The 60948-nt window shown below is 38.1% G+C and overlaps 5 protein-coding genes across 9 annotated transcripts in view; 2 read left to right on the top strand and 3 right to left on the bottom strand.

The window, feature by feature from the left end:
* Positions 1 to 4628: 4628 nt before the first annotated feature.
* Positions 4629 to 15476, bottom strand: LOC135482390 (serine/arginine repetitive matrix protein 2-like). Its single transcript, XM_064762350.1, has 7 exons — positions 15419 to 15476; positions 8483 to 9989; positions 8321 to 8431; positions 6796 to 8269; positions 6371 to 6431; positions 5933 to 6033; positions 4629 to 5440 (listed from the first exon to the last, which is right to left on the bottom strand). The coding sequence occupies exons 2-7, from the start codon at positions 9966 to 9968 to the stop codon at positions 5350 to 5352; spliced, it is 3324 nt and encodes a 1107-aa protein (XP_064618420.1). The 5' UTR covers positions 9969 to 9989; positions 15419 to 15476; the 3' UTR covers positions 4629 to 5349.
* A 2473-nt stretch (positions 15477 to 17949) lies between these two features.
* LOC135477699 (charged multivesicular body protein 2b-like) lies at positions 17950 to 24937 on the bottom strand. Its single transcript, XM_064757895.1, has 8 exons — positions 24804 to 24937; positions 22987 to 23078; positions 22620 to 22661; positions 22178 to 22279; positions 21633 to 21683; positions 20748 to 20850; positions 19774 to 19880; positions 17950 to 19299 (listed from the first exon to the last, which is right to left on the bottom strand). Exons 1-8 carry the CDS (start codon positions 24838 to 24840, stop codon positions 19198 to 19200), a joined length of 636 nt encoding a protein of 211 aa, XP_064613965.1. The 5' UTR covers positions 24841 to 24937; the 3' UTR covers positions 17950 to 19197.
* A 1306-nt stretch (positions 24938 to 26243) lies between these two features.
* Positions 26244 to 28547, top strand: LOC135462123 (uncharacterized). Its single transcript, XM_064739486.1, has 3 exons — positions 26244 to 26366; positions 27273 to 27665; positions 28374 to 28547. Exons 1-3 carry the CDS (start codon positions 26309 to 26311, stop codon positions 28400 to 28402), a joined length of 480 nt encoding a protein of 159 aa, XP_064595556.1. The 5' UTR covers positions 26244 to 26308; the 3' UTR covers positions 28403 to 28547.
* Positions 28548 to 32479: 3932 nt separating this feature from the next.
* On the top strand, positions 32480 to 48494 carry LOC135473045 (tyrosine-protein phosphatase non-receptor type substrate 1-like). The gene is made up of 9 exons (XM_064752829.1): positions 32480 to 32617; positions 39014 to 39406; positions 40380 to 40709; positions 41761 to 42084; positions 43547 to 43654; positions 45310 to 45426; positions 46089 to 46110; positions 46324 to 46399; positions 46775 to 48494. The coding sequence occupies exons 1-9, from the start codon at positions 32560 to 32562 to the stop codon at positions 46904 to 46906; spliced, it is 1560 nt and encodes a 519-aa protein (XP_064608899.1). The 5' UTR covers positions 32480 to 32559; the 3' UTR covers positions 46907 to 48494.
* A 9389-nt stretch (positions 48495 to 57883) lies between these two features.
* LOC135468173 (hemicentin-2-like) overlaps positions 57884 to 60948 on the bottom strand; it is a 77480-nt gene continuing 74415 nt past the window's right edge. For all 5 annotated transcript variants that reach the window (XM_064746266.1, XM_064746302.1, XM_064746275.1 and 2 more), the window contains one exon: positions 57884 to 59561. In XM_064746266.1, coding sequence (XP_064602336.1) covers positions 59407 to 59561 — 155 coding nt within the window. In that variant the 3' untranslated portion in view covers positions 57884 to 59406. The remainder of the gene's footprint in view (positions 59562 to 60948) is intronic.

The following is a 60948-nucleotide window of genomic DNA, read 5'->3' as shown; positions in this document are numbered from 1 at the left end:
ATGTTTGGGTACTGGTATGTCCTAAAAGATCTCTCAGAAAGTTCTTATGAAGTTTTTTTTTTTTCGGGAGGGAAGAGGTGATGGGAGAGATACATGGAAATCGGTAATTCTTGAACACTTTTGTGTCAAAATTCCAACTTTAGCCGTGAAATATTTTTCTTTTCCTCTGGTGGCCTTATTAACTCAAGCGCATAGCTTTAGAAAGAGTTAATAATAGTGGTGTTATGCCAAACCATTAGGCAAGATGAGAATGTGTTCCTGCAAAAATGTTAAACCACAAAGAGCGAGTCCTATCAGTGTTAAGGTTGATTTAAACACCTCAATTTAGGGACTAAAGTAGTATATAATATTTCACGGCGATGAGGTAATGAAACTATATCAGCTGAGGATAAGTGAAGCACGTACGAGAGTATAGACACCTCCGGGAAATTCACCGCAGTTCATTTTCGTTGACAAAGACCATTCTTGTTGGCCCACAGTGGGTTTGATTGTTTTGAAATCGGACGGCATGAAAATAAAACTCATCTGGAATTGCCACCGGCGATAAAAAAAATCGTGTCTTCAATCGCTTGGATTTGATTTCCGTGACACCGGTGATACATCCATAGCTTTAACCAATCCATGGGCAAGCAAGTGTTAAAATTGAATCGGTATCAATTTCCACGCTCGACAATGCATGGCCCTCAGCCGCAGGGACGAAGGCTTTGTAAAGCCTGAGTTATCGTCGATCTCCCATTTACAACCGGCCTTCGATAGTCTAGGCCTATGACTACAGACACAGCAATCACATCAAGATTATATCCATAGACGGGTTTTTTTTTTAAAAGACAATCGTGATATTCCTCAGTGTTTTTTTTTCTTTTTTTTTCTTATTTATTTAATTTTTTTTTGTCCTCCTGAAAGTATCTTGTCATCGATCATATTCACTTCTTGGAGAATTCGCTTGTGATATTCCTGTATAAAGTTGTGCTATGGTAAGTTATATACACGTGTGTGTGTCTGGTGTGTGTGTGTGTGTATTTTTTCACCAAACAGGAGCGGGCCGTGGCCTAGTGGTTATGGTGCTTGCTTTTCAGTTGCTACAGGAGCAAGGCGCTCATTCAAACCCTACCCACGACACGGCGATAGACAACAACCATATGAAAAACTTCCTGCATAAATTAACAGATATATAACCAAGATCCTTAGAGTTATTTACGTTAATTTATTTGCTGCATGTTTTGCGCCAGGATAACCTTCTGACGTAAGACCACAGCCAACCCAAATAAGACCCTTGCTTTATAAAATATTTAGGTGATACATGTTCATTTATAAGAAACAACATATCTTTTCTTTCATAATTTCTGTACTTACATTTTGTCCTTTTGTTTGATTCAGACTTACTTTGAGTGTTACTGTGTCATGGCTTATATAGAACACGTTTCCTTGCACAAGGCGCGACTAATTATCATCTTTACTAATGATAAAAAAAGGTATGAACTATGGCTAGATATAGGCGTTTATCCATTGAAGAAAATAATTTGATATCCGAAGTTATTAAAAGCTGACTACCCAGGAGTCTTTCACCAATGCGGTCGCTGTGAGTTCAAGTCCTGCTCATGCTGGGTTCCTCTCCGGCTGTATGTGGAAAGGCCTGTCAACAACCTGCGGATGGTCGTGGGTTTCCCCCAGGCTCTGCCCGGTTTCCACCCACCATAATGCTGACGGCCGTCGTATAAGTGAAGTGGTCTTGAGTACGGCGTAAAAACACCAATCAGTAAATAAATAAATAAAAGCTGACTTTTAAAGAAAACTGAAGAAAACAGTTCATTCCATGCAGCGGATTCAATTATATCACCCATCTCTCTTTAACATACTCGTATACCAGGAGTGAGTCGTGGCCGAGCGATTAATTTAAGACGCATGTTTTTCAATCACTCAATAGGACACACCATGCATGCAAGTATATTGGGATAACCTCGGCCTCGGACAGGGAATTTGTGCATTCTTCTACCCTCACTGTGGAGAATCGGTGCACACAAGAAAAGTTTTGTGTCATATTTGAACAACTCTATCTTGTGTTGAATTAACAACCCTTATCTTGTGTTGAAAGAACTAAACATAAGACGCTATAGAACAATATTTGTGCAAAATAGTGTTTACTGTGACAACACAAGTTATGTTAAATAAGTTATGTTCGATATGCATAACTTACCTCATTTTGGTTCAACCCAAGTGTGTGTTTGATTATTATGTAACGAAAAAATGTATACTTCACATTTATCTAATATATGTTTGTGTTGGGGTAACACATTTCTGTGTTGAATGAACATAACACAAGTTAGATTTCAGCACAACTGTTTTTATGTGTATGACAATAAACGGTCGACGGTCACTGCTTGCGCAGTATAAAGTTGTTTAAGACAATTTGTCTTCCGCCATTGTGATGTGAATATGTATACGTGTCCCACGATGTTCGTTGTTAACTTATCAATGGTCAGTGGCTTATCCATAGCCATATATATCAATATAAGCAATAAGTCTAGACGCCATATAAGACATTTGTGTATATCAAACAGTGGTAAACCATATACATCGAACATTCCGCGTCAATAATCTTAAGACCAATTTCCAAATGAAGGTTCAACATAAATTATTTCATAGAATTAAGAAAGTACATCAAATGAGAAGTGACTGGATGGGCATTGCATGTTTTTTGTTGTTGTTGTTGTTGTTTTTTTTGGGGGGGGGTGTTTTCTTTATTATTTGTTTTTCAATTTTTTTGGAGTTTTTCCACACATGCAGTGTGAGTGATTTTATCTTAAATTTGTTTTTTTTCTACATTTTTTTCTGATTACTATTCATACTCTGGCATATATACAACTATAACATAAGCAATATAGTATATCTTGATTCAAATCCAACCATTTGGGCGTGTATATTTATTTATTTATTTATTTCATATTTGTACGCCATACACTCATCATTTGTTCTCTTATACGATGTCTGTACGTGGGAAGGTTTTCCAGCAACCTGCAGACGGTCGTTGGTTAAAGCCCGGTTTTCTCCCACCGTAATGCTGTCCGCCGTCGTATAAGCGAAACATCCTTGACTGCGGCGTAAGACACCAATCAAATAAACAAATAAATAAATCCGATACGATTCTGGTCAGTTTTATGGATGGAGGAAACCCGGGGTACACAAGTAAACCACCGATATTCGTCAATTTAGCTGAGCTTCCAACATGTGACGCACAAATACACACACTATATTGGGATGTGGTGGGGCGGGGATGGTTTGGTGGTCCCCGTGACCATGTGGAAAGCGTGCTAGTACGGCACCGGATCTTCTAACCAATGCTGTCGCAACTCATACTGTCTTCCTCTCTGGTGGCAGGCACTTCCAGTAACCTGCGGATGGTCATGCTTTCCCCAATGACCTACCTTGTTTTTCCTATAATAATACTGGTTGCCCCCGTTAACACCAATCAAGAGAAGTAAAGAACCATATTGTTGAAAGATGAGTGGCCTTCAACGAACGTCAGAGCGCATAAAACGCCACATGAGCATTGTCTACCAGGTATTGTTACCAATGTCACACGAATAGTGACAGGGGGAAATCAACAAACTCTCTGTCCAAGACCGGATTTGAACTCGCAACTCTTGGAAGAAGTAATTCCAAGTATAGCAAAGCGAAAACGGCTTTTAAATTTTTTTATTTTTATCGCTCATTATATTTTTCTAAAAACTATCAGCAAATCCTGCCACGTAATGTCGATTATATATATAGAATTCCATATTTAAGCCGAAGTGAGGTCTGTCGCTGGCCGAGTCGTCTCATGGAGATTCTGTAGGACTACTAGCCCTTGGTTATTGATGTTACGGGTTCGAATCCAGCTATTGATGGTTTGCCGTCTCCTCCAAGTTCTGTCAAGTTTCCTTTATATCCATAAATCGCTCTGGTACACAAGTCAGGGACCATTTTTATCAAACGCCTTAATACTTAAGTCAAAAATACTAACACAGCTACAATGAAAATGGTTTGCTCTAGGAATTTTAAAATTTATACACTAATCTTTACTATAGAACAATACACCAACTACAATTTGAATTCTTAGTTGTTCTGAGTTTGGCTCTTAACTTGCTTAATAAATACAAACCCAGGTATAGGGTATTCCAATCAACATGAATCAAATAAAAAAGCTGATTTGTTGCATTTTTCATTATTTATTTATTTATTTGATTGGTGTTTTAAGCCGTACTCAAGAATATTTCACTTATACGACGGCGGCCAGCATTATGGTGGGAGGAAACCGGGCTTTAACCAACGACCGTCTGCAGGTTACTGACAGACCTTCCCACTTACAACCGGAGAGGAAGCGAGCATGAACTGGACTTGAACTCACAGCGCCTTTTTCATTGGAAAACCAATTGTATTTGCATACACAGTTCTATCGCTTTGTACCCATAAAGCTGACCACCATGGTATCAAAGTGAAAAATTCAGGAGTGTTACGTTTGACGACAATCAAATAAACAAACAAAATGATGTTCCCTTTCACGCTTTTTTTGTTTAGAGCGAGAGAAACCGTTTGATCCGTTTAAGCATCACAATATAGAGAATATTAGAAACAAGATAATGAAGTTCATCATAAAAATTTGGCTTTATTGAAACTGGATAAAATCTATAGACATAACTTGTATATGTATATAACATGTATATTTACGGAAATAGGTCGAGGTTTTGTGTTGAAATTCAGGGATACATAATAGCTTATCCATATGAGAACTAATTCTCAGGAGCTCTGCTTCTTTTGCATTGAATCGGTGGATAAATGCAAGATATTAACCTGTACACTAATTCTTACAACAGATTTACCGATAGGCCAATAAGCATAAATTCGATCTTGTCAGTTCCTTGATATATAACTGGAGAAATTTATCTGAACCGTTGAATTCGATACTGACGATTAAGATGTTCACAACTTCACAACGTATTTTATGCCACATATCACATATAGCAGGATATTCACTTTTTATTCGTATTTCTGAATACTGGAGAATCACTTGGTGTCGATCCGTCTTAATGGTATTGGTTTTACTGAAACGTGATTTCGTGGTTTGCAGGCAACTGGTCAAATCATTCAACAAGTTTATTTATTTATTTTTTTTTTTGCAAAACCACCAGCTAAAAAGGCTGATGGTCGTTAATGGCCTGTTCCGCATCAATCGATTAATGAATTATTTTCAAAGATTTCAAGTTATCAATAACATGTAAAGTTAGACTCTAGTTTGCATGATTAAGCTAACGGCTCGTGGATATTTTGTTCTCATGACTTCCGGTTCTGGGGTCGCACTTTGGTAACTCGGCGTTAAAATATCACAGATTTCGGACCGCTACGGGACCGGACCCCCAGCAGGCCAATGACACCGATAACGAGGCTTCTGCTCAGCTCCATCCATCTGAAACACGTGCATATAAATGGTATTTATATTACGATCCATACCAACGCCAACATGCATCTTTAAGTACAATTCGTAGAATTTCTCAGACGGGTCAGTTGAACGAGTAAAGCCTACGCGTAGGTCACCTTACCAAAGATATATGCTGTGCTTTGCATGCGATACTTTCATCGACACCGGTAATTTAATTCACACCGGTGTTTAAAATGTGGTTAATTTCTAATTAACCCTTGTTTCGTTTATCCAGTAATAATTCAAATTCCTATATTGTTCGTTGGCTAACCTATATGATACAGGACAAATGAACTACATGCATTGTATTGTCCAAAATGGGGACGTTTGCATAAATAGATGCAACACGGAAATGCCCAGAAATGGTCACATCCTAAATGGATGCATGTATATTAAACTTAATTAAAAATTAGAAAAAATATATATATTTAACTTTCAATCAAAATGGATGTGTAGTTTTAAGTAGACACTGATTCTCACCCGTCAAAGACTGTTTCTCGATTTGCGGTTTTCGTCCAGACAGCTGGAATGTTCCAAAGTCCTTCAAACCTCCTGTTGTTGCCGTAAGATACGGTCTTCGTCTGTTGAATAATATTGAGGTACACGTTTAATTAAAACTTTGGGCTGTACATCCTTGGCAAATAATGAAGAAACAGTAACATCCATTATACAATGGATGGGATTCAATGTTATTTGTTTTCTTTCTGCATTATGCATGCACGACGCGTATTTTTCTCCACCGGTTGCCTAGATTTTAGTTAATAGTTCTGTGATACAGCAAAAGCACGACAGTTTTAAGCTGTGTTCATTGCTTGAAGCCATGCGGAAAGTTAAAGAGGGCTTACAATTCCGGGGATAGTATATAGTCATAAATGGAATCAATGAGGTTGTATAATGAGTTAAAACAGGAATACTTACAGGAATAGTAGTTTTAGCACCAATGAATTGTATGTCCATTTTCCGCTTCAGCTTAATCAGGCTGTTAATAAAAAGTAAAGATAAATAAAGAAAGGATAAACAAAGTAAGGACTTTACCCACCAAACTTTTTTTTATTAAAAAACAGATACAGTGACTGCATGATAAAAGTGATATGGGTTTGCCAGCAACCCATACGGATTGTCGTGGGTTTCCCTCGGACTTTTCCCGCTTTTCCCGCTTTATAATGCTGGCTACATTCGTATATTTGAAATATTCTTGAGTATGGCGTAAAACATGTACCACTGCATGCTTGGTATTTTAATGCAAACCTTGTTATACAGAAACAAACATTCCATTGCTTTTGTCGACAATACATTTAGAGACAACACCTTGCCTTCACACGTCAGTTACAGTATATGCCTACCTGGTATCCACAGAAACTCTCTGTCCTTCTACTTTCATGCCGAATCGCTTTATAGCAGTTCTTCTGACCGATATCACACGACGTTCTGCATCACGGGTTTCTCTTGACAAGGATCGCCTTGCTGACATCACACGTCGCTCTGCATCACGGGTTTCTCTTGACAAGGATCGCCTGGTCTCTGGAGATTCGCGTCTGCTTCTGGTCGACATCACACGTCGTTCTGCATCACGGGTTTCTCTTGACAAGGATCGCCTGGTCTCTGGAGATTCGCGTCTGCTTCTGGTCGACATCACACGTCGTTCTGCATCACGGGTTTCTCTTGACAAGGATCGCCTGGTCTCTGGAGATTCGCGTCTGCTTCTGGCCGACATCACACGTCGTTCTGCATCACGGGTTTCTCTTGACAAGGATCGCCTGGCCTCTGGAGACTCGCGTCTGCTTCTGGCCGACATCACACGTCGTTCTGCATCACGGGTTTCTCTTGACAAGGATCGTCTACTCTCTGGAGATTCGCGTCTGCTTCTGACTGACATCACACGTCGTTCTGCATCACGGGTTTCTCTTGACAAGGATCGCCTGGTCTCTGGAGATTCGCGTCTGCTTCTGGCTGACATCACACGTCGTTCTGCATCACGGGTTTCTCTTGACAAGGATCGTCTACTCTCTGGAGATTCGCGTCTGCTTCTGGCCGACATCACACGTCGTTCTGCATCACGGGTTTCTCTTGACAAGGATCGTCTACTCTCTGGAGATTCGCGCCTGCTTCTGACTGACATCACACGTCGTTCTGCATCACGGGTTTCTCTTGACAAGGATCGCCTGGCCTCTGGAGATTCGCGTCTGCTTCTGGCTGACATCACACGTCGTTCTGCATCACGGGTTTCTCTTGACAAGGATCGTCTGGTCTCTGGAGATTCGCTTCTGCTTCTGGTCGACATCACGCGCCGTTCTGCATCACGGGTTTCTCTTGACAAGGATCGCCTGGTCTCTGGAGATTCGCGTCTGCTTCTGGCCGACATCACACGTCGTTCTGCATCACGGGTTTCTCTTGACAAGGATCGCCTGGCCTCTGGAGATTCGCGTCTGCTTCTGGCCGACATCACACGTCGTTCTGCATCACGGGTTTCTCTTGACAAGGATCGCCTACTCTCTGGAGATTCGCGTCTGCTTCTGGCCGACATCACGCGCCGTTCTGCATCACGGGTTTCTCTTGACAAGGATCGCCTGGTCTCTGGAGATTCGCGTCTGCTTCTGGCCGACATCACACGTCGTTCTGCATCACGGGTTTCTCTTGACAAGGATCGCCTGGTCGCTGGAGATTCGCGTCTGCTTCTGGCCGACATCACACGTCGTTCTGCATCACGGGTTTCTCTTGACAAGGATCGCCTACTCTCTGGAGATTCGCGTCTGCTTCTGGCCGACATCACACGTCGTTCTGCATCACGGGTTTCTCTTGACAAGGATCGCCTGGTCGCTGGAGATTCGCGTCTGCTTCTGGCCGATATCACACGTCGTTCTGCATCACGGGTTTCTCTTGACAAGGATCGCCTGGTCTCTGGAGATTCGCGTCTGCTTCTGGCTGACATCACACGTCGTTCTGCATCACGGGTTTCTCTTGACAAGGATCGCCTGGCCTCTGGAGATTCGCGTCTGCTTTTGGCCGACATCACGCGCCGTTCTGCATCACGGGTTTCTCTTGACAAGGATCGCCTGGTCTCTGGAGATTCGCGTCTCCTTCTGGCCGACATCACACGTCGTTCTGCATCGCGGGTTTCTCTTGACAAGGATCGCCTGGTTTCTGGAGATTCGCTTCTGCTTCTGGTCGACATCACACGTCGTTCTGCATCACGGGTTTCTCTTGACAAGGATCGTCTACTCTCTGGAGATTCGCGTCTGCTTCTGGCCGACATCACACGTCGTTCTGCATCACGGGTTTCTCTTGACAAGGATCGTCTGGTCTCTGGAGATTCGCGTCTGCTTCTGGCCGACATCACACGTCGCTCTGCATCACGGGTTTCTCTTGACAAGGATCGCCTGGTCTCTGGAGATTCGCGTCTGCTTCTGGCCGACATCACACGTCGTTCTGCATCACGGGTTTCTCTTGACAAGGATCGTCTACTCTCTGGAGATTCGCGTCTGCTTCTGGCCGACATCACGCGCCGTTCTGCATCACGGGTTTCTCTTGACAAGGATCGCCTGGTCTCTGGAGATTCGCGTCTGCTTCTGGCCGACATCACACGTCGTTCTGCATCACGGGTTTCTCTTGACAAGGATCGCCTGGCCTCTGGAGATTCGCGTCTGCTTCTGGCCGACATCACACGTCGTTCTGCATCACGGGTTTCTCTTGACAAGGATCGTCTACTCTCTGGAGATTCGCGTCTGCTTCTGGCCGACATCACGCGCCGTTCTGCATCACGGGTTTCTCTTGACAAGGATCGCCTGGTCTCTGGAGATTCGCGTCTGGTTCTGGCCGACATCACACGTCGTTCTGCATCACGGGTTTCTCTTGACAAGGATCGTCTACTCTCTGGAGATTCGCGTCTGCTTCTGGCCGACATCACACGTCGTTCTGCATCACGGGTTTCTCTTGACAAGGATCGCCTGGTCTCTGGAGATTCGCGTCTGCTTCTGGCCGACATCACGCGCCGTTCTGCATCACGGGTTTCTCTTGACAAGGATCGCCTGGTCTCTGGAGATTCGCGTCTGCTTCTGGCCGACATCACGCGCCATTCTGCATCACGGGTTTCTCTTGACAAGGATCGCCTTGCTGACATCACACGTCGTTCTCCAACATTGTTTTGCATTGAACTTCTACGCAGTCCGTTTTTCCTCAGATTTCGTCGTGACATTCGCATGGCCACAAAATTATTGAGGCTCTCCTTGGTGTTGGCTTCTTCCATTGCATTGTTTTCACTTACAGAGTTTGGTTCGTTGATCTTCGTGTCTTCTGGCCCTCTTGAAGTAACTGGCTTTGGTTCATCTTCGTTTGGTACGTTCTGTAAGAAGATTTTAACGAAGCTGTCTGCCTTTGTCTTTAGTACTTCGGTATAGCCCTTCTCTTCGGGAGCTGGTATGAACTGGTTGTCTCGGGGCACCACATGCTCAGTCCTTGTACCCTGGAGCAGCATCAACATGGAGGCCACCAGCACGAAGAAGGCCGTGGTCTTCCTCATCTTCACCTCGATATTTATCGTCTACAAAGACAGAAACGAGCATCAAAAATGCGTGGAAAATTTTACGTGTTATCCATTATAATATTGAAATTAATGTTAACAAAGGATGTTAAGGATGTAATGGAAGTCCAATTACGCTTAAAATGGCTTTTTACGGGTTTCTTAAATAAGTCAAATATAAAAATCTACTGGTTTAGGACAAAATTAAAATGTGATTCACTTCTGATTTACTTATCCCGAATTGGATATGCATTCAAAACCTTAAAACCGTAAGCGTCAAGTTGCTTTCATTTTAGTTGCACATTTTAGTTGCACTGAAGCAGAAGTTTATGCAACTTGCAATCATAGATATACAAAAGGGCTATTTTATATAAAAAAAATATTTGTTGCACTTTTATTATATACCGTTAATTTTGGCTTAGAAAGTCCATCTATTCAATCTGAATATTTGACATTGGATCGGCGAAAGACTGAAATCAACCAGAACAACATAATGTTTTCAATAGTTATATCGTTATCTAAATTCCTGAGTTTGAATTTATTTTACAAGTCATAGCAAGAGATGGATACGGAACATAATTTCATTCGTCGAAGACAAAAGATGAATCTTTAAAACGTTTAACGCGTTACAATCCAGCCAGCTCGTTGCGATTTTACACCACGGCCTTGTAGTTGCTGTGGTTACCATCGGATTTCGCCAGTTTTCCCCTACCCCAAATAACCTATAAAAGTGATGAAATATACATTGTTGTTGGAATGAATACGCTGACCGAATACGTCCTTGAAGCCGTTATCATAGAGCGCAGCCCCCCTCCCTCAACCCACCCCCCACCCCCACCCCCTCCACACTCACACACAGACTCTCTCCCATGCAGCCAAAGTTTCAATAGTGCTTGAAATGCCCTATTTGCCTGCCTTTCTAGCTATTCGGGATAACTCAGAATTGCCCCTGATATTTTGTAGTTTCAGTGGTGTACTGTTTTCCTGTTTTATGCTGTTTTCACCTTCCACATTAATGTACCTGTTAATTTGGGCCATATTGTCCAATCTCTTTCTCTCTATATATATTACTTTACTGATGATGACATAGTATTTAAGCGCCGTTTCTAGAATTATTTCTTCAGTTTTCTGAATGCCTTTTGCTTTGTAATATACCTTGTCCAAACAAAATCTGTTACATAAGATTTATTCAGGGTTAAGCTTTTGCTCTGTTCATAACTAGAGCGTGTCAGTCAAACAGCAATGAGAGGACTGGCGGCCACAGTGACCTATTGATCAGCCATTGAATGGCATACATTGCCGTAAAGGCAGCAAATGTTGGCCTATTGTTTCCACCTGGATGAGCCATGGCGTTATCAAGATGATACCACATGGGAATTGATTGCCCGTCAATCATACCCAGTCTAGATACAGAGCGAGCAAGGATGCGCCGGCTTGGTGTGAAAACATGAAGAGTGGAAGTAACATCCCAACACATTGCTTCGACGGGATGATCTGTTGCATTAAAAGTCTCCATACATTAAAGTACGTCTTGATTCAGTGAGTGAGTCAGTGCTTGGGGTTTAACGTCATACTTAACAACTTTTCGGTCATATAACGACGAAGGAGTCCGTAGAGTGCACGTAATGGCGCCTGACGGATTTCCACCGCTCTTTTATCTATTGCTGTTTCAATAAGACGTGTTACCGAAGGCAAGTAAGCTGCCCCGCCCGAACCATTATACTGATACGGGTCAACAAGTCGTTGGATTATCCGCTTAACGCTGAAAGCCATTTTGATTCAGCTGTGCACGAGAGCAAAATCATCTTTTATAGACAGCGGCACAGTAAGTTCGGCGAAAGTTGGAGAATATGGTAAAATATGTGTATAAAGCTATTCTCATTAAAGCCGTCACCCTCGTCACGTTGAAAAATGGGATTAGCTACATTAGAAATCTCCGTAAATTAAGAAAAGGTTTGACTTATGGCTACACACAAGAGCAAAAAGAGATCCTTTATCGACATTGATACAGCCTGGAAATACCATACAGTTTGGCCATTATGACTAAATCTGGATTGGTGTATTAGACCATGTTCATTGGAGATAGAACCCCAGCACATTGCATAAAGGGTTTCAGTAGCACCCCAGAACATTGCATAAAGAGTTTTAGTAGCACCCCCACCGCATTGCATAAAGGCTTTCAGTAGCACCCCACACTGAACAAAGGGTTTCAGTAGCATCCCAGCACATTGCCTTAATGGTTTTAGTACCATACCAGAACATTGCATAAAGGGTTTCAGTAGTACCCTGAATAGTGCATAAAAGGTTTCAGTAGCATCCCTTGATATTGCCTTAAGGGTTTGTACAGCACCCCAGAACATTGCATAAAGGGTTAGTAGCACCCTAAAACATTATATAAAGGGTTTCGGTAGCACCCCCAGCACATTACATGGAAGGTTTCAAATATAGTTGTTCAAAAGTGTAGACTGAAACACATTTTGGCTTATCTTTGCATTAGGGTGAACATTAAAAATACCAGGTATTTTACAAACACTGGCACAGGAGATACATTAAAGTAGGCAACTGTGGTTAATTCTAGGTGTGAGACATGCTCAATGAAGGTGGAACACAGAAAGAATGCAGAAAGCGGATAAGCTACATTTGTCTAAAAGTCTCCATAGATTTAAAAACTTTTTGTGTTTAGCTATATACAGGGTGAGATTTAACTGGCATTTATAGACACTGGCAGAGAAAAGCCTTTGTAGATTAAAACCGTTTTGGTTTAGCTCTATTGGATGAGAATTGTCAAAAAATGTCATTTTTAGACATGCACAGAAACGGGATATATACGTTAAAAGTTGGCCATCATGGCTAAAACTATGTGTGAAATCTTGTTAAGTCCGAAGATAGCATCCCAGCACATTGCTATACATCTAATTAAAAGTCTCTGTAACATCGTTGCCTTTTATAAACTAAATTCTACTTCAGCCATGGAGCTAGGGGCCGTGTCAGTTTTTACCATTTAAGCATTTGCATGAACAGTGAGAATAAAACCTTGAGGCTGAGACCATTTGCCAACTATGATTTTATTCTCCATGCTGTAGTCTTTTGTATTACATTATCTTCACACAGAGTTGGGTGAAGGGCTGCATGTATTGCTACCTCAAGTTTTTTTCCTTTTTGTCGCAACGGCTTAAGAAATTGATATGCCAAAGTGAAAACGCCCCATAACCGCTATATTTCAAGTGTACCGCTTTGCATGCTTCCTTTGGCATACAGACACAGATCAACAGAAAAAACCTCATATACTGCAACTTAGTAGGTCCACCGATGAGATTTACTTTTGGGTGGCTATGCATGGATGGAGAAATGAACACATCAGAAGGGAAAGGCCAGGGTCGTGTTTCGCGAAACTTCTTATGTTGTTTTGCTTACTTTGCGCGACCTCACTGGATGGCCAAGGGCCCGATAGTCGCAGTGTTCCAGCCATTTAAATATCTGAGTACTTGACTGGAGCAGATAATATACAAAACGGCAACACGCTATACATTTCAAGAAAAAAGGTATCATGAAATGACCGAAGTAATGCCAACGGTTAACACCTTTCTAATCGCATAACACACCAAGATGAAAACGCAGCCTTCGACGTATTCGTAAGTATATAGGTGTTAAAGCAAATATTACAATTGTTCGCCGCATGGTGTTTCCCGGGTTAAAATAATATGATACCTAAACCCTTTACACAAACTTTGAGCAGAAAACGAATAATCTATAACCAAGGGCTTGTGGGCCAGGTGAACAGAATGGGTTCTTCTCATTTAAAACATTTGTCTGTTGTCCCATGTGATACCTAATATTGCATCAAAAATGTCCTGCTACCTCTTGCACAAAGCGATCGTAGGTTATGTTGATTGTAACTACCATGGCAACATATGTGCTTAGCATGTATCGCCATAGTAGTTACTATCAACTTCGCCTACGATCGCTTTGTGCAAGTGGCCCCAAATCGACTGTGTAAAAACTTAGCCGATCTTTGGCAAGATCGTAATTTTGTACGACCGAGCTTTTATATATTTCTCTAGTTTTTTTTGTTTTTTTTTCTGTTTTTTTTTGTTTTGTTTTTTGGTTTTGTTTTGTTTTGTTTTTAGCTGATTTTAAAAGCGTCGGTTTCGTGTTTGTTGAAATTGTGATTTAAATATCACCAAAGCCACACTTGTTTCCTGGTTCTAAAATGTTCTCACCTGAAGTACTGCCAATGTGGCATTAAACCATAATCATTCATTCATTTAAAAGTTGTTTGGAAATGGAAAGGTGCTGAAATGAAATATAAGCATATCACACTATAATGTGCATAAGCTTTCAAACGTGACTTGCGGTGGCTGTGTGATTGCTGCCGGTTTCGAACTCGTCACCCTCTTGTAGCCGAATGTACTAGCATATACTAACGTTGAAGATCTTGAACATCTGACAGATTTATGGACTAGAGACTTATTCTCGCGTAAACACTGAAAAATGATCTCGTTTAAATGAGCCGGCCCAATTCTGCGCGATGATAAATCACCTGACATTTAAACCCGCGGCGATATAGATGACTTGGGTCAAGAATATCCATCAATACAAAGATCATTCAAGCTCATAATTAATTTCTCACTTCGGAACCATCTGCTCTTGTAGAGACATAATACGTGTGAAGTTGATGAACAGGCTCAGAAACGTGTCTGAAAATGTCGCATGGAAGTCAACAAGTTAAAAGTGAAATACTTTGTCCAATGCGTGATGAAATTTGGAGAAATTGGCTTTTTTCTACGAAACCTACACAATGTAAATGCCTGTCATACACAGTCTGTGTACTTATAAGGCTGACAATCACAAACTGTATATAGTTTCATATATATGCACATATTATTTCAAAGCAGCACTCGTAAAGATAGTATATATGTATTTCTCCACCCCTCCCCCGTCTCCCCCATCACTTTAGCAAGATATGAAATTTGCAAGTCATCAACGATACAGGGTTTGCGAAATTTCGTTTGAGACAAATTCGAAAAGTTTTTCGACTGTATTTCATCTTTTCAGAACTGCATAAGAGACAAAATCAAAGCTCTTCTCTAGTGCTATGTTTGTGAACCACTGTTTAAACAAAAAAGAATATATGTATATATACATTAACATTGAAACTGTGTCTTTCGTGGACATTAAAAAATGTCCCATTTAAAGGCACACGGCAACCATTGGTGTCTGGAATAATTTGAACGAGGCAGTTATTGGTGTTCAATCTTAGAAGGTGAAACATGCAATGTCTCTCTAAGAAGTCCCACGATAACCAAGGTCCTCGTTCTCTTGTTTACCAAAACTACCAGTATACAACAACATTGTATGGAATTTGCAGCCGTGGTTAATTCTCTCTTCAACATTCGCGCACTTGGGCAAGAGAACGCCTAATGCTATAGGTATGAAAGTAGGCTACTCACTTGAGTTCAAGAGTGGTTTCCAGAGTGGTGTCCAAGCGTGGCTCTTCCAGAGAAGATGTTGTTCCGAACTGTAATACCCGGGATATTTAAATACGTGCCGAAATAATCAGCTGAATGCTTCGGTGAATTGCCTTAACCGGTTTCCATTCATGTTAAACTTAAAAGTCTATTTTTGACATTCCCTCCATCTAAAGCGGGGAGGAAAGCTAAGTAGAAATGGTTCCCATTGTACGAATCTACCCATCTCCCATGGGAGAAGTGGTTAACGAGTAGAGAGGTGGCAGGACAATCCAATTATACTGGCCAGAAAATGGACAGCGGGAAAAGAGGATTACACTCATGACCAAGAAAGGAAATTAAATATTTGTTAAATGAATCCTGAAATTGATATGCCGCCGGTGTAAGTTCGTAGTGTTACAACCATAATAAATAGCCATTTCATTCAGTTCGCTTTGCGTCACACGGTGCGCGCTGATTGGCTGAAGAAGATTGCGGCTCTATTGAGCTGCTGGCCCGTATCATCCTTGCTATAATGAAGGAGGACTCGTTTGTGGATTAGGCCGGAAAGTCGAGATAAGTTCACAAAAAGTCTGGTTGCTTTGATAGGACTGACAACAGGAAACATACGTCTTCCTTCCAATCTCCGACACGGGCTCCGAAGACAAGTTAACCTATAAAGCCATCCACTTCATTTTCACTCTTTTCTTCGACGCCGGAGAAAACAATAGGGCGTGTCCTGGTATACACACCAGCTTTTGTGTGGGGAAATAACTTGCTTTCACAGAACAAACCGACAGCACATTTGATTCGCAAGTGAAGCGTTCTTAATACAAACACGGTTTAATCTCACGCCAACGCAACATTAAATATTGATTGGAGAAATCAGAAATGTATAGGACATTCAAAAAAAATATTGTAAATGAAAAAACAATTGATATATGTTTTTATACTTCTGAATGTTTTGATACATGTGAAGGGGTGGGGTGGGGGTGGGGGAGTTCAATATCAAGTCCAAAAAAGCAAACAAAAACGATTGCTATATCCTCCTCCCCACGCATATATGCCAGGGGATAAAAATTGACAAGCCGTACCTATACTTTGATTCATCCCTTTAAATGGGATAATCGAGGTAAAATACTAAAAGTTATGACATGTTTTAAGAAAATAGGCCTCCGTCTGAATATCTGACACACACACACACAAAACAAAATAGCTTTTGATATGATATTTTAAGATATTTTGAATTTCAATAAAAAAAAAACTTGTATTCAAGATACAGTATTAAGAAACTGCAAAATTAAAAACCACTGAAATGTTCGTTAACGCCCAACCAACCAGACTACCAATGAATTTTTCGGAGTAAACTAACATAGTCCACGATATATTTTCTCTTTAGAATGAAATTCATAGAGCAAAGCGGATTTCGCGTATCTGACACGAATTGCAGCTGTCCAAATTGAACTATATGGATATTCCCATACAAATGCTTAATCGATAAACCTGGCAACATCAAGCAGCTGTGTGACAACAGTCCTGTTTCTTTTCGGTCAGTCGGTGCAAGAACATGAAACAATGCAACATCGCTTAACGTTAATGAAAGTGACAGCTCATTTTTTTGATATTCAAGGATTTTTTTTTAAAAATGCGTATAATACAGTATAGGTGCAGGGATCTGCACATTTTTGTTGCTAAGAAATATACAGAGAGACGATAACGTTCTCTTCATTGTCGTCAATATTGACATCCCACAATTTATGCAATAACTGTTTCGTGAACTCCTTTATTATAGTTCAACATCACCTTTTTATCGTGTCATAACGAGGTCTAATTGAAACCACATGTAGTCCACATGTAGTCCTACAGCACAATGCAACAGCTAGCGTCATAATCACGAAGTCTTCTCTGACCTAAGTCACCCTCAGTCTTCACTTCAAAACAGTTCACTGCTTCAAAATTGCTACTTATCTTAGGAATGTTTATTTTATTACCCAGATATTGTCTTTCGTGACTTTCACGACAACATTTAAGATAAGTTTAAAAATAATTTAAGGGATTATTCAAGTCTCACTAAAGCCTTGACCAGTTTCGTGATCCTGGAACCTAACATGTAAGAGAAACGATATCCCAACTCTGACATTGCTTAGCGGTCAGCTTCTTTATCTTGCCGTTTTCAACACCAAATACTCAAGGAAGCGGAGGTCAGTTTTCTTGGGAGGAATGCGAACCGACCAGAGTAAACAGCTATCCTTAGCCAAATACTTGATAAACCCCCGTGAGCCATCGAGAGTTATATCAGCTTTGGGCAGCCTTAGCACAACGTGTGAGTGAGAGTACCACACTAATACATCATCGCAATGTGATGGACAGAAGTCACATCAGTTTGCTAGAATCCTTCCTCATTAAAAACTCATGGTTTCATGGTACAAGATCAGAAGACCCAAATTTATAAGATATACGACGAAGCTGTTAGGAGATGTTTTCGTTCTAGCAGGGGGAAATCTACAAAACATTGCACAAATCACACCAAGTCATAAATACGAAACTTTTTATTATAATTACAATAAAAACAACTGCGCACTGGAATTTTTAATTTTACACACTGGAAATGAGTCTTAGTTGGAAGATAACCCCAGTTCATGGAGTGAACAGTTGGATGATTCGACAATAACAGGCAGCAATCAATGTTCTTTCCTGTCTTTCCTGTTAAGTACCTGTTCGACCTTTTTGGAAAAGTCACAGTTTAAGCTCTGGATCTGAAAAACATCTTAATCAAATCGAATTGACATTATGACTAAATCACTGAAATGCAACGATTATCAAAAACTGTACAATCTTCACAAATTAGCAATTAGTGCGAGGCAGGCTTTATAAATAAGCTAATTTTAGTGATTAAACACCAAGCGATTCTAGTCAAGAGAACACTCTTCTTTCTACTGTCAGCCAATCAGTGACGATTTGACTAACAAACGACCACAAACCCATTTTACTAGTGCCAATAGCATTCATTTGCAGGAACCTGTTGTTGCAGTGAAACTATGAGTTGATATGAGTTACTGCCATATACTTCAGACTGCCATATACAAATTTCAGAAGAAAAGATGCAATTTTTGTTTCATCAGAGAGTGGCGAACATCAATTAAATGTAGAGAAATTACAGACTGGAAGTATTAACATTTCTAGGTAGCTTTCATATAAATCTTCTCATACCTGATAATGATGATGGATTTAGTTGAAAGGAAAAAGATGGACCTGTTTCCAAATAAATTTTAAAAGTAGCTGAATTCATTACAATATTATGTCTTGTGTACAATGATTTTTATTTCTCTGGCCTTGGTACCTTGTTGTAACTTCCTTATGTCCTAACAACAAAGTAGTATTTTTCAGCAGAATGTGAATTAGAATATGGCTTTATTCTTTAGCATGATAATTGTCTTTCAAAAATAAGATGACATGCCAACATACAAAATGAGGTAAAATAAATTATTTCAAGTACTAGTAATTACAAGGTCTGAAGGCAGTAGTTTCAACGGTGCTTTTGAGAGTTCAGAAAATGGAGGGCTTTTGCTGCTACCTGATTCAGGTAAAATAAGCATTAACGAAAACTAATCTAATACTTCGATATAATTGTAGCACTCATGGCTGGTTACAATTTCAGTTTTCAATTTTTATCTCTATACACTTTAACCATTTATATATATATATATATATATACATGCAATATGTAAAAGAACAACAACAACATTATTTGTTTTTATGAACATGACTCGTAAAAAGCTGGACTACAAATCCTTGAGAGCTGCCAACTGTTTCTCTATCTCATCATCTGTAACACCAGATTTGGACTCGAGTTTGCCACTGTGTGCTGATGGAGCATCGGCCAACTGAAAGGAAGACAATATTTTTACTGAATTCCACAACAAAAAAAAAAACAGTTGTGACGTTCAAACATCGTCAAAAATATGATTGTAAACATCATTGCATTTTCATCTCCAACAGTGAGCAATATGTACATTCAACAGTAAATTTTTATTCTGTTATTCAGACATAATAACTTTTCAACAAGGGGGTTCTATTTAATACTAAGAATAATATTTATGTTCATGTATAAGCTAACAATCAACACTGATCAGTGGACTGAAATGCAGTACATATTCAATACTGAAAATTACACAACAAAAATTGTGTTGTACTTTGTTTTGTTGTTTTTTTTTTGCAACACACATAGCATAATTGTAATACTGATTTCAAAACCGACATGAAAAAAATCATTTGTTCAATTTCAGAAATACTCATACGTTTTTACGTGTTCTCTTGGGATGAAACATGTTTCTGAACTTCCATCTCTACCTACATACCTTTCCGGAGATTTCAATTCCAATTTCATCCAGAACCTGAGATACAATGGCGTCTTGTTCTTCCTCATCCCCTGACTCCGCAAAAGCATCCTCTAGTGTGTCATTCACTAAAAACAAAGTTACACCAAATTCACCAAATTCATATTGCCTGTAATATGGGCAAGATGAAAGAGGATAGAATAACTAGGTTACTACATGTTTATACATCTTTTTTGAACAGCACTGATCACAAAAGTATTCTCGCTGCGGTTGAATTAGACTTTTTTGTCGACTCTGGAATAACTTTGGCTTTTTTTTTCAGAGCAATTCTTCGCTGGAATGAGATACAAATCTTTCTTGCCATCTGTGGACATATCATAGTTACCCTCCATTTTTAGCAACAGATGACTTCAGCAGACGACAGAGGCTGAACTGAGTTATTACCCATATTTAATATCCTGCGTGGTAATTCTACTGCACAGGGTATATGACATTTACAACCCCAATGTGATTCATATACCCTGTGTGGGAGCGTCCTGCAACTGTGACAAGTGTATGTCAGCATTTGACCCGTCTGATCAGCCAACGGCAATCCAGAATCACACATGATGTTTTATGGTTTTAACCCTTTTCTTCATGCCATCTAAATTCTTTTTCAGAAACTTATTCTAATATTTACTGTTATATTTTTATTACACACATCTTATCTGCAAAATTTATCTATGTGATTTTGTAGTTGTAGAAGTTCTCTGAATGGGCACAAAATCTGAAGGTCCATGCACCAATCAAATAAACATAAAATAAACACATTTAAATGAAATTCACTACAAAAAAGAGAGGACAGGTGAAAGCAAACACAAGCAAGCTAATTATGAGTAGAAACATTCAGACTTTCCAAATTTCAACTTTTCATCAAAATCTATGAACAATCACAGTCACAAACCCAGTAAGAAAAGGGATTTTGAGAAGCGACAAGAAGTTATGTAAGATCTTACTCATTTCCTCCGTCATTTCCATTTTTGCATTTTCCCTTTCAAATTCTTTCATCATCTGCATAGTCTTCTGAGGATCCATCACCTTGTTCATCTGAGTCATTGTCTACAATAATATAAATTGTTAAATTGCCAGAGGCATGAATTCTCTTTCCTTACAATGTAAATATCCCCCAACTTGCCATTAATTCACCCCCAACTTGCCATCAATTCACCCCCACCATTAATTCACCCCACCATCAGTTCACCCCCACCATATTTCACCTAAAGTTTGGTATGTAACCATACATTTTCAGAAGCACATAGCAAATGCAACAGCTGTGACAAATGAGACAGCCCCAGAGTAGAATACAAGCTAGTTGTAATCATACACACATATACTGGTAGTAAATGTAATATCTTTGACAAATGAGATAGCCCCAGAGAAGAATACAAGCTAGTTGTAACCTTACATACATATAATGGTAGTATATGTAATATCTTTGTCAAATGAGACAGCCTGGGTGTAGGTTCTGAAATATTAGCTATGACTGATGAAATGGATAAATATGTGTATTATACAAGTATATGCCAACGGAAAGAAAAATATGGCAGAACAATAAAGTCTTATTTTAGCTGCATGTATCTCGTTTTACCATTTTTGCAGCTTATGTCTGAATTATTAGATGTTTTGAAAGTAATACATGTACAGATCTACTACATGCTTCAAAGTGAACTGCAGACTAACACTTTCATTCCTGAAGGCATCTGACACCTGCAGTGAAGCCAATTAGTCCAAACCATTTCAATTTATCTACATGTACATGTTAGGCCTTCCTTTGCTTATTAAATGTACTTTACCTGGATGAGTGAAAACCTTCACTGCTGTGAGTAAAAATCTGAACTTACCTTTGTTGTAGTTCCCATGGCATTGGCCATCTTCATATTGGAATGCATCAGCTGATAGTGTGTAAAGAGGCAGACATAATATTCATTAACAATAAAATGTTACGTGGGAAAAGTTAAGCTAGCTCAAAGAGAAATGACAAATCAGTGCTTGAAAAAATCCTTGAAAAATGGAATAATCTGTAGAGAAGTGAGTATCTGTTGGGGTGCCAAAACACTTTTCCAATAAGTCCTGAGCCAAATCATCATGAATATTTTACTTCAATTAAAAATACATGTAACAGTTTGGAAAAGTAGGTACAATAGGATATCTTTGGTACTGTAAATAATAATTATGTGACTATGTGGCAAATATCATCTGGGTGACCCATTCTCACATAAAACATTAACCAGCAACTTAAATTTAACCAGCAACCTCAAAATTTTGAGGACAAATACAGGCTATAAATTCCTCAGTTTTTTTACATTTCCATACCAAACAATTACACCTGACAAAATATTGTCGACACAGACAGTCGAACAATTTTTCTCACAGCAGCTCTTCTCACCTTTTGTTGACTACTGATACCCTGTATTCTGGCTCCAGCTGCATATGTTCTTGTCTTCTGTTTTCGCAATGCCACCAACTGTTTAGCTAAAATTGTAGCTGCCTGAAAACAGTATGACTGCATACTACACAGCATGTTTCAGCACAAGTGTAACCATCTACCAATAGTGCTCCCAGGAATGTAGATTATATAAACCATATACATTCATGATCTTTTCACATCTCACTACCAAGGCCCTGTTTTAGACAAAGGTCGTAACTTACGCTAACATAATGCCCATGATAATATACAGTGAAGACATATGTAACCACAGCAAAAAGCCAAATCCACTATAATATGTGTTGTGGCTACATTTTTTAAATGGGATGAAGATACAATGTATATGAATGGGGACGCCTGATATGCAAAGGGAGATAATTTATTCCTTTTTATTCCCACATACCTGTTTATTTCCTTGTTTGGCTGCTTTTTTTATTTCCATTTCCTGCAAACAGATGAACAAATATGAAGTTCATATATATCTGAAACAACCACCACAGAGTTGCAATAAAAACTAATAACACATGTAACAGCTTATACCTCATTTCTAAACAACAGGACAACAAAAACTGTTCAGGTGTACAAGTATTCTCTATGTATGCATGGTACCTTAACACACTAACTTACGCTGCCATTTTCAAGTTATTTCTGCACATTTTACATTTATTCTGATTACAACTACACATCAAACAGAGTGTAAGTGTTTGTTTGTCCATGTTTGACAGATCTTATAATCCCTGAATACCCTCAACCACTGACTGAAAACTTACTAATTGTTTTTCCTGTTTTTCAAGTTGTCCCCTGTCTCGGATAATATCTCTTTGTGTTTTCTTCATGACTCGGTCATTTTGTCGAAGTTGTTCTGAAAACGCAATGGTATACATAAGTTATAATTAATACTGCTACATTTCAGGTAACTCTGTGAGGGCAATATAGCCAATGCATCACACATGTTTACACTGCGACTTACACACCGATTTATTGATGAATACACATAAATGTACATGTATGCTATCTAACATCAATATTTTTATTTATCTGATTAGTGTTTTACATTGTACTCAAGAATATTTCACTTATATGACACCGACCAGCATTGTGGTGGGAGGAAACTGAGCAGAACCCACGGGAAAGCCAATAACATCTGCAGGTTGGTGGTAGACCTTTCCATATATGTTCAGAGAGGAAAGCCAGCATCAGCTGAACATGAACTTGCAGCAACCACATGAAAGTGAAAAGCTAACGAAATAGAATGAGTAACTCAGGTGTTCAACCACGCATCCCTGGTTCAACAGAGAAATAGTTCAGGCCTTCTGTTTAATTACACCTTTTTTCAATAAAGCCATGTCTTGCACTGCCTTCCAAGATATAGTTAGTTCATCACTGCTAACATACATGTATGATGCTAATATTTATCTACCCAATTTTGCTAGCTCTTACTATGTCCCTCTCCAGCTATCAGTTTATCAGAAGGAAGGTTACAGCCCTGTATCTAACAGATACCAACCAGTGCTAGAACTTGAGTTTCTCATGAGAGCTGACTTCCTAGAAAATCAAGTTACTTCTAAAAAGGCTTCGTACTCTATTCCCCACCTAGCCAAACATACATATAATTCATATGCCAAGACATTATGCTTTTAAATGGATGTTAAAACTTTTTCCTATACCCAACAATACATTATGGCAACATACATTATGAACTATTTTTTATTTCATCAAATATCCCTCCACATATAGCTATGACTGGCATCACTCGGAAATGGAAAACATGTTTAACAGGTTGACGAGATTTTGTTCTGCTATATTCAGAAAAGATCAGCAGGAAAACATATGGGAAATGACCATTGACCTTTTCCTTGCTGATAATAATCTGGTAGCACGGGATTTCGTCAGAAATTTTGTCGCTGTTTGACTTCTTCGATTCAAAAGTTTAAAGAGCTGGATTATTGTTGAAAGATATGGTTTACTAAGTGATGCTGGGTTTGACATATTTACATTTCGGATGACTTAGAGAATCAATGCATACCAAATAAAAGGACGGGTTTGAGCTGTTAAACAGGGAGTTACATAAGAACGTTCAGATAGCTTTGAGCTAGTGGCCACCACATTATGTAGCTGCCTTGTTAAATAGTCTTACACAATACGACTATGAATATGTTTTATAGTTCAGAGTCATACTGCCATGTCTCAGAACCATTAACAACAGTCATATAGCGTAAAATTACCCCTGTTAAATAGCTCCCACTGGCTACACTACAGGAATATTTAACCAAAGTATTTCACAATTCACTTTCACACAATCAAGGTAGAAATCTGTCAACATTCACGCTGCGGCCAAACTCCCACTTAATTTTTAAAGCGTGAAAACGTTGCATACAGACAGCTAAGCCTACACCATACAATGACATCGTGGAAGGTCTTATTGTGTTTGAAAATTGTATTTTCACACGCTCAGACTAACACAAAACAACAGTCAAATGAAAAATCTCAGTCACAACAAAAAGTCACCTGTTAGCTGCTGGCTGTTCTGACACTAATCAACTACCCCCCCATTCTATGTAGAGTCCTTAAATCTGGCCATACTTACGTTCAACTGTCGGCTTTTTCGTAAAAAGACCTGACATCTTAAGGGCTTCAGGGACACGGGAATAAATGGAGGTTTCACCTGGCGAAAATGTCAGTGTTGTGTCTATTTCTCATATGATCGTGACAAACCGGAACTGAATGATGCGTCTCTCGAGAACCTCGTTGTTCTCGCGTGACTAGCTAACTTCACCCGCGGGAAATACGACTTGGATTAAATCTCTGCCACCGGTGTGTTTTTTTTCCTACCTGAGACCTATTTTTTAGGCCGCAACACTATAGTTTCTTCAGGAACCAGTCCTATAGTCAAACGGATTTTCAACCGTATTTACAAAAGAGGCCTCGAATACATTTTTGGACATTTATTTATTAAACTGTAAGCCTATTATTTTGATTGGTGTGCGTTTTGCGACCAACAGGTATATGTGACGGAAAATAGTTGTACGTAAGAGGAATCAAGAACCTATAGCCAGGTATCTGACATAGGCTTACAACTTGTATACATGTCCTGCAGTGAGTCTGTAGTCCTTTTTATTGATTTATTTATTTGACGGTATTCTATGACGTACTCAAGAACATTTCACTTATACGAAGGCGGCCAGCATTATGGTTCTTGGGGATAGCCTTGGGGAAACCTTTAGGTTAATGGCAAACCTTCCCACGTGTGGCCGGAGAGGAAGCCAACATGAGAGGGCCTTGAAGTCAGCGATTGCATTGGTGAGAGGCTTCTGGGTCATTGCGCTGTAGTCCTGTTTAACATTGTTATATAGATGTATACTTGGCTGTTGCCAGTGTCCAATAAATGCCAATGTTTTAAACCTAAGTCTGTAAGATGCACATTCGCCCTCTTTTTCTCATTTTGTTCTTGTGCCATAACTGAAGACTTACTGTTACTATATACGTAATATTCACTGGCTTAATGTATATGTTTTCTGTTTGATTACATGCTGTTTAACGTCATACTCAAGTATTTTTCACTTATACTATGGTGGTCAGTTTTATGGATGGAGGAAACCGGATTAAAACCACGGCCCCTTGACAAGTTACAAAAAACTTCCCCACAGACACAAATATGCACACCATATTGCACAGTGGAAGACAAATGGATCTTCAGCCGACATTATACACTTATTATCTCCAAGGTCACACAAGCAGTTAGAGTAAAGCATACAATTTCCCTAGCCAAGACCAGACTTGAACTTTTAACACATCTGTCGTCGCGATTGAAAGACACTCGGTAAGACGACCTGGTCGCAAGAATATGTACGTTCCCTTTAATCACCATCAAGCATGCAAGGGTTAAGCTCCCTTGCTACAACTGATTTCAAACATTCAACATACCTCGAGCGATATTTTATGACTCTGTCAACGACAGCTGTTCCAGCTTCAGTATTTATCCAGCTTTAAGTTTATGACGTTAAGGGTAACGTAGGTGCCTATATATATTTTCATGAACTGCGGAGCCGGTTCGCGACACAGTATACGCAACACTGACAACGTATATTCACAATGTCTAGAAGCGGTAGCCTTCTCGCTCTGGTCATCGCTACCTTGGCGGCATTGAATGGTAAGCTGTATGATATTGATAACTTTGATCAATGGATTTTTATTCTATGACTGTGCATGATGACCTGTTATTCTTTGAATCTTGCAAAAGTGCTGTTGGACAGATCTATTTGATCCCCCGGTTTATAATTTTTGTAATGTTCATCATTTAAACATCACTTAAAAATGTTCGCTTTACAAACATTTTGTAAGTACTTTGAAAGGTGTTAAATTTCTAAAATTCAGGAAACATTTCAGAAAAATGTTAACCTGACATGCACTATAAATTTTTTCCCTCCTCCGCCACTGTCAGAACGATTTATTTATTTTTATTTTATTTGATTGGTGTTTTACGCCGCACTCGAGAATATTTCACCTATACGACGGCGGTCAGCATTTTGGTGGGTGGAGCCTGGGGGAAACCCACGACCATCCGCAGTTTGCTGGCAGACCTTCCCACGTACGGCCGGAGAGGAAGAAAGCATGAGCTGGACTTGAACTCACAGCGACCGCATTGGTGAGAGACTCCTGGGTCATTACGCTGCGTTAGCACGCTAACCAACTGAGCCAAGGAGGCCCCCTGTCAGAACTATAAATAGGATTTAAAATTACTAAAGTTGTATATGTATAAAACATTTCAGTTATAAAACAGTACGTAAGTTTGTCACATATATGAACCACAATATGTAATTATAGCTCTAGCTTTAGATGTACCTGGAAATGAAGTTTTGAGATGAGCTGGTGTGATTTTTCAGGGCACCTCATAAGTGCTACTGTTCTTCCCCAGTTAGATGTCTTGATACCTTTCACAGTCTGTTTCCTTATTCCTTACGTTTAAAGCCATTTTTACGCAAAAGTTTTATTTGAAGACTGAAAACCTTACATGTGTATGAACATTTCCAATATTTTTATTCTGTTTTCTTTACAGTTACAACAGTCACAGGTCAAGGATTCACAAACATAAACTTGATACCTGCGAACAATGGCCATCTGGGTTCGGAGTTCAAACTGGACTGCGGGTTTACCTACGCTGATGCCGTCTCCATAGTACGCAAGGTCCATTTCTATCGCAAAAGGCAAAATGATCCGAACTTTTTAGAAATAGCCAATGCTGACACTCAAGCTAGTCCCACTTATCGCTGGAATGATACCGCTCTGCAAAGTCGCTCCAACTTTACTATGCTGAACAGAACCTCTTTTCGTATCACCATACGTAGTCTTGAATGTGGAGACAAAGCAGAGTACAGATGTATGTACCGTGTTGGAAATCGTGACTCCGAATACGCGATATTCAGTGATGCCAAAGCATTGGAAATGCCAGGTAAACAATGGTGACAGTTTAATTTTAAACTATAATACTTGTATGTGGCGGACATATATACAATGTATATGTACTTTACTTTGAGTATGTCTTTGCCGTCATTTAATTGACGTGCAGTTACGGAAAACACGTATTTTTGACGGATAGAACCTATATATATATATATATATTTTTTTTTTTCAACCTTTACAATTAGATATATATATAAGCTTAGGCGAATTCTTACACAAAGGCGTAAAACACTATTTTACTGTTTATTTATTTATTTGATTATTGTTTAACAGCACTGTTTCACTTATAAGATGGCATTCGGTTGTGTGAAGGAAACCAGACTGCCTGTCGCATAAAACGGCCACCATCAAGTTATAGTGACGAACTGTCCAACGTGTGACGCACAAAAACGCGCACCATATACTTGTGGAAGACACGTGGCCTCCAAGTAATGTCAGATTGCGCAAACGGTCACATGAGTGTCGTTGAAGATTTTAGACGTGTAGGGCCTATATGTGATGGCGATTTTAGTCGGGGTTGCGGTTTTGGCATATAGTGAAAGTAGCAGCAATATGATGATATGGAGGATTAAATTAAAGTTATATACTAGTATATATGGCATGCATACACCAGTTAATGCTGCTTGAACGAAAAGATGCAGACATTCACTGTGTCTTTAAACTGTAAGAGGTACTTGTCATTCCATTTCTTTTGAAGGTTCCTGTACGGCGCCAGGAGACTGTTGAGAAATCCCGACATGTATGCGACGACTGAACAGTTAAAATGCATGAAAACAAGGACGACGCTGCTCGAGTGCCTGGTATACTGTTTATCAGATTTTGCACGGCGTGAAATAAAAAAAATATATATACAGCAATTAAACCTTTAAGGCCTATGCATATATGTTTTGTTTGCTTCATGACTAAACAAGTCACCATACACGAACAAGTCATTGAATTGATTTCCAACATTTTAAAATGAGACGTCATGCATGAGCTATATATATGGTTATCATAAAAAAACCCATACATGCGTTCTGCAAATATACAGCAAAATGGCAAGCAAATCCAGAGTAATCTACAGCGCCCTGTCAAGACAATGAGACTGGCGCTAGGGGTTAAATCTTAACTAAGTGGGGTCACATAATATCGATGTTTTGGTGGCATGGCCCTATAATTATTCATCGTAATGAAATAGGCCAAATGTTGTAGGGTGCCATGTCTGGTGTCTTCCACATGGTATTCCAGTGAGGAACATAATGTTGACACCGACAGTTAACTCTCCATCAAACAACTAAACAAACTACCTATAAGGTTAGGCGTTACAGAATGGTTTGCTGGAACAAGCAAGTTATCTTTCTACAAGTATAGATGGACTGTACAATAAGCTGTCTATACATACATGTTTGATATGAGCATGCTATTCGTAACATTTATATAATCAGATCACATCCAGAGGCCGAGTTTTTCTTCCACTTTAATGGTTATTTTCAGAGCATTTTTGATGCGATTTTAATGCTTTGATAAGTAATATTCCTTGTTCATACGATGAAAACATATATATTTAAGTTACTGTCTGATTCTTTCCGATATGTGCATGACACACAGTCCATCCCACACGTGCTTATAGAGAGACATGTCTGCTTGTGACGTAATTTGGGGATCGAGAGAGATTGGACTCCTAGCTAGTTGAGTCCAGTCATACATAAGCTTGATGTGTTGGTCGCTTGGCACAAATCGTCCATCATAATTAGGCCAAATATTGTGGCACCTCGTCTTAAGACATAATGATCAATTGGAGTAGTCACAGCTTGGAAAACAACGACCATTAAGAAAGAAGTTATTAAATATATAACTTTATCTAACTTTAGCACAAATCGGGCTAGTTTTCGAAGATAATCGGAGATTCAACACAGTAAAACTGCAAAATTGTACTATTCATTACATATACAAAACTTCTGCTCTGGCTGGTTTTCGTGCTTCACCTGAAGCCTCGCGTGCTCAGTGTACCCTTTGAGTTTCATGATTCTCCTCTGGGTAGGTTTAAAATATACAAACAAATCAAACCCAAGGACCCAGGGGAAAAGGGGTTATTATATACACTCCCCTCCTCTCTCAGTCATGAGGGGCATATTTAAATAAGATTATACATGAGTTGAAAAAACCAAGCAACCATTCTATAATGATAGGTATACATACATGGGCTACAGGGGTACAAGCAACACATTATAAACAAATCAAAGGGCGAGGCTCCTACAATGCACACAATACGCTCAATTGCACAGAGAGACACGTGTAATGGGTGTAAAAGCCCTGTTGGAGAACGATACCCTAACCCATACAGTAGGCTAACTTTGTCACCGTAATTAGATATAGATTTAACATCATTGGAACAAAAGTTCTGCGATATTCAGGAGTCAACGGAGATTTTAACACATATATGCTGTAAAGCAGGTTTCTTGCGTAGAAAAAGGTGTGTATAACACAAAATAAAGCAGCACATCAAACAAACCGAGTTGGCCAATTAATTCCTCTGTAAGCACCATGCACCCTATATACCCACCCTTCCTAAGTATTTCACTGTGGACACTATATATCCATACATGACATGATTTTCCGAAAACCATTATAAAGTAGAAGACCATTAAAACTACGTTTGAAAACACCTACACTTTTTTCTATAAATTTTTCCACTGAATTAAATGCAGAAATGACTTTTCTCTGATCCTAAAGCGTGTATTAAATGTCACATTCGCCCTTTCCCCCTGCGCGTCAAGCACCCCTTAATTATGCACCACATGGTAAAGACAGCCACCAAGCGAGCTCATGTGTCTTCCCATTTCAGTGCTTCATATTTACCATTCTAAACCAAATCGATATTTGACAGTGTAAATCGATCGTTGAAGAGCATATGTGTGCCTGTGTAAAGAGATAGTAAGATGGCGTCACGTGATTTATAATATAAGTATCATATAGCGTCATCGAAGATATAACTGCATGTTAAAAGGCAAAGAAAACACTAACGTAAAGTGTATATCAGATGAAAGACAATTTTTTCAACCCAGTAAAATGCACTTGAAAAGTTTGAATTCTTATGTGACCTTTTCTGACAATATTGGGACCAGTAACACCACATCAGATTTTTGCCACCTAACAAACATATAGACTACTAGGTTTCATCAATTAAAATGCATACACATGTACATGTATTGAATGATGTATACATTCGCCTTGGGCCTTGAATCCAGATATTTCCATGCATTCAAAAATATAGATATGGCACCACTAATACCCTCTCGGTCACTACAAACACACGTAGAATCTGGAGTTTTAAAACCATTTTACTCAGAAAAATTTAAATTTCTTTGCCTTAAACTCATATGATTATTTGATGCATGCATGCGTGGGATTTCTTTTTCGGTTTTAAGAAGCCTGTTATGCCAACAAAGTGGCAAAGGGTGCACTTCTATAACTTAATTCTTCCTCTCAGACCTAACCATGAAATATACACGTACAAGCGTCTGTCCAGGCAAAAGACGGTAAATATATAAACCTCTGACGAGGAAATCGATCCACTGTATAATATATGCTATTACAAGCAGCTTGCAAAATACAAGCATGTTACTTTCAAATGCAAATAAAACCATTTTCAGCCATATTGCGCATAAATAACTGTGTAGAGGATCTATAATTCGTGAATCATTTGGTATCCCAAAGCGAGTCAATGCTCACACCCCGGTACGGAATGATATAGCGCAAGAAACATTAATTTATTCTTAACATTTACCCTAAATATAGGCTATTATATATTCTTTATCCTTTGTGTTTCTTACTTTCCTTTTTTGCGTTTAATTATTATTACTTTTTATCATACCCTTTTTTCAGTATTTTTACATAAATAGGCCTATAACCTTTTTATGAATGTTACACTGTAGAAGACATGTTGATGGTTTATATACGTGTAACAAGTCAACACACTCGGCGAGAACGCGAGTTCCACTCTAGAAAGAAATAGTCCAGTGTGAATAAGTTATTTCTAAATACACCCCCCTTCTCACCGCTAATAAACACGTTCCCGGTATATTTCAAAGACAAAAGCTTGACATTGCTTCAGCTTTATGTTAAATGTTTAACATAAATATGCCATATATATGAATAATCGTTTGCGCACAAAAGTACAAAAGTTTTATACAATTTTGTATTTATTAATACGAATTTAACCAGGGAAATGGCAATGCTGATTGAATGGGGTAAATCACATTTAATTTCATCGAATTTTTCACTTACTAATCACCTTGCTGCTCCAGTTTACGAAAAAAAAAAGAATACCAAAAAACAAAAAAACAAACATAAATCCAAAAAAAAAAACAGAACAAAAATTGTATACATATGATTTACACCGTAACTCTCATATTTCATGATTTTTCATCAACTAATTACACTCCTGAAACAGTTTGTTCAGCAGGCCTAAATTATATGAGATTTATTGTAATAATGTAAGCCTTCTGAACGAAAATTACAAAAAAAAAAATATTCTGTAAACCCATCATTTCAAGGCCACAATGAACAAACTTTTGCATGCATGTTGTGACGATCCATAAATATGACATGATGCATTGAAACAACTGTCTTAGGAGTAACACGCGCGATCAGTGAGTCACATTCAAGGATGGAGGCCGATGAATATCGACTGAACACGGACGTTATCGTGTTTCAGCTGTGTCGACATGACATGCCAGCATTCAAAGGGGAGTGGCACCTGTCAGTCAACTGAGGACAATCGCGCAAAGCATCTCGGGATAGGAGGAAGTGAGTCAACTAGAAGCCGAAGTCTAGGCTAGGATTAAGTAGGTCAACCACCTTAAACCACTTTTTAGGAGTTTTTCTCCGAAAACGATTTCGTTATGGATGGAAAGGACAGTTTGCTGACCATACTTGTTGTTGGTTTGGTTGTTTTCAACGGTAAGACTGGGTTTTATACCACATTTATACCTAAGTTTGATACGTTAGTTTGATGCGAGTGCTAAACAAAATGGCTCCCGTAGTGGCCTTGCAGACAATCGCAAACCTGCCAGCTGAATTTTTATTCTAGAGGATTGCACGATGCCGCATCAAATGTCAGCTGGTGTTTACATATTGTCAAAAAGTTGTGTGTGATATCAATGCTACTGCCCGTAACTAATTAGTATTCGTAGTAAGACCAGTGTTTTTGAAGCGTGAATGTCACCCGAAGTGTAGAAAATCACTCATCCCTTCGCTCACGCTTTAGCTGAATCAACTAAACGAGAGCACAGGACAACCAGTATCCACTATCTCATACTCATGGCATAGTTCTGTGCGGTGAAGATGTCAAATTTCTTGTCTTATGGTAATAAACTGGGTTAATATTTCATTACACATGAAAGTAGACAATTCTTTGGCAAGTTTTAACAAAATATGACTGTTTGAAGTCGTATTAAAAAAACTGTCAATGAATAAATGAATATGGTGCTCACTTTTCCAGTTTGTAGTCCTGTATTTACTGTGCATTTACTGTGTATTAAAACTGAGGATGACAAGTGTAGAAATAAAACTCTGATAAATTTAACAGTGAGTAAGAATGTATTCTGCTTTAGTGAGTAATTGAAAGTGACTCAGTGCCTAGAGGTTGTCATGGAAGAATTTCCATAGGAAAGTTTTAGTATTCTCTTCAGTGGTTCTTTTTGTCTTTCGTTAAAAAAAAGAACTCAAAGACAGGTGTTGGTCTGTAGCCCTCAGCCTTTCACATCTGGTCATATTTTCGCATATACTATGTGTTATGTTCTGAAAAAAGTTGTCGTAAAAAAAAAAGGATGTATTGGACCAACTAAATATGAGCACAAGAAACCATATGGGGTTTAGTATTATTTATTGTTTCAAGTGTTGGTTTGTGTTGCAAGCTGTCACATGTGGTGCTATTTATTCACCCAAAATGTATAAACCTGTTCAATTCTACATGTCTACATTTTGGAAGAAATTTTCACTTTCTGCATGATTTGTTGTGTTGTCTTAATCCTGAAACTGTTTGCACATGAAAGAAACTTTACAAAGCAGTGTATTATACTGCCAACGGACTATGCGTATATCATGACATTCAGTGATAGCCAACATTAGTGAGTACCTACATGTAAACATAAAACCCCGTAGTTAATTTTGCATTGTAAATTTGTGTGGGAATAACCCACTATGGCAGAAAAAAATTAAGGATAGTTAAAGAATTTTCTATCTAAGGATTGGGTTATGCCCAGCAAACATTTTTACAATGGCCTAACCAGTTAAAACATAAAAGATAAACATGAACAGGCAACAGACTGTGTAATAAGCAGGAAGTGAAGAAACAAGCCGAGGAAAAATATCTTTCAATGTAATTCAATACTCTATCCTACATCATTATTATGATTTTTATTCCAAAAAGATTTAGTTGTCAAAATTGCACTTCTGTCAAAGAGATCATGCCCACCTCTCCGTCTACCTCTTCTACACTATTAAACTTGTTATATATTGCCTATAATAAAAATTTCCTCATTCCGACTAACTTAGACTTACAGTTTAAAGGTTTCTCTATATTCTGCCAAGATTTACATACTATATAATATCTAGGTCCAGGTAATTCCCTTTTTTGTTACCTTTCCATGCTCTTTCCAGATGGCAGATGATTTTTTAGGTTCAGTCGTTGTTTGGGAACTTTACTTTGGCTTTTATAGGTCATGTTGAAAATTCCAAAGCATTGTGACCACATAACTTTAGGATAGTTTTGACCACTGCTGTGGACCGAGGTATGCAGAGCATTTACAGTTGTGTATAGTGTGAACATTGGATTTATTTCATGAATCACTGTGTTATTAATAGAAAGAGAAAAAAAAGACGTGTGAGAGACTTGTGTGCGGACATTGTACCACAATATGTTACTCTGTCGAAGTCAGTTTTTACTACTTTTAAAGCTATACTGTACATGTACATACAAAATTGTGGCAGTGAATCTCATTAACTAGTCATGCTGTGAATGGCTGTGTGACCGCAAAGAATGTCCTGTCCGTGCAGTTTAAGAAAATACCAGAACAGCAGCTGGTCATCTCCTTAGACCACAGGATATAATAGACTCTTTCATTGTTAAATTGTCTTAACGATTAAACAGACCTGTCACACATGATGTTAGTATTGACTCTCTCTGGATAAGTACTAAGTGCTACAGTTTAGACCATTTGCCTTTGATTAGTGAGTTTTTCAGGTGCGACAGGTTTCCTTCTGACGTGTATAGCCTGTGTAAATTTACAGGTAGGGTTGTATATTCTAGTGTAAAACATTAACCAAATACCTGTATATATTAAAGGAATGGGCCATTTTCTAGTCTTTGATTGGAAATCTCTTATTTTCTTAACACTTATCACTCACTTCTCCGTTAAATTTACAATTGGAGGTTAGACTGGCTGGTCTAAATAGTGTTGACAAAATTCCAACTTGTACATGTATCTGTATCATTATCTATCAATTTTCAAAGGTATTGATCAACCACTTCTTGATTAAACAGCCAGGAAGTATCCAGTGCCTTTCTGGGAGGTACAAGTAATATTTAGGTCACAAACAATGTTCATGTGAATTCTTGGAAAAAATATAGTGAAGTACATCATGTAATGGAAGATTGTTTTTTTTTTTTTTTTCAAGTTGGGTAATTTAACTGCGTGTCATTTGTATGTCGCTTGCCAGTCAGGACACATTGGCGGTAACCACAGCAGAGTCAGTGTGTGCAAATTCTCACATTGTGGATCTCCATTGTAACTATGAAAATATTTTTTTCTGTTTTTGGCATCTTCCTAGTCTAAAGACAGCTTTTAAGGTTTTTATATGGTAGCTCTTGTGCTACTAGTACAAGGCCTTCTGCCTGTAATGTAAGCCTGTTATGGTCAGTGGTGTCAAACCCTAGCCCTCAGTCGTAGGTAAATAATGTCATTGTTCAGACTTGTTTATTTTAAATTGGGCAACAGAATTAGGACAACAGTGAGAATAGGAGCCTGGGTTTCTATACTGAAGTGGTGTCAGACTGTCCCACATGATTTATGATGCCAATAAATACAGCTTGTAAGGGCTTCTCTCTCTCTCTATATATATGGCCCTCAAACCTGGGCTTTTACAACCTGCCATACACAGCCAGTTTAAATTGTTAATAGGGACAGATGTAAACTACTGAAGTGTCACAGCTACTATTATTCTAAATGGTACATATGTATGTGTAGACAGGTTTAAACCATCTGCAATTGCATTTTATTTTAAAAATTCCCTGGCAATATTTTCAATACGTTACAGGTGTCAGATTTAAGGAAAAAGGTTTAAGGTTACATGCATAACCAGGAACAAACAAGAATGATTTAATACCCTTTCATACACGTGCCTAAATTACAACACTCTTTGAAACAGGCAAAAATTATGAAGGCTATTGTCTGATAAGTATTTGTAAAAAATCTGGTATAAACTGTTACAGGGAATTGGTCACGTGTAGAAAACAATTATGGAAATGCTGCTTTTGTGTTGTTTGGAAAAATTTTACATGTAGGCTAATGACCCAAGGGAGCACATGTTGATTGTGCAGAATTACACGCAATAACGCTTCGGTCAGATCTCGTGTCTGATCCTCAAATGAGAATAAGAGAATGTTATCCAAGTAACAAAACACAGAGTTGAATGTAAGGCCATGTATTACATTGTTCATCAGTAACTGAAAACTACCAAGGGTTGAGCTAAGGGCCACGGGAAGGTGTGGAAACTTGTAGGTTCGAAAGCATGTATGAAAGACAGTAAAGCACTGGGAGGCCTTGGATATGGGCATTTTGAAAAATCCAGAGCTGAGGTCAATTGAACTGATAAACACAGATTTTGTCTCAGAAAATGATTCAGTTAGTTCCTGCATATTGGGAATATTATACCAGATTTTTGGGGTTTGTGAGTTCAAAACTCTAAAATCAGCACAAAACCTATACTGAGAGAAATTGGTGCCAGAAGAGAGTGGCACATATGGGTACCCCTTCTTGACGTTACACTTAGCGACCAACATTATAGGCCACATTATGATAGGAACATTATTCTTCTCATTCGCAGGAGCAGTGATGCCCTTGCGCTAATAAATTATTCAACTGGCGTAAAACCTCACGTTTGTCTGAGGGGTAAACAATATGGATGGTGTTCGAATATACATCAGGTTTGAAATGAAGTTTATGTTCAAGCATGGTTGTCACCCCAAGGTCAGGATTTTCATCTGTAACAAACACATCATGGTTGGCACACTGACAAGCATGTAATTTACGTAAATCACAGTCTGACAAATTAGTATTAGTAAAACCAAAATGTGACTTAAAGTTACGCTCAGCAGAGTGGTGGAATGGACAATTATCTACATGGACAGTGTCATTCAATGTCATTCAATAGATATGGTCTTGTCAATCAAACTGAACTGTGATAACTTTTTACCTCAAGACAAGAATAATTAGTGGCATTTAACAGTTTGATTGGCACAGTATTAGCAAAATCCAACGAAAAAGTCTTTGATCATGCAGATATGTCAGGGGTTATAGGATTCACCCCCTATTGCTGATTGCCAAAGGTTATTGTGTAACAGAGTGGACAAACAAACTTCACACAATGTTTTTGAACTAGGAATGCCTAATATATAATAATATAAAACATAAATTATTGTTAAATATGTTCTATTGAACAACAGGTAATTCTTATTAATATTTCACGACATAATTATTCCTGTCTGATTGAATGAATGATTATGGCTTAACATAATACTTTTCAAGGCCTCATGCTAAAGTAACACTTTCAACTTACAGATCCATATTTAACGGAATTATGTGCTACATGCATAAGTGCTAACAGTTGTGCGTTTGTGGTAGATGTATAATACCAGGGCTACTGTAGTTGTTGTGCATTTGATTGTTCATATGTAAATGTAATGGAGATCTGTCTTGGGTCCCACAAGATAATACTGCTGGAAGTCCATATATTTTCTGGTTCAGAATATGTAGCTAATTAGCTGTGAATTTTTAGTTATTCATTCATCTTAAAACAACTTATTCTTCAAAACACTGATCATGTGTATTACTCTGTCTTTTCTCTGCTGCATTTAGATAATGATCTTTTGTGGTCACTGAATTTCACTAGATGTTTTCATGCTCCATATTCTATAATGATAACTTGATGATCTTTAGCACATGAATAATGATAACTTGATGATCTTGTCTTAATCATGACTTGTATTTTGACGATGCACACTATTTGTTATAATGTTGATTTTTTAGATTGCATACTTTTAAATACAGCAGTGCCCCCAGCTCTATAGGTTATTTGTCTGAAGATGTTAATTACATCTTCCATTAAGTACTAGGCCTAAAAGAACTGATAAGGCTAATCCAGCCACACCATCAGAGTGCACACAAGATACTATATCAGACTCTAGAGGAGGCTGCTGTTGTTTTACTGCATATTTTATTAATGCATATATGTTAAAATGTTTGCTGAGCTTTAGTCAGTCTCATACAGCTGCTTATACAAGTCATGTTCATTGTTCAAACACCAATAAACTCTGCTTGTCACAGCTTAGCATTCTGTTGTACACTTAGATTGATTTTCTTTCATTGCTCTAAAATGTAATTCCTAAACTTTGTGTGTTTGTGAACAGGTCTGCATTGTAATTGTTTGAAGTCCTATGCAGGTGGAATCAGTACTTGCAGAGCAGTCACATGGCCTTTACTGACAGTGTAAGCACTGGCTGGCTGAAACTGTAATGCCCTTGATGCTCCAAATGTGGTTATAAGTCAGGAGATTTGTCAGGCACCTGACTAAACGCAGTGGTTTACTTCAGACAGCCCTTATATATGGTAGTGTGGAAAATACTGAAGAATAGGGTGTAAATCATCAATCAAATTAAATGAAATTCATGAGTTGGTTGGTACTAGTGAATAGGAACTTGCCAGGAACATTGTTTGTGAAACATAACTGTTAAATGCTAATTGTAGATGTTTACACCAGCATTTAAGCTAAAAGAAGAAGAAAAATGTTGAAAAGTTATTTTGCTGTAATTACAAAGCTGTTTTATGCATATTTTCTGTGAACACTCATTTTTTTCATAGTGACATCCGAGGTGTGGGTTTGGCTCTCTGCAAACATATAGGTTTCTCCTCATAAGTGCTACTGTTCTTCCCCCAGTTAGATGTCTTGATACCTTTCACAGTCTGTTTCCTTATTCCTTACGTTTAAAGCCATTTTTACGCAAAATTTTTATTTGAAGACTGAAAACCTTACATGTGTATGAATATTTCCAATATTTTCGTTCTGTTTTCTTTTCAGTGACAACAGTCACAGGTCAAGGAGTTACAAACATCACCTTGACACCTGTGAACAATGGTCATCTGGGCTCAGAGTTGATGGTGGACTGTGTGTTTACTTACACTGATGTCTCCTCCATAGTACGCAAGGTCCATTTCTATCGTAAAAGGCGAAATGAACCCAACTTTTCAGAAATCGCCAATGCTGATAGTCAAGCTAGTCCTGATTACCGCTGGAATGATACCGCTCTGCAAAGTCGCTCTGACTTTAACATGGTCAACAGAACTTTTTTTCGGATCACTATACGTGATCTTGAATGTAGAGACAAAGCAGAGTACAGATGCATGTACTTCGTTGGAAATCGTGAAGGAGAGGTGTTTATACCCAGTGGCGAGAAAGCTTTGGACATTTCAGGTAATAGTGGAAGTTTATTAAGCTAGACCATCATTACATTGGGCATATCACAAGTCGCGTAGGCAAAAATTGGCCCTACTACAGTTTTCTTAATTGGGGTTTGATTGATTTTTTTTTTTTTTTTTTTTTTTTTTCAACTTTTCTCTCAGTGTTACTGTGAAGATGGCCATACTTGTGGATATCCCCTGAGCTCTCCTCATTCTCCTCCCACCTTAATCAATAGTTGTGACGTCACCTATTGTGTCAAACTGTAGTATCTTTTTAAGAAAACTACAGATAGTGTACATTCTTATTCTGGAAAGTACAGAGCGATAGAGAACTTAGTGTACAGAGACACCAAAATCAGTATTACATGGTGAAATAATGCACAATGCTATGTGACCTGAGTCTTATAAAGCTGTTTCTCCCTGCGCCACTGCAACCTTGCATAGGACACCCATGCAAACTCCTACCTTTACCATGCAAATACCATAGCATGTTCTACCACGACGCTTTTATGTTTAATTAGTGCAAACAAATCTTGCACAGATCCAAGAAACATACATGCAGATATGCGACACAATTTAACTGGGCTTGCATGTATAAAGCAACCGGTTATAAGTTTACGAAGATGTTACATGTACATAAAGGATGGTAATAAAGTGTTCAGCCTTGCAGATATATATTAGTCCAAATTCACTGAATAAGATAGGACAATTAAATGGTTACTCCACCTATCATTTGAGTAATGTAGAAAGTCACTCGGGTACATGAATATTGTTAGCGACTGTCGTTTAAGATGAAGAAAGCACTCGTAACAATACCTTCCTAAAAATGCTTTTCATTCTTTCATTCTTATTTCGAACATTTTCTTATGAGTGGCGTAATATTTTATACTCCTTACAGGACAAAGAAATTTATCTGTATTATATCGTGGTAGTACATGTACATAAAACTTTCATGTGCTAAATTTAAATGTTGTCATAATTTTCAGCCCCACCCAGTGTCCCTGATGTCACGTACAGCCCGAGTGAGATCGTGGAAAATGAACCTGTGCAGTTCACTTGTACGGGAAATGTTGGCCTTCCAGCTGGAAGTTTGCAGCTTTATTTGGTAAAGTCAAATGGACAGGAGATTGATATGAATGCTGACCAGGGCATTGAAGAGGTGGTAGCAAACGGCTGTACTTTTGAGCGCAGAGCCACAGCAAACCATAATCTCACCTTTGAGGACGATGCCAGGTCTAGAGTAGGATGTCGTGTGTTGCAAACATACGCCGATGAAAATCAGCATTTCTCACTAACAGAAAAATTGGCTGTTCAGTGTAAGTTAAATTAGTCTTTCATGTGTAAAATGGCAATTGTATATATTCATACAAATGAGTGCATCATTCATTTAAAATGTGGTTAAGACCTTCATTTCAAATTATTAGTATTTATTACCCTATTCCCACAACTTCTTTGCGTACCTTATGTATTGCATTATAGAGGTTAAAACCTTACTGGATTAGTCACCAAATAAAACGGATTCTCAAAAGTTACATTGTTCCAGTGTCTAAGCTTATAAACAGAAGAATATCATCAGCACAAAAAATTGTTGCCTAGATCTAAAGATTGGTCAAAGAGTGCATAGCACTTAATAATTCTGCATTTGGTGTGCTGGTTTTACTTAGGCCAAGTGGAAAATATCTTTGATTTCGTGTTACCTGATTGTGTTGATCTCCGCAATATTTTTCTCTTTGTAAGTTTTTTTAAGTAACTGAAGGCAGTTTTGTGAAGGAAGTAAATGCGCATTTACCTCCCCAGAGTATGTAATTGTCTCCCCTGACAAAAGGAGCGATCATATCGAACTAAAATGCCGGATTATCTGTACTACAAAAATGCATATTTATATCCTGTTCTTGCAGTGAAACCTTGGACCAGATATATGTGGACTAATCAAGTCCAGAAATTGTTCTAAATTGGAAAACAGTCCATGGGATACTCAAAGAGATAAATAAAAATTGGGGGTGTGGGGATTGAGGGGGATGGGCAAGAAAAAAAACATTGAAGTCTATCTACCTACTGTAATTTTTTTTTGGATTGTAAATTGAAACCACAAATATATTCCACTTGTCCGTAATATTGTTTTAAGTTAGAGGAAGTTAACAAAGCTCCATCAACAGAGATCTGACAGGGTGTAAGACACAGATTTACTTAATCTTGTAGCATGGACTGCTGAGATGTATTTCTTGTTCAAAAAGTTTTGATTAAACCAGTTAGATACAGACCTATAGGAAAAGTTGTGGTCAAACATTTGGTGGTGTTTTAAAAAGTATCTAAGCATGGAGTATGGTATTGATCTTTGTTTATTATTATTGTTGTCAATCCTGGCAGACTCTCCAAGAGACACGGTCATGTATCGATCAGTGGATAACAAGGAGAAACAGAAGATAGGTGTGGGTCAGACAGTGGAGGTACCAGTACAGTCTAATGTGGACCTGAGTTGTGAGACCAGGAGTAATCCACCAGCTCTGTATGAATGGTCCTACATGCTGAAAGGGACGAATGACACTGTGACCGAGAGCCCCACCAGCTCAGGTCGGTTCCGTCTAGACTCCATCTCCCTCCAAAAAAGTGGAGAGTACAGATGCACTGTGACGAACATCATTCGAAATGTCACCCATAAGGACGATGTCTACTTCAAACTGAATGTTTCAAGTGAGTTACCAAGATGTGTACGTCTGAATTAAAGTAAAAGAAAGTTAAAATATAAAATAAGGTTCATCATACAGACAACTTAAAACTATGCATAAATATTCTTTCATTCATTTTTTTTAGGTTTTTGTGAAGAGATTTAAAGCCGTTTAAACCTTTAAATTCTAGGGTGGGCTTTACATACCATACAAAGTTTAGGAACTATGACGTCACAGGAAGTTTTTCCAACTTTAATCACGACACTAAATATTGTAATAACTCTTTTAAAGCCGTGAGTAAAAGATTACTGAAATAGTGTTCTCAAAAATTCCTTCCTTCTAGTGAACATCAAAAAAAAAATGTGATGTGACGTCCCTAAATACTGTCAGTATGGCAGTATTAAGCGTACCATAACAACTGTATCATGAAACTTACTTTATATGTTAGCTTTCTGTTACTTTAAAGAAATACTTTTGAGATTCATCATGATTAAAAATTTTGCGCTTAGTATGCCTTTGGAAAAGAGTTGCATGTGAAGTATTTCAGACAAAACTTACATTTTAATGTGTTTCTAGTTATGTGTATTTAGGAACTGTGGTTGATTTGCTTGAAATAGCATTTGGCTATATACTTTCCCAGTCATGCCAGTGTATATGTGGGCCAATGGCTTTATTTTCTTTCCCAGCGTACATGTGGCTATATTTTCTTTTCAAGTGAACATGTGGCTATTTTCTTTTCCTATGTTCATGCGGCAGTATTTTCTTTTCCAGTGTACATGTGGCTATTTTCTTTCCGAGTCACACACATGGCCATTTCTTCCCAGTTATACAGTTAACTGTTGTCTTTCCTAGTTGTACACTTAGCTATTTTCTTTCCCAGTTATACATATGGTCATTTTCTTTCCCAGTTATACATATGGTCATTTTCCTTCCCAGTTATACATATGGTCATTTTCCTTCCCAGTTATACATATGGTCATTTTCTTTCCCGTTATACATATGGTCATTTTCCTTCCCAGTTATACATATGGTCATTTTATGGTCAGTTTCTTTCCCAGTTATGCATATGGTCATTTTCTTTCTCATTTATGCATATGGTCATTTTCTTTCCCAGTTATGCATATGGTCATTTTCTTTCCCAGCTATCCATATGGTCATTTTCCTTCTTGGTTATACATATGGTCATTTTCTTTCTCGGTTATACATATGGTCATTTTTTCTCTACGTTTACACATTGTCCTTTTCTTTCCCAGTTGTACAGTTGGCTGTTTTTTGTACCAGTTTTACATAAAGATGACCTGAATGTTTTTAAGGCTGGATGCATTTCAGTATGTCTGCCCCAGATCATTTAAGAGAGGAGTTGGGAACAGTCCCTGAATTAACACTCAAATAGAAAAACTCCAATGAAATTGATTTCTTAGTGCACCTCATACTTTATCTTTGGCTGAACACAGGCTTTTACTTTTAAACTTTTCCATCAATTGCAGGTATCCCTACAATTCCCCCAACTGAGCCCACGGCTGCCTCACCTTCTGGGGGGACAGAGCCTGGCAAGACGACGACAACATCAAAAACAGGGGAAACCAAGGAAACAAGTAAGGATGTAGTCTGAAATTTTAATTATGTTTGAAATGTATTTATAGCTGTACTTATATCAATTTAGCCAAGGACTTAATGTAAATTCTGCTGGTATAATTTACATTATTCATTAAAATGATCTCTATGCCAGACCCCTCGCTAGGCGTGATGTCTCTCAACTCAGCTGCCCTGCCATTGATATATCTATCCACTTGTGCCCTGCCCCAAATTTCATTACGAAGTGTTTTTAAAGCGATGATTTGCATGAGACACATGTAAATGAGAATGTGCTTGGTTTCCGGTATATCGTTCTTTCGGTTGTTTATTAGTACCGCAATGCCAGACCACAAACGAATCCGAACAACTACAGAAACAATGTAAGTCAATTCAATTGTTTTTTATTGCCAAACCAGCGCAAAAGCCAAGCTTGACTGCAAGCGATACAACAATGTCAATAGAAATTTCGTCTGTCCAAACAACCGCCCATGAGACCCAACAGGTTAAATATTTAAACATCCGATCCTTATATAATTTAATACATAACTAGTTAATTGCACTTCAGCCAGATATGCCTTTGTGGAATTTACCCGATTTACTGAAGGCTTAAAAGTGTTGTAGTAAAACATTGTCTAATTGTTTGATTTTGAGAGTGTTGGTGGGTCTAAACAAGAGACTAGCTGGTATGAAACCCTGAAGGCAGATAAGAGATTTATGTACACACATGTGCATATCCTGGTATTGTTTCTGTGAATAAAGCCGGCCCCAGTAACACAGTTGGTAGAGCGTCGGCTTGGGGAGCGGTAGATCTACGGTCAATCCTAGGTCGAGTCACACCTAAGACCTTAAAACAGAAAGTTGTAACTTCCCCGCTTGTTGGTCAGCAACAACTGGTTGACCCATATCAGTATAATGGCTCAGGCAGGGCTGCTTACTTGCCTTCGGTAAGGCGTCTCAGTGAGGCAGCGCTAGATAAAAGATTGTTGGAGATCCGTCCTGCAACCAGGAGGCACATTACATGAACTCTAAGGATTCCTTCGTCGTCATAACACTGAAAAATTGTAATTACGACGTTAAACCCCAAGCACTCGCTCACTTACTCTGTGAATAAATTTGAAGTACCTGTTTAATTTGCAAAATGTGTGAAATATAACATTTAGGACATATAAGTGTAAGTACATGAACTCTCAAAATGAATCGTGTTGAAGTCATTTGCGACAGCCTGGGGCTCCTGAACCCCCAGCTAATTTGACTGAGATCGCCTTGCCCCCTGCCCCTTCCAAACTCTGGCTAGCAGTCTCTATAGATTCCGCAAGATTAGTGGAGTTTGCATTAAGAAATGATGATATTTTGGATTACATGGTCTCCCTGAAAAAAATCAAAGATAATCTGTGGAATAGGCTTTCGGGACAGATTAAACACAGCTATTTCTAACGTATGTCAAAATTTGAAACATGAATTTGAAGCCTGTTTTTGGGTCCTAAAAATTCAAATTTTGACCACACCATCAAATGTATTAAAATTTCAACTTTTTAAAAAAACTGAGCACTGTGATGAGGTTTTATGTTTTGACTTAATGTCAAAGCTGGCCCTTGTGGAATCGACCCCTGCGCAAGAGGCTTATCATAAATCTGGCCTCTCAGTAAGACCTCTCTTCTCTTGCTCATTTTGCTAGGTCAGGCTGGAGTGATAGGAGGAGCAGTTGGAGGTGCTCTGGCAGCAGTGATCATTATTATCATCATCATCGTTTGTGTCGTAAAACGTAACAAGAACAACAAGGAACGTATTGAAGGTGAGAGCTCTGATTTCTCTTGTAGTAATCGCTGTGATTTCAATGCTTGTATTCAGCTGTTCATGCTGTTGTATTTTTATCTGTCACTAAGCAGCTTTGTAAGTCAGTCATTAAGTCAACAGTGTTGTAGGTATTATATCTGTGGGTCAATCACATTTTTGTCACCTATCTTTCACAGACATGAGGGTCGTAAATCAGCCACCTATTCATGCTTGTTGCTTGTCTGCAGATAGGATATGGGATTATCTTGTAGATTATCATGCACCAAAATTACTCACTACTGTGAGCATCTGGATTTTACCACAGAATCTTAATTGTGCAGTATCTTCAGAAATGCACATTTTTTGTACTATTGCAGTAGTTATGAGGACAGGAGGACGATTCCTGACCTTTTGCCAGCGTACAAACTCTAATTATGGCAAATGTATTCACTTTTTGATTTTTATTATATCTAATGTATCAGGGGCGCTTCATTTTATAAACTTTCGAGTCTGAGCATTGTGCTGTTATTTTTCTTTTGTTTTTTTTTTAACTTGGTTGGAGTTGTTGAAAACACTGGAAAATGGTCAAATATATACTTTGAGATTGTCATTTGTGTATACATTGTAATAGATATTTTCCGGAACTTTAACTTAACTTCCATCATCTATTTATCTTTTCAGAGCCTTCAGACAAGCCAAGGAAGTAAGTGGCAGTTTTCTTTTGCTGTGATCTTGGTGCTGTGCAAAGTACTTATGTTGATAATATTTGTTTGAATTGTAAATTTGTTTGATCTCTTTGCATTGATCATAATAACAGGTCTTCTCTAAGCATTTTGTACAAAACTGAGCTCGACGATGGACACTGAATATTGCTGAGCTTCATAGAGTTTTGATTGATTGTTTTCAATGTTTACAGTAATATGGATATCCCAAAGGTTGTGGTGCACCCTCACATGGTCTCAACACCTGACAAGTTTGACAAGTACAACAAGTATGCCAATACTGTTCAACTGGACACTATTCACTTGTACAGTTATTTTGTCATGTTAAGTCATTCTCTTTCGCCTGCCTAAGATTGCTTTAAATGATGTGTTTCTGGCGTAATCCCTGGTGTTGATCAAACAAGAGAATACCTCTTCTCTTCGTGTAGCTTTGTAACGTCCCTCAGAGACTACATGATCAAAATACTGCATAACTGTTATATTTTTACTGTATTATGCCCATGAAGATTCATGTGGTCTTAAATTTCAACCGGTTATAAATGAAAATATTGAATTCCAGGAAGAATTGATCATTCATTTCAACGAGGGGTAAAATTGTGATGTAACAGAAATAATGCTTGTCTACAAATTTCAAAAATTTTTCAGGCCTTCGATAAGAATGAAAAGGAATTGGAATATGCTGACCTGAAGTTCGACGACACGCCCCGAAGCCGGAAACCTGTACAGATATTGTATGAGCCGACAAACTATGCCGAGGTGGCCTGGCCTAGGGTGTAGCTTCACTCTCGGCTCCCGAGACTTGGGACAGTGTGGGTCATGGAACTGGCTGAATCCAGTCCTAAAAGGCTTTGACTGTGAACTGAGAGTTTGGTACAGCCTTCAGTGCAGATGTATATAGACCCTTGAGCTTGGAGTTTGTACAGCGTTGTGTATATAAACTGCTGTCAGAGTGATCATAGAATGCATCCTTATACAGGGACTGACTCCTGGCATCGTGTAGTGCCAATGGGTGTAACTTGTAAATATGACATGTGTGAGAAAGACTTGTGATACAACACCGTGACGTTACACTTTCAGTTTGGCCAAATCTCCAACAGAAAAATTCTGTGATTAGTCCATCATCTTATTCAGGAAAGGCTTCATAGAGGTCACTTCTCATCCCTGGTTGGAAGTTGAAAATAGACATGCAGAAGTTGGCACGTTCGTCCGAAGGACCAGGATGTGTTTTGTGTGTTAAAATCATAATTAGTTGCTGATTGTTTCAATGAATTTATTCAAGTGAGTGTGGACAAATTTACGCAAGCAGTGTGAGTTGGCATTGCCTGGCCCAGATTGGGCTGCCTCAATGAAGTGCTACTGAATGTACAGCATAAATAGAATAACCTTACACAATAGGGGCTGGGTGGATCGATGGGGAGCGCATTAAGCAGCCTGGTGAGAAGGCACCACAGGGACAACTTCTATAAACATGTCCTTCAGTAGGATTTTTTCTGTGAAACTGAATATACACATATTTAGGGTGAAATTTTCATGTGAAATTTTGTCATTACATGGTACATTTGAATCAGCCTGTCCTGCCACAGACTCTAGAGTTTATGTAACAGATTATGGCGGACCGCTCATCATTGAAAACGTACAGCTTGTAGTCGTGCCAAGATTAATTTGTGACTGCGATAGAAATTAATATTTTTATACTGATAGTTTTGTCATAAAAATTGTAATGGCATGATTGCGCTTAGATCTTTGTTGTAGAGGGAAGTTGTGGTTCTCATTTTGTCACAACCGTCTTTTCCCCCAGTTTATTGCACTGGGAACAAGAAAGTGTGGATATATGTGGTAGCAAAAAGGTTTTTCCAGTTCTTCAAGTAAGCTAAAGAGTTGTTTCCCTTGAACAGATTATCAGTACCACTTGCTAATGATCTGCTATTCATGTACATATTTTTCCTTGATGCATCTACACATTAAGACATCCTACTCACAGTTATGTTCATATATTATCAGCCAAAAAAGAATGCTTGTATGAAAATGAAAATAACCCATTAATTTTGAAAATGTTTTTTCTGAGTTCATAAACTTTCAAGCTCTTCAAGGCAAAAAATCATGGAAAGTCATCCCTCATTGATAATAATTTGTTGATATGTGCATTGTTATGTTGAGCCTTGAGTGCGACAAATGTCAACAGGAGCTACATCTCCATTCTGCTACAAACTGATGTGTACATATGTTTGGGCAAGCAGATTTCACAGGAAGCTGCTTTGGCTGCCGCTTCTGTATTGGTGAATCCATTGCTGCATTGGTCTAACCAGCATTATTTTGTTGTTACCTAAATAGGTATGTGAATTTTTTTTTCTTTCTTTTTTTTGTATGTTTTTTCCTTTTTTATGCTGCTTTTTTTTTTTTTTAAAGCTGAGCAGCCTTGATTTGCTGGTTTCTTTGTTTCATAAAAAAATATCATTTCTATAGTTACACATTTTCTTCTTCCTAGATATCATTACACTTTCATATCATTGGCATTGTAAAGGATTAACATTGATATATATATATGCTATGTCGTGATGTGTTTCTGTACAATTGTAGTAGTTAATTTGTTGTATCCTTAAAACTCGACAGTTTAAATCTTACATTATGGTCAGAATTATACTATAGACACAATATGGAGGGAACAAATATTCTGTGGCAACATGTAAACTAGACACATATCATAAACCGTGTACATTGTATAAAGTTTATTCAATTCAGCTGTAAACTGACTGCATCATGGGTGAATGAATGCGCATTGCAATGGGAAGTTATCATTCCAGTGCAAAATGACATGTCCATATATCTTTGAATTAACAAGTGCCTAGTTTATTACAACAATTAATCGTCCGTCCTGACATTCCTATCTGATAATAACATAATTATATATTATCTGAAAACGTAAATAAAGATTCCATCCACAGCTTGAAAAAGCAGAATATTTTGCTACACTGGCCTAAGTTCAGGAGTTAACTATTTTAATACAATAATTTGTTGTGAAAATCTCAACTAGGTTTTGATCAGGTTGATTTTAAAAGCTAAAATTTTAGTAAGACCCATTCCATGTGAAAGTGTTTTTCATTCCTTTGTCAAAATATCATTGGCATTGTTACAAACAAGCCTCTAGTTTTTCACACATTTTTAGAGAGCGTACGCAACATATCAGTTGAGAGTGTGGTTGTTGAACCTTTACTTGTTGATCATTAATATACAGTGTATTTTGCTGTATGTTTCTGTAAAAATGTTGCAGTTTAAATAAACTACTCATATTGTCAAATATCAGTTTACACAATGAAACTGGTCAGCCTTTCTTTTTTGCTGTTATTAAATGCTGTATTTCTCCTAAAGTGGAACATTATTCAAGGAACGCATTCTGTCATTCATCCTTATTATAAGGCCAATTAAGAGGTATTTGTGTTTGATTAATTTCATATCAGAAAAGCATAAGTATCATTTTAAAGCTTTTAGTGCTTCTGAGAGCGCAATTTTACATACCATGTTCCAAATGAAATACAGTATTAACATGTTTATATTTGAGAAAATACATGAATGTATAGGAAGACTACACAGTACTCTTGGGGCGCTGCTGGCAGGGCTGCCTAATAAGTACTTCATGAAGACAGCTAGTCTTGAAGTAGTTTGAATCCAGTGTTCGCTGTTTTGACTAGTATTCAGTCAGATTTGTTGGGTGCCAGTCCATTTATGGTTGTTTACCCATAAATATGACAGTTGCTGCGTCAGTGAAATTTTTTTATATGGTATAAGAATAAATCTCAACTCTCAATCACTATAGCTCTGTAAGAGTGCTTGGCATAGTTAACGTATTGGAGGCAAGGTGGTTACACGTGGGTTCAAATCTAGCCATAGATGCCAGAGGAAAAAGTGAAAAATTCTTGAGTATGGCAACAACAATCAAATAAATCAAAACATGATGCAGACAATTGCCATATCCTTCAAGAAAGGGGAACCATCCTGTGTATCAATATACCATCCATCTGCAATATACAGTCACTTAAAGAGTTTTTGGTGAACGTTGATTGATTTTTTATCAGAAAAGTCATGAAATGCATCATTTTAAGGCCTTTATGTCCTACTGAATGTGCATTTGTACATATTAAGCTTTAGGTGAAAATGTTTATGCCAAGTATATTGTTTTCTGATCATAATCCATGAGAAGACAGAAGAATTAAATTTAAAGATTTGGTGCTGGAAAAAATTCTGTAAGAAAACTTGGAACTTTGAACTATAAAGGCATATATGTGTGATCATTTACGTTCTCAAATACAGCATTTTAACATGCACATTATTTGATACATCTGGAAGTAGGCCTACGGGCTGTCTGATTCAAGTGATGTGGTGGGACTGATACTATGTTGTCATAAGGAACATGACTGCTGCACAACCCCCTGATCATAACATCATCCTTGTTCCAGCCTCAAATTCCTGGTTCAATATCAAGTGTTAGCAAAACAGTCGTTAAAAATGGCTAAAAACCTCTTAAAATACTTTTTTGATTTTTTTTGTGTTAAATTACTGTTTTAGGGTGAAAGAAAGTTTATGGGATGTCATTGATGCTGTTCTCAGATCCAGTTTTTAATCCTCTTTCTATTAATGTTTACTTTATTTTTAAAGGGAAAGACCACTCTAAAATGAAGTATATATCAGACGAAAGAACATTAAAAACTGTCCAGGAAAATGGTTGGATTTTTTTTATATTTTTTATAGTTTTCCTAACTAATGAAAGTTGTATTAAAAGATCATATTCCAGGGTGGCCTACTGTGTCCCAGAAGATACCAGTTATGTTACATCTCTACGTTTTGCCCGAAATAATTCATTTCAAGGTCAAATCAGCGAATGCATTTATAGATCTATATGTGACATCACTGGCTGTAATGTTGTCAGAAAGGTCACCATAGAATAAAATATTCAAATACATTTAACTAGGTTAAACAAATTGTAAAAAAAAAAAATTAAACCATTTCTCTGGACAGTTTTAATTGGCTTTCATCTGATATATACTTCATTTTTAGTGGTCTTTGCCTTTAATGTTTTTTTTTTTTTTTAAGCTGTGTGATATGTGGTGGTGTCTACAGTCTATGAAGAACCCGATGCTGTACTTACCTTGTAGATTAAGAAGATATAAACCAACTCAGTAGGCCTCATTTCATCGACATGCTGGTTTCGTCCCCGGTTGTACGTGGGAAGGTCTGTCAGCAACCTGCTGATGGTCATGAGTTTCCCCGCTTTCTGCCCGCTGTCCTCCCACCATAATGCTGGCACATGTCGCATAAGTGAAATATTCTTGAGTAAGACTCCAATCAAATAAATAATCATTATAATGGGTGTCCGTTCATGCCAGCTTCCTCTCCAGATGTACGTGGGAAGGCCTGCCAGCAAACTGCGGATGGTTGTGGGTTTCCCCTGAGCTCTGCCCTGTTTCCTTCCACAATAATGCTTGTCCACCGTCGTATAAGTGAAATATACAGCATAATAAAACATCAATCAAATAATAAGGAAATAAATCATTATGTTGAAGTGAAGCCAGGAAATGCATGTGGTTTATACTGATCTGGCATTTTGTGATTTGATGCTAGTACACTGATTATATGTTATATTTAACTTAAAGTTAGCATTTTTGGTGTGACATGCTGCTTGATTCTGATTGATTCATTCACCTTTATAGGGCCAGCGTTGTGAAGGGTTTTTGTGAAGTTAGATTAATTTGAAAAACTTTTGCATCAAAAGTATCGTTGCAAGGCATTTATGTGTTTCTGAATGTCCATTTTTTACATGCTAATCTTTAGGTGAAACAGGGGCCTCCGTGGCTCAGTTAGTTAACCCGCAAGAGCAGCGTAATGACCCAGGAGCCTCTCACCAATGTGGTCGCTGTGAGTTCAAGTCCAGCTCATGTAGTTTCCTCTCCGGCCGTACCTAGGAAGGTCTGCCAACAACCTCCGGATGATTGTGGGTTTCCCATGGACTCTCCCTGGCTTCCTCCCACCATAATGCTGGCAACCATTGTATAAGTGAAATATTCTTGAGTACAGCATAAAACACCAATCAAATAAATAAATAAATAAGTTAGGTGAAATACTGTAGTTCCCTGTGAAGTAAAGTAAGTTGATGGTACGGTTCACTTTGGGAAGTCACACCTCTGCCTTCCCCTACTTAAATGCTGACACAATCTGGACACAATGTATGATTCTTTGTATTTTAGTTTTAGAGATAAAAACTACACTAGGCTGAATTGGTCAACTTTATATTGATAGTGTAGCCCTGTGAAACAGAATTATATTGGTCCGATTGGCTACAAAAACTATTCGCGCTTCTGCTGAACCCAGGTCATCGCTGACCCAGTCTGAACGTTCTTGTTGGAGCCGAACTTCCCCTGCAATTCGAGGTTTCACTGAAATCCAGCTCTCAGTCTTGGGTGTGACTTTAAGGGACACTATTTGTAAGGTAAAAGGTGAAGGGTAGTGGATTACTTCAGGAACTTCTGTTTCCTCCACCATAAAAAAAACTTGACATAAAAAACCATGTCAATACAACATCAAACACCATTCGAAAAAGTTAAACTAAATTGAAATAGTACTACTGGTACAGAAAAATGATGACTTCTAGCAAGCATTTTTCCTGAAGTTGTCTTTACTGAGAGTTTGAAGAGTTCCATGCATGCTTTCTCATGGGAACAATATCAGTAGCAACGGCTGCCATGGTCTGGTAATTCTTCTCGTGTAACACTAACGGGGATCAGTGGAAGTTGGCCATAATTAGTTGTCTCTAAAAGTGAAATTACCTTTTAAGTTTTATACAGGAATTTACATTTTGATAAGCCCACTGTCTGGCTGTGTTATCAAAGCCCTGGATGTCTTCCTATATCTTGAATGTTGGATGTGCATGTATAAACTGATAGTTGCTTGCGCTGTCATCTATCATGCATTGGAAAACTGATCATTGTTTAATTACTATACCTTAATACTTGCACCTGAGCATAGTTTAAAAGTACCATAGAGTTATCAGGAAATCCTGGAAAAACAACTTCCAAGAGTTCCGAGAGTGGAGATTCTCCCCTCTCTCCTACAGTATTTGATGGTCAAATTCGACCATAGCTAAGTTACACTTTATGCCAGTTCCTGAGAATTCTGATCATGTTTTAAGGTTTATTTGCAAGTTAGTATGATATTCTGCAAAAAAAAATAAATATTTTTCTGTATGGGTACAATAGTAATACTATATGCATTTTTTTTCAGGATGATTTTTTTTTAAGACAAATGAAGTCTTTTTTTTTCCTAATAAAGAACAAGGCATTGTGTTTTTTCAGTGGATTAAATTATGAGTTTAATGGGTAAATAAGGAGATGAGGGTATAAAAAGAAAACAATGTGAGAGAATATCTTCAACAGGTTTCTGGAATAAGTATTGTGTTAGCATGTCTCTATTTGGGACCTAGCGAGCAGATAGACTTTAATGTACATACACTGATAATATAAATATACTCTTTCTGTAATGCTTATTGATCGCAATTTATCACAAAGGTGCATTTAATCAACAGACAACACAGAGTCTCTGCACTGGCTTGTACAAGAAAATTCTAGAGTATCAATGTTATTGGGGCGTAGTCTGTATTGTGTGACTTGCTATCATAGTTTTGATTGTCTCTGAAAGTACCAACATCTTCAATTTGATCAGGAGGTTCTGGCCATTCCTCATCACTCTCATTAACATCAACATTTTCTCCATCTTTCTCACTGGTTAAGGAATTGTTTTCAGTTAAGTTTGACGGATGATCTCCTTCCGTTTCTTTTCTGTCAAAGTAATCCAGTTCATCCTCAATATCAGAAGAGGACTGGCTGGCGCTTTGGGTGTCCACCTTGGGCTGGTCGGGAAATGAGTTCATTAGCCCTGAAGCCATAACAGCCATAAATGGCGTCAGTTTGGGGAACGTGCTGTAGCGGTCATCCGGACCATCTGGGCTGCCAGCGGGCAACGTGGACACCGCATCCTCATCTGCAGCATCAGCTGTTTTCAGGACAGCCAGTTTTTTGGCAAGTCTTGCAGCCATAACCTGTGCATATGGAGGTGGAACACGTTGCTCTTCCGTTCTAGTTTGTGGTATATTACTGCTTTTGTTTGCTCGTACCGGCAATGCCGCATAGACATGGTTTATGGACTCGGTGGACTCGTGGACTGGCTTGTCATAGACTCCAGAATCACCTTCAGATGACTCACTTCTCGGCACTGAGGATGTACTCCACTTTAACCCTACCCCTTGTCCGTGGGGCAATGTTTGGTAATAAGGGAGTGGACCGTCGGAATCTTCAAAATCATCTGCACTTTCGCCAACAGCAAAGTCTGCAAGACGCAAGGGTTTGTCATCACCGTCCCGTACAGCATTTCCACTAATGTGATAGGGATCATTGGGCTGCTTTGAAAATGTGACCTGTTCGTTTGTGGAAGATCCCACACTATCCTTTTTCGGCACAAAGTTGGGTATTTTCGAGCGTTCAGCTTGTGAGAATGGTCTCAGAGAGAAATTGCCATTCTTAAACGTAGGTCTTCCTTGCAGTAAGTTTCTGTTCGCCCGACCCAAGGAGAAGTTACTAATGTGGCAGCTTGTTTGCATGCCCACACAGGTAGCATGCGACGATCCCAGCAACATTTGGAGATCATTTCCTGTCTGGCAGCACGGCAACCCGCATGTATGTCCAGGAGGATTATGAGAGAAAGCTGCCGAATCTGCGTAGTACACCAAACCTCTCTTCCGTTGGAGGAATTTGGGGAGCTGAAAACCAAAACTTAGGGTTAGTTATTAACAGGTGAAATACAACTACATGTATGTCAGTAAATATATAGCTATGTCTGTGTACTTTATAGTATTTAAGTGTGTTATTTTTAGTTGCAATGTGACATCTACAAAGCCTGCTGGAAACAGTCAAAAATTTAATATAATCATATTATAACAATGAGTTGTATCTCTGTTAATAGTACCAGTGTGATCGTGATGGTCCCAAAATTTCACATGCATCTGGATGAAAATTGTAAATCAGCCAAAAAGTTCACTTGACATGCTACAAATCTGAGTTTTTGTCACAGATATTTATCTAATTTAATATAATCATATTATAACGAGTTGTATCTCTGTTAAAAGTACCAGTGTGATCGTGATGGTCCCAAAATTTCACATGCATCTGGATGAAAATTGTAAATCAGCCAAAAAGTTCACTTGATATGCTACAAATCTGAGTTTTTGTCACAGATATTTATCTAATTTAATATAATCATATTATAACGAGTTGTATCTCTGTTAAAAGTACCAGTGTGATCGTGATGGTCCCAAAATTTCACATGCATCTGGATGAAAATTGTAAATCAGCCAAAAAGTTCACTTGACATGCTACAAATCTGAGTTTTTGTCACAGATATTTATCTAATTTAATATAATCATATTATAACGAGTTGTATCTCTGTTAAAAGTACCAGTGTGATCGTGATGGTCCCAAAATTTCACATGCATCTGGATGAAAATTGTAAATCAGCCAAAAAGTTCACTTGATATGCTACAAATCTGAGTTTTTGTCACAGATATTTATCTAATTTAATATAATCATATTATAACGAGTTGTATCTCTGTTAAAAGTACCAGTGTGATCGTGGTGGTCCCAAAATTTCACATGCATCTGGATGAAAATTGTAAATCGGCCAAAAAGTTCACTTGATATGCTACAAATCTGAGTTTTTGTCAGATATTTATCTAATTTAATATAATCATATTATAACGAGTTGTATCTCTGTTAAAAGTACCAGTGTGATCGTGATGGTCCCAAAATTTCACATGCATCTGGATGAAAATTGTAAATCAGCCAAAAAGTTCACTTGATATGCTACAAATCTGAGTTTTTGTCACAGATATTTATCTAATTTAATATAATCATATTATAACGAGTTGTATCTCTGTTAAAAGTACCAGTGTGATCGTGGTGGTCCCAAAATTTCACATGCATCTGGATGAAAATTGTAAATCGGCCAAAAAGTTCACTTGATATGCTACAAATCTGAGTTTTTGTCAGATATTTATCTAATTTAATATAATCATATTATAACAATGATTTGTATCTCTGTTAATAGTACCAGTGTGATCGTGATGGTCCCAAAATTTCACATGCATCTGGATGAAAATTGTAAATCAGCCAAAAAGTTCATTTGATATGCTACAAATCTGAGTTTTTGTCACAGATATTTATCTAGTTCTTAAACGTTTCACATTTTACTGAAGATGACCCCACACACAGGAAAGAGGTCAAGATTATGGTTGCAGGTGACATATCAGAGTCTGAAACAACTCTTTATATAATGCCGCTACTTTCTCTCTGCCAAATATGACAAAGTTGTGGGCAATGACAAAATTTCGTCTTTGACACCAGTTTACTATTTCTCTTCAAGTCAACAGGTCCAAATGTTTGAAGAATCCTCTGAAGAAGGTAACTTGTTAATTAAGGAAACTAGATAATCAGGAAACCAGTCAATCAGGGGTATCAGAACATTGTTTTTCTTCACATTATACATAGGACCCAAAGGATAAATTTTTTTTGGAGCTGTAAAAGAATTACCTTAAAAAATCTAGGCATCCTGTATGAATTGGGTTGAAGTATTACAGTACAGGTTGTATTTCATCTCAAATATTTGAAGGATTTTTTTGTTTTAGATTTAGACATGTCATGGATTACGTTCTTTTGTACATAATCATTCTTAGATATATCCTGCTAGTTCATGTGCAGACTTGCAACTCTTAACATGAAAAAATATATTCATTTTGAAAACTTGTGTAGTCTTTTCTTGTGTTCTTCATCTTAAACAAAACCACCGGCGTGCAAAAGCTGTTTGCACACTGCAACAGGTTGCATACGGCCTGTCACATAGCATAATTCTGTGGCATGAACATGTTCCCGTCTCTTTTTTTATTTATTAACTAACATTTGCAAATCTCTTTAATTCCTTCTCCACAGCTCTAAAAAGTGAAAAAGCTCATCCAAAATTTGTGTTCATACCTTCCACTTTGTGATAAGTGACAAGTTATACAAACATCTAAACAGCTCAACTTCAGAATGGAATTTCAGTGAAACAATCTTCAGTCTTCAATTTTAAACACTCATCAAATAAAATGATTCACACACCTAGAAGACATTCATAAGTACCATGCACAAGGAATAAATGCATATGAGAAATACAGAAAAGGGATGTAATTGCCATGCACAAATGTAACATGCCACTTAACAATATACAAGCATGCACCATGGATTTAAGTGAAGAACTGAAATAAACAACAGATGGAATATCAAACTGGGGACATAATTCATCCTCAAAGAGTATATTGTTATTGTATTTTCACTAGTCTGGCAAATTTTCAGCACTGGGTTCAAATTCTCCCATACTGCCCTTGGGTTTTACTTGAAAACAACAGTCAGATTTTCAGTATCAGATATCATAAATAGCACAGAGGAAACCCAACTTTTCAAGAATGTTTTACTTTTTAACAATGCTATCAAGTCTGTCATCCAAAGCACAACCATATAACCTACATCAAAGAAACTTTCAATTGGGTAATTCCATCATAGAAATCCTTTACCATGAACCTCATTTACCATAAACAACATCTTGCTCTTTTATTTATTTCTTTTTGGCAGCATGAGCAAAGGTTTGAAAATCTTAAGAATGAAATAAAAACAACGCACACACACATAAAATCATACAGTTTGTTTAATTCATGTTTATGTTATATTACATCACGATAAATGATCTATATACATGATGAGAAAATAGCTACAATGATGACGGTAAAATAGTCTCCGCCAAAAACTGCAGTTGCGTACATATGAAGTTGTTTTATCTACAAAGATTTTGTAAGTTTGACTTCAATGGGTTAACACTTAATACAAATAGGTTTTGTACAGAGCTATGGTCAGATGTGATACATGCTATGAGAAAGCACCTGTTTCAATTCTCACATCTACAGACTGGGTTCAAATTTCCTGTGCACAATACCTTATGATCTTATTTTACTTAAAACAAGACAACAGCTATGAACATGTGAGAATATAACTGCTTATACTATACATATTGCTGGAAATCTAAATGTTTAAAACCTTATGATATTTGCAGGGTTTACAGTCAAAATATTATGAGCAAACTCCTTAATGCTTATTTACACTGAATGTTTATTTATAGAGAAGAGTCTCACTGTAATTGGATGTAAAACAACAGTCTTTAAAAAAAACGTAGCATCATGAGTGAACTGATAAATATAACTAAATGTCATGATACAATGAACAGTTCTCTCACACTTTCAACCCTAACCTTCCAGCATGACACTGAGGTATGTTAAAAAATTAGCAGCACGTGGGATAAAAGCTCAATAAGTATAGAGATGATAAGAAATGCACACATTTTCATGATCACACATGAATTATAAAAACTGGAAACATTTTTGTATGGTGCTGAAAATACTGACACTTTCAACTCAGGAGTTAAGCATATTTATTTGTACACATTATGATACACAGCACATATGCCCATGCTCAACCTTAGGTGCATAATATACACATCCACAATATGGGAGCAGCCTTAACGATGTAACGCTCTACCTTCCAAATCACAGAACTACTACATAAATCCATACATTTTAGGGTCATAGTCCAATGATTTTGCACGAGTCCTTGTTTTTCTTCTTTTTTTTTGCCCACTCAATGGCAGGACGGCAAAACTCTTGAGAATCACGAACAAAATTCTGTCTCTCAATGAACCCATGAGTGAAGCCACTTGTCCTTACTCTGACCCTCTTGTTTGTCAGATAGTGATCAGCATAAACACAGATCAACACATAAATACAAAATCCCATGTTCTTGGCACATAATTCATCTTACATCCACTCATCTCGGGCATTCATCTTAAAAATCCCTAGCATTACTGCCATGGTGACCGCATTGTAGCCACCTAGCTGCTGCACAGAAGGGTCACTATCCTGAGGTGCAGGGAGAAATGGGAGAGAACTCCAGTCAGGTACAAGCACAGACACACTAATAGAACAGTACAGAACCAGACAACAACAATGAAGGTCTGACTGGGAGTTGGCTCCCCTGGTGTGGTACAGCCATCGGCACTGTGGGCTTGGGGAGTGTGGATATGGACTCTGACAGCACGAGAGAGTGATTCACAACAACACCACTTATCACGTACTATATCAACATGATCAACACGGTACCGCTTCATACCACCACTTCATAAATGACCTTTTTGGGTTTAGTGGGTTCAGGTGTGGAATAACCGCTCTCCTGGCCGCTTACACTGGGGTCCTTGAGGTGACTGGGTGGCCGCTCTATGTAATCTCCTTGTGGTCTGTCGTAGTTGTAGTGTGGATCACCTGAAAACATGACAATGGTGACATGGATGTTAAGTGATTGTGGATAACTCAGACATAGGTTTCAAGACACTGAGGTCACGATGAAGAAAACTATAGAACACTCACAGCTGGTTTTCAAATGTAAAAATGAAGTAGGTCTAACTACAGAGATACCTTCAGTGATATCTGCATCAACAATAAGAAACTTTTCCAAAAACACATTAACATGTACAGTAAATCACCCGTTATTTCACGCAACTTTTCGCCAAAAAACTGCATTGTGGTAAAAATCGTGGAACAAAAGGGTGGAAAAAAATCATGGTGAAAAATCATGAAGTTGTCTGTAAATCGCAAAATTTCACTTTTTTTTTCACCAATTTACCACAACAGGTTTTAAATCCCATGAATCAATAGGTGATTTACGTATTTGTATTCTAGAATTGCTAGAAGCAGGTCAATACTTCATCTACCCAATATACATTTTCAGGCACAGGGATCATAGGCTAATTGTACCAGTCCCACAAAGTCAAATGTATGGTCCTTCTTTCAATCCAGATTAGAGGTTTGATTACATTTATAGCCCACCTCATAGGGTAATATGGAAACATTTTTTAAAATTATTTTAAAACACAATAGATCTTGTTGAAACAGAAAATTTTTTTTTTTTATTACACACGTTGAATTCATATATATCATACACAAAGGTATTTTAATAAATTAGTTATTGGATTGGTCTGAGAAAGTGAGAGAAGAATATTTGATTGGTCAAAGTACCACTGACATCACTGAAGTGTTACACATCACCAGGCAAGGTTATATCATGCAAGCCATAATTATAATACACATGCACATGTAAATATAATTTACCACCAATACCTAACACATGCAAAGCCATAACAATGTAAAGAATAGTCATAAGCATGCGAAAGATATCAAATGCACTTCATTTTTTTTTTGGAAGCATTTCACTTAAGGAATTTAACGAATAAAGTTACGAAGTGTGACTTAAGACATGTTTACTCGCCACACACACGCACTTTGACATGTCAGACTATCACGCATGTCATTTAACCAGCATGACAAAGCTTTACCTGCTTGATGGTACAATCACGTTAAACTTTTACGACACAGTGTAGCTGTTGGTTATAAAACTATTTCCCGTGCCATTTTAGGTTACAAAGGGATACCGAATAGGGCTGATTGGCTGACAATGGAGATAGATTTCCAGGGTTAAAACCTGCAGCCTACTCACATTTGAATAATAATTGTAGAGCAAATAAAAATTCAGCATGGCCTAGGCTTAACCTGGACTTGCCAATCTTTGACACAAACCAATCAGCAATGATTCTGTATCCCATTAACTACCATGTTGTAAATGTACCATGTATCAACTGAAACCTGGGGATTA

Source organism: Liolophura sinensis, chromosome 1, assembly GCF_032854445.1.
Source record: "Liolophura sinensis isolate JHLJ2023 chromosome 1, CUHK_Ljap_v2, whole genome shotgun sequence".
In the NCBI taxonomy this organism is placed as follows: domain Eukaryota; kingdom Metazoa; phylum Mollusca; class Polyplacophora; order Chitonida; family Chitonidae; genus Liolophura; species Liolophura sinensis.
Note: the sequence above shows the minus strand (reverse complement) of the source record. Positions and strands in the feature narration are given on the sequence as shown.

What these genes read in the sequence shown, in the direction of transcription:
- LOC135482390 (XM_064762350.1), bottom strand. Translation starts at nt 9,968, where the DNA reads ATGAGGAAGACCACGGCCTTCTTCGTGCTGGTGGCCTCCATGTTGATG. An exon ending in ATCCTTGTCAAGAGAAACCC is followed by an intron (nt 8,270 to 8,320) that starts GTGATGCAGAAC and finishes GCGAATCTCCAG; the next exon opens with CGACCAGGCGATCCTTGTCA. An exon ending in AGAGTTTCTGTGGATACCAG is followed by an intron (nt 6,432 to 6,795) that starts GTAGGCATATAC and finishes TTTTATTAACAG; the next exon opens with CCTGATTAAGCTGAAGCGGA.
- LOC135477699 (XM_064757895.1), bottom strand. Translation starts at nt 24,840, where the DNA reads ATGTCAGGTCTTTTTACGAAAAAGCCGACAGTTGAAC. An exon ending in CCAAACAAGGAAATAAACAG is followed by an intron (nt 22,280 to 22,619) that starts GTATGTGGGAAT and finishes TACTGTTTTCAG; the next exon opens with GCAGCTACAATTTTAGCTAA. An exon ending in GAATTGAAATCTCCGGAAAG is followed by an intron (nt 19,300 to 19,773) that starts GTATGTAGGTAG and finishes TCTTCCTTTCAG; the next exon opens with TTGGCCGATGCTCCATCAGC.
- LOC135462123 (XM_064739486.1), top strand. Translation starts at nt 26,309, where the DNA reads ATGTCTAGAAGCGGTAGCCTTCTCGCTCTGGTCATCGCTACCTTGGCG. An exon ending in TACCTTGGCGGCATTGAATG is followed by an intron (nt 26,367 to 27,272) that starts GTAAGCTGTATG and finishes TTTTCTTTACAG; the next exon opens with TTACAACAGTCACAGGTCAA. An exon ending in CAAAGCATTGGAAATGCCAG is followed by an intron (nt 27,666 to 28,373) that starts GTAAACAATGGT and finishes TTTCTTTTGAAG; the next exon opens with GTTCCTGTACGGCGCCAGGA.
- LOC135473045 (XM_064752829.1), top strand. Translation starts at nt 32,560, where the DNA reads ATGGATGGAAAGGACAGTTTGCTGACCATACTTGTTGTTGGTTTGGTT. An exon ending in AGAAAAATTGGCTGTTCAGT is followed by an intron (nt 40,710 to 41,760) that starts GTAAGTTAAATT and finishes CAATCCTGGCAG; the next exon opens with ACTCTCCAAGAGACACGGTC. An exon ending in AGGGGAAACCAAGGAAACAA is followed by an intron (nt 43,655 to 45,309) that starts GTAAGGATGTAG and finishes TCATTTTGCTAG; the next exon opens with GTCAGGCTGGAGTGATAGGA.